The following is a 68,329-nucleotide window of genomic DNA, read 5'->3' as shown; positions in this document are numbered from 1 at the left end:
AGGAAGGAAGGAAGGAAGGAAGGAAGGAAGGAAGGAAGGAAGGAAGGAAGAAAATGCTTCAATCTGCATTCCAAGATCATTAGTTTTCTATTTAGATCATGAGTCCTTTGGACTTGTGGTGGGTCATTGTGTTGATCAGAGTTACTATTTCACAGCTCTACTACTATATATTAATGTACCTATTTTCCCACAGCCCCTCCAGCATTTGTTATTTTCTCTTTTTGTCATCTCAGGCCTTCTGAAAGATTTGGGATAATACTTCAGTGTTGTTTTAATTTGCATTTCTCCAATTATTAGTGATTTACAGTATTTTTTCATATGACTATTAATAGGTAGGATTTCTTCCTCTGAAAACTGCCTGTTCATTTATCCTTTGGCCCATTTATTCTTGTAGGTTTGATTCATTTCTCTACATATTTAAAAAATAAGATCTTTGTCAAAAATTTGCTACAAATTTCCCTCTCATTACCCATTTCTATTTTAACTACATTGCTTTCATTTGTGTAAAACCATTTAAATTTTATATAATCGAAACTATCCATTTTACCCCCTGTGAACCTATCTCTTGTTTTATCACGAACTCTTCCTCTATCCATGGATTTGATAGATAACTTCTTCCCTGCTTCATGAATGTTTTTATGTTGTTACCCTTTATGTTTAAATCATGCACCTACCCATTTTGAGCTCATCTAAGTAAATGGAGACATTAGTATCCTCCTAACTTTTGCCAGTCTGCTTTCCAGTTCTCCAAAAAGTTTTTGTCAAAAAATGAGTCCTTGCACAAATGGCTGGCCTCTTTGGGTTTACCAAACAAGTTACTGTGCTCATTTGCTTCTATATATTGTGCACCTAATTCGTTCTACCAATGAACCTCTCTATTTCTTATCCAGTATCAATCAATTTTGATGATTGCAGTATTGCAGTATAGTTTGAGAACTAGTAGGCCCTCTTCCCATATATTTTCACCAATTCCCTTGACATATTTGGCCTTTTATTTCTCTAGATGAATCATCATTATTTTTTCTAGTTCTATAAAGTAATTCTTTGATTGGTATGGCAGTGAATAAATAAATCAATTAAAGTAATATTATTTCTATTATATTAGCCTGGCTCCCATGAGCAATTAATATTTCTTTAGTTATTTAGATATGTTTTTATTTGTGTAAAGAGTATTTTGTAGCTTTGTTCACGTAATTCCTGTCTGTCTTTCTTGTCAGGTAAGCTGTCAATTATTTATACTGTCTATAATTATTATTCCATATATACACACTCTAAAGAAATGAATTTCTTTTTGTCTCTTCCTGCTAGGTTATATTGGTAATATATAAACATGCTGAAGCTGTTAATTGTTTAATTTAGTTATTTTATTTACTTTTTTTGTCTATAGTTGTCCCTTTTACCTCTATAGGCATTTACACACCTTCAAAAATGGTTTCCTTAGCTAATACTTCAAAACTAAATCTTAACAAAGGTGAAGGTAGGTCACTTTGATGAACATAATGTTGTTGTTCAGTTGTTTTAATCATGCCTGATTCTTTATGACCCTATTTGGATTTTTCTTGGCAGAGACACTGTAGTGGTTGCTGTTCCCTTCTCCAGCTCATTTTACAGATGAAGAAGCTGAGGCAAACAGAGTTAAATGACTTCCTCAGGGTCACACATCTAGTAAGTGTCTGAGGCCAGATTTGAACTCATGAAGACTCATCTTCCTTCTTTCAGGCCCAGCACAATATCCACTGAGGCACCTAGCTGCATGACAAACCTAATAGTAACTTTTTTTTTTCAATTTTAAATAGCAGCCATTGTTCTGAGTCTGTGCTATATTTGAGACGCTTATAACAAGTTTAGATAAGTAATCCTAAAATTCTTAGAATCTCAACCTTGGTAGGTCATCCAGTTCAAATCATCTCTGACCACAGATACCTTTTATATAAAAAAAATAACAGAATCATAGACATAGAGCTAGAAAGGACCTTAGAAGTAAATCCAGCCCTTCATTTTACAGATAAAGAAACGGAGATACAGAAGGGTTAAATGACTTGTCCAAGGCTACAAAGCCAGTAAGTATGTGAAGCAGGTTTCAAACACTGATTGTCCTGACTCCAAATCCAATATTCTATCTACTATCCTCCTAACTACGTTTTCTGTAAGGTTTCTAGAGAAGGATTACCCACTAGTTCCTATGGTAGCCCATTACATTTGGGGATAACTTTATTTATTAAGAAGTCTTTCTTGAACTCTGTAAAACTTCTGTGCATTTCTCCTAATTCTATCCTCCGGCATGAAATGGAACAGATTTAATCCTTCTATCTGACAGCTTTTCCAATACCTGTAGATTGCCACGTCTCCCCTCCTCCTACTAAATCTTCTTTTCTCTAGGCTAAACAGCTCTGGTTGTTCTTTCAACTTATCAATGATAAGCGATCTTGAAGCATTTTTCCATCATGATTGCCCCCCTCTGGATCCTTTCCAGAGTACTAATGTCCTAACTAAAAAGAGGTGACCAGAACTGAATGTAATAAAACAAATGTGGTAGAAACAGAGGACAGTAGGAATATCATACTATTATTGCCAGCATCCTGGGCTCTATCTCTCTCATAACACTGTCCAAGAAGAATTAGGTCAGAGTTAGCTTGAGACAAAATTTTAGTATAGATGAGTGCTGGGAAATCTTCTCCATCTTTGCCCTATGCCAGTTCCTTTTTTGTTAGGGGAAGCACAACATTTTTCCACCTGAATTAATTAAAGTTTTTTTGAGCAATAAAAAAGGCAATGAGGACTCCCTTGGTGTTCCTTGATGTGCAGGGTCTATCCTTCATATTCTGTCTTCTCAAGGAAGACAATCATTCCAGAAGCCCAGATTCTTGGAAATCAACTCATTCCTCCCAATGCACAAGTAAAGAAGGCAACTGCCTTTTTCAACTCTGAAGCATGCAAGAGAAAAATCAGAGATCATTTTTGAGAAGCTAGGTAGCAGAGAGGACAGAGTGCTAGACTTGGAATCTGAGAGGATCTGGGTTCAAATCTGGCCTCAGAGACTTCCAAGTTGTTTGACTCAGGATCTAGCCCTTGCTGATCTTCTGCCTTAGCATGGATAGAGTAGTACCTTGGGACTCCTTATTAGCAATTAGTTTTAATTTAATTAATTCCAGTAGGCAGGTCAAGTACCAAATGAATTTTTCCCATAAGGAATAATGTAAATTGAATTAGTTCATTCCAGACACCCAGAAAACCCAGATTTTATAAGGCATTAAATGCTTTATATTGTATTTTATCAAATAAACATGCAGAATATATAGATATAAATAAAAAACAATAACTACATTAAATAAAATAATTTCAACTTAACTTTATCTGTATTGAGAGGAGTTCATGGCCTAAGGAGTTGGGAGGGAGAAGAAGTGTTATTGTCTAGAAGAGGAGCCCCTTTCTGTAATATCTGAGGGCAAATGCCCTTTTGGAGTTCTTTCTCTTATACTTTTCTCATCTTTATCACCACAGAGCCCTGCTTGAGATTCCCCAGGTGTAAGCTTCACAAGAAATCTATTTAATGATTTTTAAAAAATTAATTTAAAAATAAAAAAAAAAACCCTTACCTTCTGTCTTAGCATCAATACTGCCTTTTGGTTCCAAGGCAGAAGAGTGCTAGGGCTAGTGCTGGGGGTTAAGTGACTTGCCCAGGGTCACACAACTAGGAAGTATCTTAGGTAAGATTTGAACCCAGGACCTCCTATCTCTAGGTCTGCCTCTCAATCTACTGAGCCACCCAGCCACCCACCAATGAATTTTGTTTTTGTCTGGGTTCCAAAATTTCTCTAAGGTGGGAGATGATCTGGTCATTTAACACACTTACAATTTTTCTTGTTAAAATTTCATCAGAGTGATATCTGTCAGACCTTGCTGATGGGCTCTGAACCAAGACAAATGAGACAGAGAGATTGAGTAAGATAGCAAAGCTTTATTGTGGGAAAGGGTGGAGGGTGGGAAGAAGAAGGGAGAGCAAGGTGGGATTCCGCAAATCTGCAGATGGCTAGGGGTCTCCACCTGGGTGGAGAAGGGGACAATCTTTTATTGGGTGGTGGTCTGGGATGAGGTCGTCTGGATTGGCCCTGTTGGTCAAAGTGGGGTACTTGTGTCCAGATGATTGGATAGCTCTCAGGGGGTTGGCTTTGGGGGTGGGGGGGTTGATTCCCAGGCTTGTATAGTTCTTAGTATGGCACAAACAGTATAAGTCCAGAACATCAATCCATCATGATTTGCGATGTGACAGTGCCCTATGAAGTAGAACTACTTGCTTTGTTCTGGAGTTTCAGCAGGTGTAGGAGAAGGGGGTGCTATTGGTCTCAGCAGGGATTGGGGAGGGAGAGGTTTTGGTCCCAGGATCTATCAGTATTTTTCAACAAAGTTTTGCACTTCCATCCATTTTGCACACATCTTCTTGATGAATAAAGTGAGTTTATCCTTCTTTGCCTCCTTCTCACCTGAAGAAAACTGCCCCATCACTAGCTGTTGCTGCTCCCTTTGAGGTTTCTGTAGCTCCTCAGTGCTGAGCTCTTCTTTATACTCCTGAACTAACACAGGATCCTTTGTTTTAGCCAGAGTGGGCATAACCTACCAGAGATCACAATGCCAACAAGTTCTAGCAAGAGAGTCAAGTGCCAATCAAACATCAAATGCTGTGATAATTTTTTTTCTCCTCAAACTGCATTAAATACCAAATTCAACTATTCTGAAACCATCAAGTGCCAAGGTTTGACTGTACTGACAGAAAAAAAATAGAAAAGAAAAGAATGCTGCTCCAATTTTGTACTTATCTGGCATAGACATGACTGAAATCAAGACATTATGAAAGGCAAACCAAGAAACTGCTAGAATTAATAGAAACTTTTTTTGCTTATAAAAGAAGAAGATAAAACTATTGATTGACCAATATTTTCAATAAAGTAAACACTATGAGGCAGCTAGCTGACACAGTGGATAGAGGGCAAGGCCAATCAGGAAGACCTGGGTTCAAATTTGACCTCACACATTTCCTAGCTTTGTGACCCTGGACAAGTCAGAACCCCATTTGTCTTGCCTTTGCCCTTCCTTCTGTCTTAGAGTTGCTTCTAAGACAGAAAGAAAGGATTAAAATAAAACAAAGCAAAAGCAAAATATACAGTTGTATAACATTCCAAATGACTAAAAAATTAAATTTTTTTTGCCCAACTCCTATGGAGCCAAATGACCAACTACTCTAAAGGCTGGTCCTACATGTCAAAGGAATGGGTTGAGATAAAGAATAACAACAACAACAAAATGCATTCAAGAGTCCAAGATCTAGCCCTCTCTAAATACCTTTCCTTTCATCAAAACACACCTGACCTCTGCTTTATTTCAAATTTTTTTTTTTTTTACTGAGTTGGTGATTTCATTGGTCTACAGAACTCCAGGTGAGAAACTTTTGCCAATGCAAATCAGAACTTTTGCTTCAAATCAAAGTCTTACGAATTGTCTAAGGCAGTGTTGGCAAAGTATTGGTCTGCATGCCCAGCTGGCATATCAGAGAGCTGCCCCTTCCCCCTCTTCCCAGTACCTGAGGACATTTTTTTGCATGTCCCACCCCTCCATCCATCTGCCCAAAGCAACCACTTCCTCCTTCTCCTCTCTTGGGTAATGGGGGGAGGAAGGAGGGAGCTCACAGACAGCTTGATTATGCCCTCTGGGCACTCAAACTCTAAAGCCTTCACCAATGCTGGTCTAGGGACTTTGAGAGGTAATGCAGGTTAGTGGGTAAAGAGCAGATAAAAGTCAGTAAGACATGTATTTAAATCCTGTCTCTGACTGATGTTGATTATGTGACTGGCTAAATTCCAAACCTATATGCTTAGATATGTAGATATATGGTAAATATTGGACAAGTACTATAGATAGTGAACTAGAGCTAGTCTTTTCCAAACCTGAAAATGCTACAGAATTGTGAGTTATGAGTTGTTTTTGTTTTTGTTTTTGTTTTTGCAATAAAACTATGAGACAATGAGTGAATGAAGTTAAAGGACAACTAGGAGGTGCAGTGGATAGAATACTGGGTTCAGAACCAAGAAGAATCATCTTCACAAGTTCAAATCTGGTCTCAGACACTTGTAGCTATGTGGCCTTTGTTTTTCTTAGTTTCTTCATCTGTAATATGAGCTGGAGAAGAAAATGGAAAAGGGTTGCATTATCTTTGCCAGAAAAAACCCAAGTGTGGTTACAAAGAGTCAGACATAACTGAAATAACAGAACAACAAGAAGTTGAGCTAGTTGGCTAGAATAGCAACAGACAGTTAAGTGTTGGATTCAAGATTTGAATCCAACTCCATCTGACTCCAAATCTATTAGATTTAGTCCCCTTAGAGTAGAGGTTCTTAACCCTTTTTATGTCATGGATCTCTGGCAGTCTGGTGAATCCTATGAATCTATTTTCAGAATAACGATTTTTAAATGCTTAAAATAAAATACATATAATTATGAAGAAAACCAATCATAGTTGAATAGATATGAACCTGTCCAAAAGCCCATAGGTTTGGAACTCTCTTTATTGTAGGAGACAAATGCCTTGTCCTGTGTGAGGGGCAGGGTGGAGCTGGTAGAGTGGGAGAGCTCCAGTCTTTTTTAGTTCTTTCTGGGACTTTGCAAAGCTTCAAGTCACTCCCGGCATTTCTGGTGCTTCTGTTTTCCTGCAATGAGAAGGAAGAGAGAAGTCAACTGCACTTAGGTTGCTCTAAGAAAACATTCTAGGAAGACAGGAAAGGAGGAGCTAGGTTGATAAACTAGACTTCAAGGAATTTCCTCTTGGGTGAGATCTAGATCTCTCTCTTAGTTGAGTTGAGTTGCCTCCCTCCCAGTAGAGAATTCCTTCACTCTGTATTTTCTGATATGTAACATCCTGTGTATATCTTCTCTGGTTTCTGTTTTGCTACCAATTTGGATAAACGAGTTTTCTTTGATAAGTGTTGTTTAGTCATTTCAGACTCCTCATGACTGCATTTGAAGTTTTCTTGGCAAAAATACTGGAGTGGTTTGTCATTTCCTTCTCCAGCTCATTTGACAGATAAGGAAACTGAGGCAAACAGGGTGCCTTGCCCAGGGCGACATAGCTAATGTTTGAGGCCAGATATGAACTCATAAAGATGTCTTCCTGACTCCAGGCTTACCATTCTATTCCCCACACCATTCTGTTAATTCTAAGCCCAGTGCTCTATCTATTGTGCTACCTATCTGCGTCTGAATAAGTATCATATATGTTTATGTGAAACATTGTGAAAGATGGTATTTGAAAAGAAAGAGGTCAAGACTTGGATATAAAGCTTGGAGTCTTCCTTTCCCCTTAATAATGACACAATGATCCAAATTCTTCTGACAACACTAATAACATAGCAGTTTCTATTTTATTACAGTTTTGGATCCATAACCCACTTATCTGCCATTCAGCTCTGCCACCTCCAACCGGTGTGATCTTAGGCAAGACCTAACTCTCCATTTTCCTATCTATAAAATGAAGGGCTTGGAATGGATGATCTCTAAGGTTTTTTCTAGTTCAACCTATGAACCTATAATTTCCTGTATTATTTTCACCTCTCCCAACAAAATTTCTGATAATCAATAATGGCATTAAAACAATCTTTGTTAAATAAAATATTGTTATGTTTACCTTAAGACAATACTAGAGTTTTATTTGCTTCAAAATAAGAAGACCTGCATAAAACATTGGGGGTATGTAATGGCAAAGTAATCCTCATCCAAAATGCATGGTGAAATGAATGGCAAGTTTTTCACTGTGTGGACTTGAGAAAATCTTTCTCTGAAGAGACTAATGAGGCAGATCCTGTAGATAAAATCCAGGACATCTGTGTCAACTATTTCCATTCAGAATTTTATTTTATTTTAATTTTATTTTAAGTTTTTATTTCGAATATTTTCCCCTAGTTACATATTTCATGTTCTTTCCCTCTCTCTCAAGCCCCCCCCCCCGAACTCCCCTTAGCTGATGCACAATTCCCATTCAGAATTTTAAAGCCATTAGGTATTTTTCTTTTCCTAGAGTAAAAAACAATCCCCTGCCTTTCAAAATCTATTTAAAAAACTGATTTCTTTTATACATTTTCCTATCACATTCATTTCTGAATATATCCTCTTTTCACTTGATCTAAAATCTCTCCCTTTTTACAAAGAACAAAAAACTAAATAAACAGTAAAACAAAATGAACCCCCAAATTAACTTTTTAACAATATGTATACTTCATGCTTTTTAAGTCTCCTCCTCTACTTTTTATAGATATTATTCACTCTTCCCTCCCCCCACCTGCATTCAAGGGTTTAAGATGGAAGGCCTCAGATAAAAGAGGTAAGTTTTATCCATTTTGTTAAAAATACCTCATTTTCTCAATGATGTCTTAAGTAAAACTGAAATCCAGAGATGAGAAGTAAACCTAGAAAACACACAAGTCCTCAAAGCCTGAACAGAAATGCAAACTAGACTTTGACCAGGTGGCATGTCAAGTACTAATGACCTTACATTAGAATGCCTGCCTCCAACCACTGAACTGATAATGCCTTTATGTGTGCAAGAATGAAAAAAAAAAAAAAGCTAATCTTATCCAGTCACTGAGAACTAGAGGATTTCTAAAAAGATCTTGAAAAAGCACTAGATATCAGCTATTTTCCAGTTTCCACTTGTTACTATGCTGGAAAAATCTAGTTATAAAATTGAAAATCAAAAAGATGTGTTCAAAGTAATGGGCATCAGTTGGGAAAATATGCCCCCAAGAAATGGAATGTACACATGCACAGATTTTTTTCTTTTTCTGATTTTCCAGGATATGGTCCATCTCAGTTTAAAAATATACCACCTTTTCTTCTAGGTGCCTTCCTGGTAGATTACCATGTAATTTGTGAGACAGAGAGAAGAACCTTCTGCCATTCATAGGTTCAATCTAAATTAATTGAATAAAGACTTATTTTGTGTTGTCAACCTGAAAAAGAAACAGAACCACCAAAGCAGTTACAAAAGAATATATAATATTTCTTATATTATATATAAGAATATATAATAATCAGGAAAACACACACATTGACTATAACCACCTATCCAGGGGGCTCAATGGGGGGCTTTGATGGCCTATTTTTCAGTCTGGGGCAAGGGATAATCTGGGACTTTCTTGAAGTCAAATTCTCATGGGACAAGGGCAAATTTGGGGTTTCATAAAATGAGGTTGTCAGTTTCTGCTATAAACAAGGCACTTTTACATACTTCCTACAGCCTAGAGAGACTACACGGAAACCTGATGATGACTTTAAGGAACTTCTTTAAACATGTCGACCTAAAAAGATTACTCATAACCGTCAAAGTAGTTATATTAGAACATGTCAAGCCAACAACTCTGGGTTGAATACTGTCTCGGGAAAGATGCCAATAATGGGAATTTCCACTGAACTGTAGAACTCAGGATCCTACATAGACTCAAGGGAATAGATTAAAAGAAGGACAATCGACTGGTTAAGTGAGGGCTTGGGATGAAGCAGTGATGGGCAAACTACGGCCCCCTGAAATGTTCTATTCAGCCACATGACATTATTCCTAATCTGACGAATACAATGAGTAGGATATAATACAATGAAATTTAGAAACAGACTGACAGATGGGCATTTCCTTTCCTTTGGCCCCCTCTTTAAAAAGTTTGCCCATCACTGGGATAAAGGATGTAGCCAGAGTTTGGGTGGCTTAGATAAAACAGGAGAAATTAAGACAAAAAGGGTACTTAAAGTTTGATTATATCTGCTAAGCCTGCCCAGGATGATCAGGGTTCTTGAGGGTTTATTCATTTTGGGACAAGGGGTCCCATTCTGGAAGTTTCTGGAAGACAGGTTATCAGGGACAAGGGCCAGTTTGGGGTTTTGGACAACAAGGTTGTCACACAGGTAAACAATGAGAGAATACTAACAAATAGTTTGTTACAGAGAATATTAACAAATAGGAACAAATAGTTTGTTACAGAGAATACTAACAAATAGTTTGTTATAGAGAATACTAACAAATACTAACAAAAAGTTCTAGAAACTGCTTCTAGGGAGAGGTGCCTGGGATTAACCTTGAAGAAAACTAAGTATTCTAAGAGAGACGAAGATGGAGTGCTATTTCAGGTACTGGGAACAGCTTGTGCCAAGGATAGGTGATGGTGTGTAATGGGTAGCGTATGGAGAGCAACGGATAATGATGGTGATGATGATGATGATGATGATGATGATAAATGGCAACAATGATATCAATAATAGCTAGCATTTATATAGTACTTACGCTGTGCCAGGTTCTGTGCTAAGCACATTGCAATTGTCATCTCACTGGATGCTCACAACAACCCTGGGAAGACGGCGTTGTTCTTATTTCCATTTCATGTGTGAGACAACTAAGGAGTTAAGTGACTTGCCCAGGGTGATAGGGCTTGTAAATGTCTGAGGCTGTATTTTAAGTCAGGTGCTCCCGGTTCTAGGCTCAGAGTTCTCTCTTCTGTGCCACCTAGCTGCCAGAGATGGAATTCTGAGTTCAGGGAACAGGAAGCTGGTCAGTTTGTCTGGAACAAGGGTGTGATTCCCCACTGAGAGCTGGAGTCAGACACCAAGCTTAACAAGCAGACAAACAAGGTGCAGCATGTGGGAGGACTTTCAAATGTTATTTAAAAAAAAGAAAAGTATGCTAGACTATATGGTTCTCTACAGTACATAGATGTTGTTTTGGGGTTAAGTCAAGTGCCTTTGATATTAAAACAAAAATAAACCTGTGATTTAAATAGTGAAGGGAGAGTCTGGTGAGGAAATTTTCTATCAATTCAGATTCACACTTTGCCCCTAGTGAATAATCCCTAGAACACAAGGTCCTCAAAGGAGGAACTAGAATTGGCTTTTCATTTTTCAGGTCATTTTTTAGTGTCTAGAAACAAACATTTATTACTATTATCTGCCAGGTGCTGTACTAAGCACCTTACAATGATCTCCTTTGATCCTTACAATAACCCCAAGTTGTTGTTCATTTGTGTGAGGCTCTTTGTGACCCCATTTGGGATTTTCTTGGCTATGACACTGGAGTAGCTTGCCATTTCCTTCTTCAGATCATTTGACAGATGAGAAAACTGAGGCAAACAGAATTAAGTGACATGCCCGGAGTCACACAGCTAGTAAGTGTCTAAGACTGGATTTGAACTCAGGAAGATGAGTCTTCCTGATTCCAGGCTAGGCTCCCTATCCACTTTGCCACCTAGCCAGGCACTATGCCAAGCACTTTACAGTGATCTCCTTTGAGCCTCCCAAGTACCCTGGGAATGGGCTTCATTCTTGTTCCCGTTTTAAAACTGAAGACACCGAATCTGAGGCAGACAAAGGTTAAGTAATTCACCTCAGAACACACACAGCTAGTAAGTATCTGAATAGGGTACAGCTCAATTCTTACCAACCCCAGACATTGTGCTCCATCCATTGACTCTTTGGAGACAGAGTGGACAAGGAAGGGCAAGAAATCAAGGGGGTAAAGGAGATACAGAGTGGAGCCAAGGATGGTGAGTATTAGGTGTCACATAGCTCAGGGATGATTGAAAAAGGAAACATGAACCAGTAGGGACGATGGTACCCTGTGCCAAGCAGAAGATTATCCTGAAAAGATAGTATACTAGGAAGTGGCTGAAGTCAGATTTGAACTCATGATGGTGTCTTCCTGATTCCAGGCTAGTCACCCTATCCACTGTACCCCACACCAATTGGGAGGTACTCTGAGGAGCCTGTGGAGTTGAAATGGATCGAGGTGAACCTATTTGATTTGAGAATTTCTTCTGCAGGGATCATCTCAGCCTCAACTTAAATATTTCCATTAAAGGGGAGGTCCACATATTCTGTCGCTGGACAGTTCTAATTGGCAGAAATTGCTTCTTCCTATTGAACCGACAATTTACCTCCCCAGAGTTCTAAGGAATCATTGAAAGGCGATCTTATTTCTTCTTGCCTTTAGGCAGTACTATATCTAAACAGGAAGGCAGAAGTCCTCAACAGATGGCACAGGGGAATTCCTTATGTCTCCACTTCCTCATCCCACAGTTTAAGAATAGAATAAAGTTTGTGTCTCAGTGCAGATGGACAAGAACTGGTCAGCTTTTTTGAATACCTTGCCTCTCTGTTAATTCATACTGAGTTTGTAGTCTACTGGAGTCCCCCGTTTCTTAAACTTGCACTGTTGTCTAACCATACTTCCCATTTCTTGAACTTATACAAGTGACATTTTGAATCAAAGTAGATTTTGTATTTTGGAGGGAATCCAACATGATTTCATTAGTAAGCCTAACTCCCAGTAAGAAAATTCCTTCTATTAATGCAAATTGGAAACTATTTTTTAGCTTAAAGTCTCAGAGAATTGCTTGAGGCACTAGAAGATAAAATAACTTCGCCTAAGGTAAAAGATAAAATGATTTGCCCAGGGTCACACAGCCAGTACTTGTTAGAAACAGAACTTGAATTTGGGATGATCTGATCCTAAGACTCTATCTACCAAACCAGGGTGACTCTAGTCTTGGAATAAGACTCCAGAATAGATCAAATCTATTTAAAAAATTAAAGGGTATCCACATTCTTTTTGAATAAGAATTTTTTGTTATGAGAATTCCTGGTACCCAATGAGCTACACTACTCAGAATATGATCTGTAATGGTTATCCTTTTTTCAGTTGATTCTGAAAAAAGAGCAACTTTCTGATTAGCTAGGTAGTATATACTAGACTTAAACCTGAGTTCAAATCTGCCATCAGACATCAGCTATGTGACTTTAGACAAGTCACTTAACCACTGTCTGCTTCAATTTACTGAAATGTAAAATGAGAATAATAACAGCGCCTCCCTCCCAGAGTTGCTGTAAAGATCTAATGAGATAGTATTTGTAAAGTGCCAGGCACATGATTAGCATTATATAAATATTACCTATTATTAGTACTAGTCATTATCCATAGTGCCTAGCACAGTAACTGGTACATAGTCTCTTAATAAATCATTGGTAATTGAATCAATTCAACCATACTATATCCTCTTCTCTCTCTCTCTTTAACCCCCCGCACCCCAACAAAACTCTTACCCTCTGCCTTAGTATTAATACTGAGTATAGGTTATGAGGAAGAAGAGTGGTAAGGGCTAGGCAATAGGGGTTAAGTGACTTGTCCAAGGTCACACAGCTGGGAAGTGTCTGAGGCCAGTTTGAACCCAGGACCTCTAATTTCTAAGCATGGCTCTCTATTCAATGAGCCACCCAACTGCCCATCATGCTTAATTGACTTCTTATTCTTACTCACCCCAAATATCTAACCTGTAATTAAGTCTTGTCATTTATATATTCTCAACATCCTTCCTAGAATCACAAGCCTGGTGCAGGTGCTCATCAGTTAATATCTGGACTGTTTCAATAGCCTCCTGTTTGGTTTTCTACCAAAAGTCCATCACCACTCCAATCGATCTACCACTGAACTGACAAGATGATTTTCCCATAGTGTAGCTCTGTTGATGCCATCCTGCTACTGAATAAACTTCCTGTAACTCTCTGTTGCCTTCCAGACCAAATACAAAGGCTTCTAATTGGCATTTAATGAGTTAGTAATTTAACATGTATTAAATATATATTATGTGTCAGGCACTTTGGTAAGTGTTGGGAATAACCAAAAAAAAAAAAAAAAAAAAAGAGAAGACAGTCCCTGCTTTCAGTGAGCTCACAGTCTAATAGGAGGGACAATATGCAAACAATTACTATATATATATATATATATATGTATGTATATCGGATATACAGGATAAATTGGAAGTAATTAATAACATGAAGGCAGGCAGCAAGGTGGTGCAATGGAGAGAATCCTGGACTTGAAGTCAGGAAGATTCATCTTTCTGAGTTCCAATCCGTCTTCAAACACATACTAGCTGCATGATCCTGGGTAAGTCACTTAACCCTCTTTGCCTCAATTTCCTCATCTGTAAAATGATTTGGAGTTGGAAATGGCAAGTATCTTTGCCAAGAAAACCCCAAATGAGGTCACAAAGAATTGTACATGACAGAACAACAACAGATTGAAGGCACTAGCTAGTATTAAGGGGAATCAGAAAGTCTTCCTTTAGTCATTAGAATTGTAGCCAGAATTTGAAGGAAGCCTTGAGGAAGAGATGAAGAAGAAAATTCCAGGAACTGGAGAACAAACAGTACAAAGGCAGGGGATTCGAAGGTGGGGTATCTTGTTGGAGGCCAATGTCACTAGAATGCAGAGTCACATGGGTGGCAGTGGTGGTGGTGGTGTTGGTGGTGATGGTGGTGGTAGTGGTGAAATATGGAACAAAAAAAATGCAAAGGTGGGAGGGAGCCAGCTTCTGGAGGGTTTGGGGTGCAGAATAGTGTTGTTTTTTCCTATTTGATCTTGGAGGCAATAGGGAGCCATGTGGAATTTACTGAATGGGGGTAGTGTGGAGGGATATGGTTAGACCTATACTTTTTTCTTTTTAACATGGAATGCTTCACAAATTTGCATATCATCCATGTGCAAGGGGCCCTGCTAATCTTCTCTTTATCATTCCAGTTTTAGAATCTATGCTGCCCAAGCAAGCAATTAGGCTCGTAGTTTCTTTATTTTTACCTTGAGAGAAGGAAAAGAAAAAGAAAAAGTGGGGGGCAAGATGGAGTGTTTTTTGCTGAGCTGTCCAGCAAGTAGCATCCCCCTGCTCTGTCCTGCTGTTAGACCTGGTTTTCTTTCCTCTCAAAGTCCTTTGTTCTCTATCTTGGTGTGGTAAAGGCCATAGATCTGAAGTTTTGCTCCATCTAAGCCACCATCTTCCAAGTGTTTTTTGCTGTGCTTCTTTGGCTTTCTCCTCTAGCCACCTCTCCGGTGCCTGTGTTCAACTCCCTGAGTCCGGTGCCAGCAAGACTCTCTCTCCAGGCCGGTGTTCCTACCCCCAGGAGATTTCAGGAGCTGCTGAAAACTCCACACAATCCATGGGGGAGAGGTCCTGGGATTCCCCTTCTATATCCTCAGACTCGACATTTTAAGAATTCAGTCCTTTTTCTTGGTGTACCTCTTGAGCTGTCCAGCAGTAGCATCCCCTTGCTCTGGCCTGTTGTTCGATTTGGTCCTCTTTCTTCTCAAAGAGCTTTATTTTCTATCTCGGTGTGGAAGGGTAAGGAGGTTTTAAGATTTGCTCTGTCTAAGCCGCTATCTTCCCCACTTTATTTATTTTTTTAAAAAAAACTTTCCCTTCCATCTTAGAAACCATACTGTGTATTGGTTCCAAGGCAAGAGAGTGGTAAGGGCTAGGCAATGGGGGTTAAGTGACTTGCCCAGGGTCACACATCTAGGAAGTGTCTGGGGTAAGATTTGAATCCAGGACCTCCTGTCTCTAAATTGACTGAGCTACCTAGCTCCCCCTTAGGCCTATACTTTATTTTTTTAAATGTTTATTAATATTCATTTTTTAGAAAAATTAACATGCTTACATAATTCATGCTCTTACTTTCCCCTTCACCCCCGACTTCCCTCCCCTCCCCCCCATGGCGATGTGCATTTACCCTGGTTTTAACATGTGTCATTGATCAAGACCTATTTCCAAATCTTTGATAGTTGGATTGATGTGGTCGTTTCGAGTCTACATTCCCAATCATGTCCGTTAGGCCTACACTTTAGAAAGATCTGCTTGATAGCTGAGTGGAGAATGAACTGGAGTGGGGAGAGCCTTGGAGCAGAAATATCAACCAAAAGTCTATTACAGTAGTTCATATGTGAGATGATGAGGGCCTGAATTAAGGTGGTAACAGTGTCAGAGATAAGAAGGAAGTATATCCAAGACTTATTGTTTAAAAAAATTTTTTTTTTTTTTTTACTGTGTATTGGCTCCAAGGCAGAAGAGTGGTAAGGGGTAGGCAATAGGGGTTAAGTGACTTGCCCAGGGTCACAAGACTTATTGTGAAGGTAAAATTGACAGGACTTGACAATAGACTGGATATGGACAGATGAGAGCAAATAAGGAGTTTAGGAGGACACTTCATTGGAGAATCTGGGTAGTATCATCCACAGTAATAGAGAAGTTCAGAAGAGGGGAGGAATAGGAAGAAATGGGGAGTTCAGTTTTGGACCTGTTGAGGTCCAAAAAATGATTACGTGATATTCAGCCATAGAAGTCCAATAAGCAGTTGGAGATGAAAGACTAGAGGTTAAGAGAAAATTTGATTTGAGAATCACCAGCATAGAGATAATCATTTAATTTGGGGGAGTTGATGAGATTATAGAGTGAAATAGTATTGAGGGGGAAGAGAAGAGGGCCCAGGACAGAGCTCTGGGGCACACCCAGAGATGGCAAATGTGATGTGGATGAAAGATTCAGTAAAGAAGATTTAGAAGGTAGAGTCGGATGGGTAGGAGGAGAACCAGGATAGAGAAGTGTCATGGAAACCTAGAGAAAAGAGAGAATCAAGGAAAGGATGATTGACATTGTTGAAGGCTTATAAAAAAAATCAAGATGTTTGAGGACAGAGAAAAGGCAGTTAGAGTTAGCAATTAAGAGATCATTGGAAGGAAAGCTAGGTGACTCAGTGGATTGAGTTAGGCCTACAGACTGGAGATCCTGGGTTCAAATATGGTCTCAGACACTTTCTAACTGTGTGGCCCTGGGAAAGTCACACTATTTTGCCTTGGAACTAATACAGTGTATTTATTCTAAATCAGAAGGCAATGATTTTAAAAAGAAAAAGAGAAAAGAGTTCGATAACTTTGGAGAGAGTGGTTCCACTTGAATTGTGAGTATGGAAGTCAGATGGAAAAGAAGTGAAGGCATTGATTGCAGATGGCCTTCTTTAGGAGTTTAGCCACATTATTCCCCAAAGAGATAATAAGGAAAAAGACTTGTACAAAAATATTTATAGCCTCGCTCTTTGTGGTAACAAAAAATTGGAAAATGAGAGAATGTCCTTCAATTGGGGAATGGCTGAACAAATTGTGGTATCTGTTGGTGATGGAATATTATTGTGCTCAAAGTAATAAAGAACTAGAGGAATTCCATGTGAACTGGAAAGACCTCCAGGAATTGATGCAGAGCGAAAGGAGCAGAACCAGGAGAACATTGTACACAGAGACAGATATACTGTGGTAAAATCGAATGTAATGGACTTCTCTACTAGCAGCAATACAAGGTTCCTGAGGGACTTGTGAGAAAGAAAACTAGCCATTCAGAGGAAGAACTGTGGGAGGAAAAACACAGAAGAAAAACAACTGCTTGAACACATAGGCTGATGGAGATATTATTGGGATGTAGAGACTAAATGATAATTCTAGTCCAACTATCAATAATATGGAATTAGGTCTTGATCAATGATATATGTAAAACTCAGTGGAATTGTGTGTCAGCTAAGGGAGATTAGGGGGGATTTAGGGAGAGGGAAAGAACATGAAATATGTAACTAGGGGAAAATATTCAAAATAAATTTTTTTTTAAAAAAAGGAGTTTAGCCACAAAAGGGAGGAGAGATACAGTATGATAGCCAACAAGAATGATTGAAGAAAGTGAAGGATCTTGAGGATGATGGAAAGCAGACAGTAGACAGATTGAATGAATATAAGTGAGAGAGTGAGGATAATAGGGAAAGTAACCTGTTAAAGAAGACTATTGAATGGGATCTTTTGTGAGTGTTGAGGGTTCCAGCTTGACAAGGAGCAGGGACAGCTCTTCATGTGAGAGAAAAGTGAAGGAGTCGGTTGAAAAGAGTATCTGAGTGATGTGAAATGAGTAGAGACTAAAAGGGAGCTCTCAGTAAATTGCCTCATTTTAAAAAAATTGAAATAAGGCAAGATTCTCAACTTCTCAAGGTTCTCAACCCTCAAAAAGGATAAGGGACAGGGAAGCTATGGGGGATTTGAAAAAGGATGAAAGATTTGGGAAAGCTGGTATGATAAGTGGTAGAGTGAATTAATTAATTAGATATAGAAGAATTGCCCTGCTGCAGTGAGGGCCCCCTTGAAATTATGTAGCATAAATTTGTAGTGGACACAGCATAGTTTTGCAATGTTCTCCTGCTCCATTTAGTAGCATATAGTAAGAAAAAAAAAGGCAGGAGATGATAGGAATAGTCTAAGGCTGAGGCTCGGTTTGACAAGATTGGCATTATAAGAGTGGGTAAGAAACTCAAGACAATGTAGAGGGCAGCTAGGTGGAGCAGTGGATAGAACACTGGCCCTAGAGTCAGAAAGAGCTAAGTTCAAATCTGGCCTCAGACATTTACTAGCTGTGTGACTCTGGGCTAGCCATTTAACTCTGTTTATCTCAGTTTCCTCATCTATAAAATGAATTGGAGGAGAAATGGCAATCCACTCTAGTATCTTTGCCAAGAAAACACTAAATAGGATCACAAAGAGTCAGACATAATAACTGAACAACAAAATCCAAATCCAATACCTACCTCTCAGGATTGTTGGGAAGATCTATAGTAGAGCTGAATTGGCTCATGAAGGGTTAAAAATGGGAAAGGGAGATATGTAGCTAGTATAGGGGTGCTGGCCTGGCAAAGAGCTGAAGGACTGAGGGATTGATGGTCATGGTGAGGACAAAGAACAAGGTTTGAAGCTACAAGTCAGAGGGACAGGTGAAATAACAATAGACTGTGATCAAATAAATAACTTTCAGATTTCATAAACAGGGAAATGGTGCTTTTGTGGGTGATTGCAAGATCAAAGGTATGGCCAACTTGTATAAGTGGCTGAAGCGAGATGGAAGAGGTCATGGGAAAAAAAGTTGAGGAACTGGGAGCTTGGTGTTTGAGGAGATAACAACATGTATATTGACATCCTTGAGTATGGTGGCAAGAGCTGGGGAAAAGAGGAAGATTGTGAATTAGGTGCTGAACTCATTGAGGAAAGAAGAAAGTGTCAGAGGGGGAAAGTCAACTGTTATTGGAATTCTGATTGGGTGAACCACCAAAAAGGAGAGGTGAGAGTAAGTTCAGCAATGGGGAACAAGGACTATTACAACTATCCTATCTCTAACAGTGAATCTGAGGAAAATGAGAAAAAGTGCATCCAGTGCCAAAAAGGGAGCCTGGGTAGACTGTGTCTTATGGAGAAAACCAGGACTCAGTGAGAGCTAGAAGATGAAATGAGGGAGAGAGAAAAAGATGTAAGATGAAAGCAGATTCATTATCTGCGGCAACAAAACTCTTCAGATCTTGCCTTTTCCTACCTTTCTAGGCTTCTTTTGAATTCCTCCCCTACACATACTCACTCAATGGTCCAACTATACATTGGTCTAGCTATTGTTCTTTATACACAACACCCATTTTCATTGGCCATCACCTGTACTTAGAACACCTATACTTGGAACGGTGGATGGCCAACACTCATACCTGCTCTCCCTTCTGGCTCTTGGCTTCCTTTATCTATTCACCTCAAATTCTTCTTTCTGTAGATTTTTCTGTTCTCTTACTTATACCTTCCTCTCTGCCATCACTATCTCTCTACTCTGTATCTATCTTGTCTGTAGTGGTTTTCATCTTGCCTTCTCCTCCAATTTTGTTTTGCTTTTCTTTTATTCCTAGAATTCAGTAGTGACTGGCATATAGGAAATGCCTACTAAATGTGTGTTGCCTGATTGATTATATACAGAATGAAGGTATTTAGAGTTAGGTAATTGTCATTGATGATGTTTAATGAATAAATTGTCCTGTCAGGAAGCCTCCTTTTCTGAGTTCAAATCTAGACTCAGACACTTAACTAGCTGTGTGACCCTGGGCAAGTCACTTAACGCTATTTACCATAGTTTCCTCATCTGTAAAATGAGCTAGAGAAAGAAATGGCCAGCTTCTCCAGTATTTTTGCCCAGAAAATTCCAAATGGGGTTACAAAAAGTAAGACACGATTGAAAAAACTGAATAACAAATACCCTGGTTATTCTAATATCTTGTTTTCTAACTCGTAAATGGTTTTCTTTGTTCTCTCTCAAGCTGTCTCTGCTTTAAGAAATGGAGCTATATACTGGGGATATTCTTGTTTTATCTTGGCCGATAATAAGGGACAGCCTGATAAAGTGGAAAAAGCAATGAATTCAGTCAGAAGAAGGTTCAAATCCTCCACCGCTTAATACCTTTGTCAACTTCGACGACTTACTTAATGTCTCTGACCTTCAGTCTCTACGTATCAAGAATGAAAGGATGGGAGGTCCCTTCAAGTACTAAATAGGTCATCCCAAGAGTAGCTTTTTACGCACGAAAAATACCTTTAAAGAAAACATCATTAGAAGCTTAGGCTTTAGTGAATTAGGAGTCATTATAACTTAAAATATGGTATAATTTAGATTGTGGGTAGGGATAGAGGTAATAAGACATTAGAGGAAAAAGAAATGAAATTTCTTGATTTAAATGTGCAAGGATGAGTTCTCTGGACAAAGTTCATGTGACTATATATAAAACTTTAGAAGTGTTGCCCAACCAGAGTGTCACAACTCACTGTGCAACCATTCCTTCCTGGTGGGAGTGCTTCACTGGGGTTCAGTAGAGAAGACTTTTTTCATAACCTTCGACAGACAATTTCTGGAGCCCATGAGTAATCAAAGCAATATGGTGGCTAGAAATAGCATAGTCCCGTGACTCCAGTAGGGGTGTTCTGGAAAATGTTTAATAACTGGTTCTTTTTTTGGGGGTGGGGGAGAACGTATGTATGACACACTTTTAAGGTTAATCTGCATTATTAGCATTTTCCCCCATTATTTTCTTAAGTCTGGCCAATTGGCAAAACATTTATACCAAACCACTATTTGTGGCATTTTCTCACACTGAAATTATAGTGTATAGCTCTGGTGATGGAATATTATTGTGCTCAAAGTTATAAAGAACTGGAGGAATTCCCTGTGAACTGGAATGACCTCCAGAAATTGATGCAGAGTGAAAGGAGCAGAACCAGGAGAACATTGTACACAGAGACTGATACACTGTGGTACAATCCAACATAACGGACTTCTCTACTAGCAGCAATGCAAAGATCCAGAGCAAGGCTGAGGGACTTATGAGAAAGAAAACTAGCCACATTCAGAGGAAGAACTGTGGGAGGAGAAACACAGAAGAAAAACAACTACTTGAACACATGGGCTGTTGGGGATATTAATGGGGATGTAGACACTAAACAATAACTCTAGTCCAACTATCAATAATATGGAATTAGGTCTTGATTAATGATACGTGTAAAACCCAGTGGGATTGTGTGTTGGCTAAGGAGGATTAGGGGGAATTCGGGGAGAGGGAAAGAACATGAAATATGTAACTAGGGGAAAATATTCAAAATTTAAAAAAATTAAAAAAAAAAAGATGGTTCAAGCTGGTTCTAGCACAACCCCTGACAAGAAACCTTAACTTTATTTCCAGTTCTTCCACTAACTAGTTGTGTGACCTTAAGAAGGTCACAACTCCTCTGGGCTCTAGTTTTCTTGTCTATCCAATGAGGGATCTAGATGAGAAGGTGCCCAATATGTTCATCAGCTCTATGAGTCTGATTCACATTCAATCATATTCTTTTAAAAGGCCTGACCTCATTCCTGGTAGATTATGTCATTGGGTAAGAATGAGTCCACCACCTAGTTGTGACTCAGAACACTGGAAGATTGGGAAACCCTGCCTTGGAAGTCAGGCTTACCTTTCTCCACCAATCATAAATGTCAGGTATCAAGATTGTCTCCTTCGATATTTTATTTCTTCTTAAATGCTGACTTTTCTGAAAAGTGACATTTACTTAAAAGATGAAGAAATTGGGAGGGAAAGCTGAATTATCATCCAATTGTAAAACCTAACTGTGCAAATTCTACATCTTGTCCATAGTCATACATAAATATTTGAACTTTTTTTGATATAAATAATTAAAAGCTTTACGAATGAAAAATAATAATAAAGCATGAGTTTAAATGAACTGACTGAAATGCTGGAATATTGTTATTACGTGTTAAATTTTGTTTCTTTGGAAAGAAAACAGAAAAAAAAATGGGAAGGGCAAAAAAGTTTCTAGCCTTGCCAATTACTCAAGAAAGGAAAAGTATATTGATACCTCTTTATAGATAAGGCTTGAGGATGGTGCGGTCAGCCCATATGTTTCCAGCCTGGAATTCTATGGCAACCTTTTAGCACTAGGGAAATTTCATTTCCCCTTTTGGGAGCAGATACGATTGTGAAACAACAGTGCTAGAAAATGGCATTGACACAAGTGGGATTTAGAAACGTCCCCTTTGGGGGGCAACTGGGTAGTTCAGTGGATTGAGAGCCAGGCCTAGAGACAGGAGGTCCTAGGTTCAAATCTGGCCTCAGACTCTTCCCAGCTGTGTGACCCTGGGCAAGTCACTTGACCCCCATTGCCTACCCTTACCACTCTTCTGCCTTGGAGCCAACACACAGTATTGGCTCCAACACAGAAGGTAAGGGTTTAATTAAAAAGAAAAAAAAATAAATGTCCTTTTTCTCCTGGTTCCCTGGGAAGTTTGATGGCTTCATATCTGATCTATGTATGTTCCCACCCCTGGTTATGAGGCCTCTCTATCTAATCTACCAATAAGCAGCAGCAAAGAAACGGTCAGTAAAGGCCCCCGACAATAAGCTGCCCAATTCCTGACAGGTTCTTTGACCCTCTCCTACAGACCATAAGCAAATTTCTTCTTACTGCTGCTGGAGAAAAGAGGCTTCGGAAGTTTTCCCAGAAGAATTACAGTCAAAGGAGAAGCTGAGTGGCTCAGTGGATTGAGAGTCATACCTGGAGTCAGATGGGAGATCCTGGGTTCAAATGTGACCTCAAACACTTCCTAGCTGTGTGACCCTGGGCACGTCACTTAACCCCCATTGCCTGGCCCTTATCACTCAATATACAGTACTAATTCTAAGATGGAAAAAAAAAAAGAATCACAGTCAAGTCTGAATTAATTTACTTTTTATTCCTTCCCTTTTCTGTCAGGAGGGAAGCAAAGTGTTTTTTAGGAAACAGAAATTCTCACAGTAATCAAGAAGAGTCCAAATTCTACAATGTGAGATGCAGTGAATGTATCAATTCAACAAGAAATTCTATTTTACAAATAGTAGAAGAAATGTACACTTAAATAACCAAGAAGTTTATAATAAAATAAATAAGGTAGATCTCATGAAAATATTTAAACAATTATAAAGAATAACTTTAATTTTTACCCCTTTGAAAAAAAGGCAGCAAGTCTGATTTTTTACAAGCTGTGCACGTTGTGCCCAAACAACAACCAAAAAAATAGGTTATTATATACTTTTCCTATTCTATAGCTAGGGCAATATGTCATCCAATTATAAAATAATCCCTCATATATAATATAAGGACACACGACTAGATCTGGAATTGGAGGACGTAGGTCCAAATCCTATCTCTTACGCCTTCCACCTGTGTGACCTCGAACAAGTGATTTTGCTTCTCCGGTTTCTGTTTCCTTCCCCAAGTGTAAAACGAAAGGGTTGGCCTAGATTACCCCTGCGATCTCCTCCGGATCTAGAACTATGGTCCAAAGTCAAATTATATATGTACACCGCCGGCGTTCCCCTCTCAGATCGTGCCCGTTGCTTTGAGGGTGAGGACAGAGAAAGCCAGTCATCTGCGGTAAATGTTTTGTCTTTAAAAAGGTGCATATTGAGGAAAAAAAGAGCAGCGTGTGTTTTTTCTTGATGAAGTGCTGATTTCTCCTTGTCCCTTAAGATTCAGCAGCTACCGACTGACTGCCCGACCCACGGACAGGTCCGCTTTTGTCGTGTCCCGCGGGAAAGGGAGCAGGCGGACGCGGGGAAAGAACACTGTCCGGCTCCTGCCTCTGCCTCTCCTTTTAGAAGGTTTTCCCTGAGCTTGCTTGAACATCCCCTAGAAGGTTGTTTTTTTGGCTTAGAGAATCCAGGTCCGTATCCAGGACATATGCTGAGCCGGAGGGGGCTACGGCAACACGAGGTTCAGCAATCTGCATGCCTTCCATGTCCATCTTGGCCCCGTGATGCCGGACGGGGCTCGCCAGGTGAAAGAGAGGTATTCACGCCCAGCACGAAAAGCGCTGTGTCCAGGGACGGTGGACATCGCGAGTTCCTCCATGACCCGGGTCACAGAACATGGAAACGACGGTATGAACTCCCGGAGGGGGAGTGGCCTTGAGGTGACCCCAGAAATCATCAACCACCGCACTCAAGACTTTTTACCCTAGAGCAAGAGGTCAGATTTTCTGGGGGAGCCCCAGGACCCCACAGCTCCTCAGGGGACTAAGTCTGCTGCTAGGACTCTGGTGAACAGCTTACTCTCCTATGCTAAAACCTCCATGGCGTACCTGATTCCCGGGGCTAGCCCTTAAGTGAGACACCCGAGTGTTCACAGGATAGCACCATTTTGGCCAAAAATTTTTTTAAAAAATGCTATTTTATGTTTGGGAGATGGTCTGGCTGTTTCTGATTAGCCGTACAGCTGTTTGAACTGGTAGCATTCGTTGCAGTACCCATTACACTTGGCATTGCCAAAGTGATCGCAGGCTGGGGCTCGGCACCGTTGCTTGGGCAGCTCTTCCGTCACGGGCTCCCCTCTCTGGACCCCAGGGCCTAGTCGCTGGCTGTGCCTCTGGCACTCCGGACACAGCTCGTCCCCTCTGTGAGCCACAAAGTTCTTACATGTCGCCTTGGCACATTTTTTTCTCTGAGAGCTCTGGGTTGCTCGCTGAACATCTCGGCACTGGCTGGATCTCTGAATGGAGGAATTCAAAGGGATGGTCAGTTTTTAGAGCCCAAGAAAGGAACAAAGAATTAATTTGATGTTTTTCTTGGGGGGATCCTGAATTGATGATCACTATTATTTTTCTTTCCCAGGACCCCATGGAAAAAAATACTCATGGGCTGATTTTCCTGTCAAGGTCTTTAAAAGGGGAATGGGTAACATTCCCTTATTTTTTCTTTCCCAGGACCCCATAGAAAAAATACTCATGGGCTGATTTTCCTGCCAAGGTCTTTAAAAGGGAGAAAGGGTAACATTCCCTCTCCAGCATTTTCAGGACTAGGAAAAAAACAAAAGAGGCTTCTCTGAGGTGGGTTGGTTTCCTCAAATTTGTAACACACAGATCTTGCCAACTTTGGGGATAAGAGTAAGAGAAAAAAGTTTACTATTGCTTTACATAGCTTTACTATACTGTCATCTCTCTCTTTGTCATTCACAGAAAGACCAATACATAGCAGGGCCACTTAACTACCTCATTCGCCTCAGTAATTGTGGGTTACAGAAAAACCTGAGCTTTAGACCTCAGATTAATAAACCTATTTTTTTTTTCCTCACAAGTGCCTTCCCTACAACTTTGAAAGCCAATTTACAATCAGGGCCTTTTTCCCTTGCCATTCTAATTAGGATGTCTGATATTATCTTCCAGCGATAACATGGGCAATTATCGAGAATAACTACTGACTAGGGATCTGCCCTAATCTACATATATTCAAAGTGGAATTATTCTGAAACATCATATTGTATGTTTGAGAAGCTGCAAATTAAACAAAATTTAAAATTTAAAAAAAGAAAAAAAAAGAAAATGTATTAAACATATTAAAAATATAATTTTTATTTTTATTTTTCCTTTACTCATTTGAAAAGGACTGCGAATGCAAACTCCAGCGAGGAGCAGTATTTGTCCTGACTTACTGTTTCAGTACTGCCTAAATTGGGAAGCTGATGCTGGGGTGATTGTTGAGACTGATTTGCAGGGAAGGGATTTAATTCTCTGAAAGGTTTGGGGTATATTTTTTTAGGACACACAGGAAAGATCTCCCTGTTACTGTGGAAAGAAATAACATCGCTCTGCTGGTCTTAAGAACCCCCTTCTACATCTGTGGGCAGGTAGGGCTGGCTGCCAACTCTTAGGTACCTCTGATTGTCTCACCAGCTGTTCTTCAGTCCTTTTTGCTTCATGAAATCTCTGGTTCTGGGCTTCGATGAAACATTTCTGACAGTATCCCTCAAACAAGGTACTTCCAAGTGTGCCACATTCTCTCCCTAGGCAGGGGATGATATTCTGGAATCTGGAGGCTGCGGGATCAGTCTGACCAGAAGCAGGGGGGTCACCTAGAATGAAATTTATGTCATTCAGTATAGATTTCCAAGCAGTCATGAAGATTATAAAGCTTACAACGAAATCAACTCCAAGTGCAGAGTGGAAACTCAAAAAGAATAAAAATGGAGAACAGGCATCTTGTAATTTGACAGCACCCTTCTCTTCCCCCCCAAAAAGGGCAAACGCTATTACTGGAAGATCCTTGTTTTCATAAATGAATCCCTAATTTCTGATAAATTACAGAGAGTTTTCTAAATAAAACAATCTCTGAAAAAGTGACAGTTGCTTGAATATTTCTGCATGTCCTTCAGACATTCAAAAATGATTGGGCACCAGAAGGGGGTGGGGAGACAAATCCCTACGCCATCTGTTTCTATACAGCCTGCAAGCTAATAATGGTTACATTTAAAATACAATAAAACTTTATTTAAAAATGTAAAAATCATTCTTAGCTGCCAGGCTCTACCAAAACAGGAGGACTGGCTGTAGTTAGTCAACCTCAGTATTAAAGGCTTTTCACAATTCAAAAAGTGTTATGTACATTGAATATGGCCAGCAGGGCAAGCCTCTACAAAGGAAGCAAATCTCCTCCCCTAATCCAATCTAATTTACTAAGTATTTATTTATTTAAATTTCTTTAAACCCTTACCTTCTGTCTTAGAACCAATACTAAGTATCTTTTCTAAGGCAAAGAGTGGGTAAGGGCTAGACAGTTGGGGTTAAGTGACTTGTTTAGGATCACACAGATTTGATTCCGGGTCCTACCCATTCCAAGTCTGGCTCTCTATCCACTGAGCCACTAGCTGCCTTCTACTAAGTATTTATTGCTATGAGCAAGGCATAGTGCTGGGTTCTGGGGAATTCAAAGGCAAAACAAATGAAAACCCCAGGTCCTGCCTTCAAGTTTCCATTTTGATTGGTCCCTTTCTCTTCTCTTATTTCTCTTCCAGAAGAAGTTTTATCAAGGTTTACTTTTGGGAAATCATTAAGACAGGAGAATTCCCCAAAGAGAAAGACAGATGATATTCTCTACCACATAAATGTGTTTTCATTCTCATTCTCTCATTTCTGTAGTGTTTTGGATTTGGTAAACCCCTCATCCTCTGCTCATGTCCTTTACCTGCAGACACGTACACGTTTCTCCCTAACGGCAATAAAGCGTACCATGCTGTTGTAATATAGGGGCCACAGTAAGAAATGTGGAACCACTATTTCTCGAAGGAATCATTTTCATGAGAATCAGAATCGCTTTCACTTGAGTGGGATTCATGTGACTTACTGCAAACTCATTTCCCACTTTATATTTAGGATCAGGGAATACCAGTTTTCTGTTCTACCTCCACAGCTTCCTTGAGTTCAGCCAAAACAATATTTAACAGGTCATCTCGTATCCTGCTATGTCACCTAGAAGGTATCCCTTTCTTCAGGTTATAATATTATGGCAAAGCCACAATGGCTCAGAGAGACATGAGCAGAAGGAAATGGCAAACTACTGCCATGTCTTTGTGAAGAAATCCTCAGTTAGGATCATGAAGAGTTGGACGTGACTGAAAAATGACTGAACCACAGGTTATCTCTGTCATTTGCTATGTATAAACCACTCCACAAGCCTTCATTAGTTGTGGTTCATCCATTTCAGTCATGTCCAATTCTTTTGTGACCTGGATTGGGGTTTTCTTGGCAAAGGTACTAGAATGGTTTGCCATTTCCTTCTTTAGCTCATTCCATATATGAAGAAACTGAGGCAAATGGTTAAATGACTTGTCCAGAGTCACAAAGCTAGTAAGGGTATGAGGCTGGATTTGAATTCAAGTCTCCCTGATTCCAGGTTGGCTTTCTATCCACAGAGCCACTTAGCTGCCCTTTTGTAAACCTTAAATCCCTGGACAAATATCAGTTTTGTTTTTTTTTTAAATCGTATTGGGGATGCACTTACGGTTATTTTCCCAGTATTCAATGAAGCACAGAGTACAGAAACCTCGGTTTTCCGGCGTCCCAAAGAATTTACATCCAGCTTTTCGACATTTACTCGTCCCGGTCCTGGTCTCTGGATTCCGTCCGGCCTGGGAAGAAGCCTCGTGGCCAGTTCTGCGGTAAGGATGCTGAAGGATACTCTGGCTCAGCTGGGAGGGATCAGAGAAGGATCTCTGATGGCAGGAAGGAGGGAACCCGGAGCTCGTGCCAGAGGGAGCCTCCGTAGTCCTTTTGAAGCAGGTGCTACAAATGCCATTAAAGGTCCTGGTGACATCCTGGAGACACGCCTGGCACTTCCCGGCGTCCAAGTGCCGGTGGCCGGCCGGGTCGCAGCCCGGACCGAGCCGTCGGGTGTGATGGCAGCGCTCACAGAAGCCGTTGTGCTGCACGTTCAGGGTGAAGGGGCAGCCGGGGCTTTTGCACTTCATGGCCGTCGTTTCGCTGAACAGAAAGAGGCTGGGGGCGGTTGGGGGTGCCGAGTGAGGCCCCATCGCCGCGGATTCCTCAGGCTTCCACCCGGCCGGCTCGCGAGCTTCGCCCTGAGAGGTGCCCAGGCCCACGCCTGTGAGTTTCTCCACGCCTGGCTTAGAGTTCTGCTTCTTTGGTTTGTTTTGTGTATTTTGTCGCCTCTCAAAACACTCGTGGCAAAAAGGCTGTGTGTTCACGGACATGAAGAAAGGACAGTTCGGGGTTTCACATTTGACTTCCATGAGGGAAAGCTGGGGCAGGTGGGGTTCCAGCCCATTCCTAACACAAGCCTCTCCAAGATTCAGCTCATTGTTCTCCTGCCACTTCTTGTACTCGTGCTGGACGAGCTCAAAGTAGTCTTCTACCAGATTTATTTCTTTGGGCAAGTTCGCTTCATCCAACCTACAGACCAAGAAAAGTAGGACAGCATTTACAACACTGACCTGCAGGGCAAGAATCGAGACAGGAAATTTGGCAGAATAAGCATGATACAGCCCGGTGAAACTGAACCTTATATTAAAGGACCTTCATGTCCAAAATTCCCTGGTCCCCCCATCAGTTCAATGGCGAGTGTACCAGAGGCTATGTTAAACACACGAAGAGCTTTCTTGGCAGAAGCTCTCCTTTGATTATGCAAAATATCATGAGCACAACTCTAGTCCAACTATCAATGACATGGAATTAGGCCTTGACCAATGATACATGTAAAACCCAGTGGAAGTGTGCATCAGCTAAGGGGGATTAGAGGGGTTTGGGGAAGAGGGAAAGAACATGAAATATGTAACTAGGGGAAAATATTCAAAATAAAAATTTAAAATAAAAGTATCATTATCACAGCCCTGCCACTTGGCAAGTCACTTTATTTTTCAGGGACTTTGGTTTGTTCATTTGTAAAATGGGGTTGGACTCAAGAACCTCTCCAAGCTCTAAATTGATGATTTTATGATATTTTCACTGTCAAATTAGGTTTGTTTAAAAGAATGCAACATCTAAAAACTGCTACCATCTAGTCTTTTTGTACTAAATACCTTCATTACCCTGGAGTGCTGGAGGATTGGGAGGAGGAAGGTTATTCTTAGTTACTTGAGCGTTAACTCCCACCCACCCCCAGTCCCAATTTCCCATATATCAAAATGCTGCTGAGATAACAACTAGCCCATGGTCAAAATTTTGATCCTAGTTTTTCTAAAATTAAAAATTACCCTAAGATTTCAGATGCCTGTGCTTCTATTTGTATTAACTTTCTATGGTGGTCACTAATAAATAGGCATAGTTCTCAGACTTTCTCTTTTTGCTTCTTTACCCCTCTAATTCAGAGGTTTGCTCCAATTTGTTAAATTTCTTAATACTGGAACACTGTTTCCTTCATCCACTCTCACTGCCATCTCCTATTTATAGCTAAAATCTTCAGGGAGAAGCAGAGTTTTCTTTACCTTCAAATCAACTGAATTTGACAAATATTTATTAAATGTTTTCTACAGACCAGGCACCAATCAGGGTGCTGGGAAAACAAAATAAAGGAGATTTTGCTTCTGTTCTCCTGCCGAACCCAACATAAAAGTAATTTTGAGGAGCAAGTAGACAACTGCTAACTTTGGGACAGGAAAGGTCTCCTGTTAGACCTAGAATTGGAAATGAACCTCAAAGGAAGCTAAAGATTCCAAGAGAAAGAGGCCAGAAAGGACAGAATTCCTATGTAAAATCTCAACCACATGTATAATACACTCTTGGGGGCTCTCAAGCACCTCTTTAATCTAGTGGCAATCATTCCGATGCTATCAAAAATTGCCCACAAGGTCTCCCACCAGGGCCTTGTGAACCTTCGTTTCTGCCATTATTCAAGAGATGATGACAGAAGAGAAGAGAAGGAAGTGTCTCAGTCTCTTTCTCAAAGAACCAAACCAAGCGCAAGAAAGGTGGGTTGTATAATTGTGAAGTCAAACAACTTTGAAAGATCTAAGAACTCTGATTCTCTATAGCAGGGATTCGCAAAGTGGGCGCCACCGCCCCCTGGTGGGTGCTGCAGCGATCCAGGGAGGCGGTGATAGTCACAGGTGCATTTATCTTTCCTATTAATTGCTATTAAAATTTTTAAAAAATTTATTTCCAGGGGGCTAAGATTTTTTTCTGGAAAGGGGGCGATAGGCCAAAAAATTTTGGGAACCACTGCGCTACAGAAACCAACTACAGTTCCACAGGACCAATGATGGACCCTTCTACTAGCCACCTCCTAAAAGGAGATGGATTCAATATTCTTGTTACATTTTTGATACTTTAATTTGACATATCGATACACATCTGATTCAAGATATACATTTTTGGACAGAGCTATTATGGGAATCATTTTGCTTGACTATAAATATTTCTCAAAAGGTTTTATTTCCCCTCTTTACTGCAAGTAGGGGAGGGCCAGAGGGAGAAAACAAATATTTGTCGGTTGATAAAATAAAACGTGGGTTGTAATTGTCCTTTGTCTACCCACTTTATTAGAAGCTATTTTCCCAGGAATTTCTATAATTTTGAAGAATATGTATAAAGTTCATCAAAGTAGGAAATACTTTTCTTGTTCAAACTGGCCCTTTTCTTGTTCAAACTGGTTTTTTGAAAATGATTTGCATTGGCTGAATCTAAGCTGAAGATTCAATTATATATGAGTATCGAGGTGGCTTAGTGGATACACTGCCAGGCTTGGAGGTGGGAGGTCCTGGGCTTAAATGTTACCTCAGACACTTCCTAGCTGTATCACCCTTGGCAAGACTCTTCTGTCTTGGAACTGATACTTTAGTATAGATTTTAAGACAGAAGATAAGAGTTTAAAAAAAAAAAAAAAGAATCAATCAGATGGGAGCAGTGAAAAGGCCTGGGATCAAATCTGGCCTCAAATCTACCTGTGTGACCCTGGATAAATCACCTAATCTGGCTCACCTATTACCCTTCTTAGAGTTTTTACTAAGATAGGCATAAGGACTTGGGAAAAAATAATCATTCATATGACATTCCTAATTCAAGTATGCCTCCAAAAAAATGCTGTGGTTCAGTTCTCATTTTATTTCTCCATGGAGGGAAGGAGAATCCAATAAAGCTACGGTTCAGCTTTAGGTGGGAGTTGTTTGAATATTTTCTTAGTATAAAGCATAAAAATGTTAAATAAACCAGCCAACAGGAAGTCACTTACTTTGAAGCATTGATTAAATGAGTTGTCCCATGGTCCCAGCCTTGCACAGGGATTTCTACCACTGTCAAGTATTCTTTCAGTAGCTTCTCCTTCATCTCTGTTTCTGGCTCTGTTAGAAAATGAACCTTCAAGTCCTCAAATCTTCCTCGTTCTCTGTTAACAAGTGGAACAGCTCTGATTTCTGAGGAGAAAATGACAGGTGGACATTTTACTCTACTAAACTTGGTGGTGCACAAATCCTAAATGTGCTGACTACATTTTTGAATACACTAGAAAAGAGTACTGGATTCAGAGCTCAGAGGATCTGTTTTCAACTCCTGACCTTGCTACTTATTCTGCCATCTTAGGCAAGTCACTTAATTTTCCAAGTCTCAATTTCTTCAAATGCAAGGTGAAAGGATTGGATTAGATGACTACTGATAGCTTTTGATATATGAAACTATAAGTAGGAATGATAACATAAATAAATGGTGAGTTCCACAAGAGTGTTGCCTAATAACTAAATCATCAATTAAGTGGCAAAAAGGACCATAATTCCTCTTCCATTATGTTCATAGCCAGCACTCAACCAGAGTACTAAATAAGTATAATTTAAAGAGATCTTCCAGTTTCCATATAGAAATAGTTCCCTGGTTTTAGGTAAAGGAAGCATTACATTTTATCTAATAATGGGGTGATGCACAAACTTTGTGAAGGGCAGTAATTTTACTTAAATCAAGAATGCAACAGGCTCTAAAGAGGAATAGGGACAATTAACAACATTTAAAATAAACAAAGTGTAACTTCATTTTCCTACCAGGTCCACTGTCCTTCAGAGTAACAAGCGGTGCAAAGTGCTGGCTGTCATAGCCAAGGACGATGGGATATTTATAACATTCCTGAGCAGGCCAATGGAGAGGTAAATAAATTCCACCAACTTTCAAAGGAGCAAAATTAGAACCAGATTCCAAGCTTCTCAGCATTTTGTCTGTGTAGGGAAAGAGAGGGGAAAAAAAAAAGTCATTGAGAGTTATCCACAAAGTTCCTTTCAACTATTCGCTGAAATTGCACTAGGTCAATATGGCTTTTTTTCCAATCATGAGACACACAGTGAAATTTTAGACTGCATTCTAGAGATGAAAACTTTAAAGTGGAGAAGCGCTTCAATGGACACTGATGAAAATTTACATCAATTGAATCACCTCGGCTGAAATCATATGACTCTCACCTGAAATAACAATAATTGGCCTTCTGAGGATATTGGAAAGAACAAATATGTGGATTTCTTCAAGTGAATTATACTGAAGGCCGCCCCGGGCCATTGATGTATCTGGTGATGCCATTTTGATAAGATTATCCCACTCTTCATTCCAATTCTAAGGAAAAAATAAAAAGATAATGTAAAATAATTCATTTTTCTTTCCCCTCTTCCTCACCCCAATCCATGGCTATTCATTTGTACTACTCAGCTTTATTTTCTCTCTTTTCTATAAAATCATTTAAATAACCTAATAGTCTTTACTCCACTCCCATTTTACTTTATTTGTGACTTTTTCCCATTATAATGCAAACTCAAAACTGGAGCCACTTGTGGAGCTGCAGGGGAAGCTGGGAACATATGCCTAAACATCCTTGAAGTGACATAAAATTAAAGATTTTCATTCAGATTGTCCACAAAAATTCCATCCTCGTGACTTGGAGAGAGATGGGTTAGATTATACATACGTGCCTGAATCTGACTCACTGGCTCAATAATGCATGCAAGGGCTGTGATGAATGAAAATCAAGAGAAGCTCCTGGCCATCCCAGGAGATTCTTCTCTCTTAAGAGAGATCCTCAACAGGAATTTGGCCACCACAAGGTCATTTGGGACAGCTGTGCCCTGGCCTGCCTTCCCTTCCCTCAAACACGCAGAGAGAATTATCTGCTTGGAATTTCCCCCCGAAGTAAGAATCTTCTTACCCTGGTGTCATAACGGAGACCCGTTTCCACAAATTCTTGGGATTTCAGAGACTCCAGCTGCCAACGGAATTTGAAGTTACGGATGTCGGTCTCCTTCAGAGTGCTGTACAGCGCCTTCCTCAGGACCAAGTCAGTATCTTGGACACCCCACATGTACTGTGATGTAGCATGCATGAGGCAGTTCCCATCCCCTGGGGGAAAAAGCACAGACGGGTTAGTTACAGCCCTTCCTGGATAATGTTCCCCACGGAAAGCAGCTAAGTGGCTTGGAGGCGGGAGGGCTTCTCGAGACCATCCCTAAGTTGCGTTCTTTGGCCCCTTTTAGCCTTCACGTTCCTCCATCCCTGGAACAGATACCAGGGCTAGAGAATTCCAAGGAAAAAGACAGAGAGTCAACTTGCAAATATCAGGAAGCAGCTCTGGCTTTTCTTACCAGGCATGGGACTGGGACTGCTAGTGACTCATGCTGAAGTGACTTGGCTATACACTTTACCCTTGGTGCTGGGAGTTTCCTCTCATTCGTAATGCAGGGCTGACAAGACAAGGCTGTCCCACAGGAATGTGGCGTGGCGCTCGGCTTGTCAGCAATAGTAAAGTGCTTATTAAAATGGCCAAGTCCTCATTAAAAATCATAACGTGTCATGGAAATGAGGGTTTGAAAATCCCTCGGGTCAAGCAGCCAGGGACCCCGGCAATTAGGGTTCGAGTGTTGAAGGCACTACTTCTTTTTTTCTAAAACCCCTCCATCTCATGTACTGAGTCCAAGGCAGAAGAGCAGGAAGGGGTGGGCAGTGGGAGTTCAGTGACTTGCCTAGGATCACACAGCTAGGAAGTGTCTGAGGCCAGATCTGAACTCCCATTTCTGGATCTGATTCTCAAACCACTGAGTCACCTAGCTGCCCCAGAAGGCACTTCTTTCTCCTTTTCCCCCTGTAATGTTTATCTTTATTTTATTTTAATAACAAATTTCCACATAAGTTTTCCAAATTTATATGATTCTTGTTGTCTCCCTCCTTTCTTCCCTTCCCCCTCCTGAAGCTGACAAGCAATTCAATCTGGGTTATACATGTATTATCATTCAAAACATATTGGAAAACATAATTATATATTATATGTCATATAATATATAATATAGTTTATTATATATAGTATAATTATTTTTATTTTTTAAACCCTTACCTTCTGTCTTAGAATCAATACTGGATATTGGTTCTAAGGCAGAAGAGTGGTAAGAGCTAGGCCATGGGGGCTAAGTGACTTCCCCAAGTTCACATAGCTAGGAAGTATCTGAGGCCAGATTTGAACCCAGGATCTCCTGCCTCTGGGCCTGACTCTCAATCCACTAAGTCACCTAGCTGCCCCCTATAACTATTTTTAAAATGCATTATTTAAGAACTATTCAAAATTTTAAAATGCATAAACTCCATATGGATCTTGTATTTTCTCAAATTCTCAAGCAACAGATATGCTTCCAAGAAACTCATAAAACTGCACAGTGCTTTGCATAGAATACATGTTTAATTTGTTGAACTGAATTGAGACAATCTCACACACACACACACACACACACACACACACACACACACACACAATCCTTAATTATTTGAGAAGCCTATGGTTGCTTAAAAATAAGATGAACTGTTTTCTGATGGGACCAGGCCAATAATTTTGAAGTCTCATAATATTTGCATCCTGATCAAGTTCCTCAAAATACTTAGCTATACCTCAAACTAACATTCTTTCCATTCATTTATTTGTTTGTGTTTTGTTTTGAATCAGGAAAATTGAACAGAAAGGCTGGCTAAACAAACATCCAGACAAATAAACGGAAAAGGATCGCTTAAGTCTTGTGTCTAGGCCAGAAGTGTGGCAATTATTCTGTTGAAATTTCCCCTTTGCAAAATCTAGAGCAAAGATAAGGCTTTTTTTTTTCCTTGTTCTTACTTTCAGTTCTTTATTGAGACTCACCAGTACAAAATTCCCTCAGTAACACTTGGAATTCCCCAGTGCCAAGCTATTTGACTAGCAATTGAGCAACAACTATTGTACTTTTTGTTCTGGTGTGTAGACATTTAAACTGTGAAGCGCATACTGGACTTTCCAAGTGGGTGTGGTTAGAGTGAGCTGGAATAGGCCTATTCATTATACAAGTGAAATCGCAGCAGCCAATAGATGCTGGAATTTTTCTCATGAAGTTTCAATTTTATACCACCTACTCCCTTCCTCATTCACTGTAGTCTCATATCCTCAAATGCAAACATTGTGAATTACCGACCATCTCTTTCCCCCTGCTTCCAAACAATCTAGTGCTTTTATAGAATCTGTCCTAAGGTGAAGGTAAAAAAAAAAAAAAAAAAAAAAAACCAAACATAAAACTGCATTAATAAAAATCCTAGAAGAAATGGTGCTTGTTCTTTTTTTTTTTCTTTCTGAATACCTCTTCCCTTTTCTGATCTTATATTTTTAATTGTGGGAGAGAGGGGAAGAGAGGAGAAGAACAAGCAACTATAACCTTAAGAAAAAGCCTAAAAACTCTTTGTCTCAAAAATGCCGCCCAAATTCCTATGAAGAGGTATGTTTGTATCTCTTTCTAAAATAAATGCAAAGGGGGCAGCTGGGTGAATTGAGAGCCAGACTTAAAGAATGGGAGGTCCTAGGTTCAAATTTGACCTCTGACACTTCCTAGCTGGGAAGTCATTTAATCTCCGTGGCCTAGCCCTTACTGCTTTTCTGCCTTGGAATCAATACTTAGTATTAAAAAAAAAAGTAAATGCAGGTTTATAAGAATACTTTAATTAACAACAAACATTTCCTATGCATTTTTTCCTCAAGAAAATGAAGCATTTACAACCAATAAATCTGAGTTAATTCACAAATACTTGCTGATTACCTACCCCGTGCAAAGTACTCAGCTATAGTTGTTTGGGGTTTCACAAATTCCGAATTCTGCAAGGCCACGCCCCTTCCTCAATCCCCACCCTTTCCTATGACTCCATCCCTCCCAATAATGAATGAGGAGGCAAGGAAAACCACTTCCCAGGAGATACCGCAGCCTGGCCAGATCTCTACTCAACACCACCGCTGAAAACTCTTTGTATCTACAGAAGGACCCATTCTGGGTTAGGAGCAGTGTAGACTATCAGTCCAGCTCCCCTTTGACAACAACTGATGCATTATCACCTGTGTAGAGTGGAAAGAGAAATGGTCTTGGAGTGAGATAAGACCTAGGTTCAAATCCTGCCACTGGTCCCTATGTAAAGATGGATGTCACTGAACCTGAATTTCAGTTTCTTCTGTAAAATGGGAATATCAACAGCATCTATCTCTAAAGGGTTGCAAGGATCAAATGAGATAATGTATGCTTTAAAAAAAATGGCTGGGTGGGAGGGAGAGTTGCAAACCTTATTACACTATATAAATTTCAGCTATTCTCATTGTTGTTGATATGGTATGTTTCTATTATTTCTTAAAGGAAGAGTAAGGAATCATTAGATTATAGATTTTAAGCAGGAAGAGATAGCTATATCTTAACCTGGATTTCACAAGATCAAGGGTATGTAGAGAAATTTCAAAGGGTTCATGAACTTGGGTAGGGGAAAAATATCTTTATTTTCACTAACTTTTGATTTATATTTTTGCATTTAAAAACATCTGAGAAGAGGTCTATGGATAAAAGGTCTTTAAGCATAGAATATCCCTAATCAAGGAAGATGCAAAGCATTGATGCGGTTTAATTTCTGGATAATTGCCTTTTTAGAATGTGCATAAACATCAAAGTCCTCTATTCTTATCAATCAAATTATGCTAATTTTAGCAATATTACTGATGAGAGGAAATACTGTGCTTCCAGCTTCTTACTCAGGAATAAGAATCTTACACATCCATTGCCTGCAATGTCAACATCCACAGTAACCAACCAAACTGTATCCAGGGAAATGATAAAAATTCCCTAGAAATAACTTCAAACTAAGTAACAAAACAAATTGTGAACCTGTTGTGATTTTTAGCAAGAATCATGCAATTCTTTCAAGCTGTCTGCCTGCAAAGTTTTGGGGAGGGGGTGGAAATCAAGTAAGCCAGGAAGAAAAATCAACAGGTAAAGATCACAAGCAACAACCAATGGAAAACAGCTCCAGGATGGGGAGAATATGGTATGTTTCTATTATTTCTTAAAGGAAGAATAAGGAATCATTAGATTATAGATTTTAAGCAGGAAGAGATAGCTATATCTTTACCTGGATTTCACAAGATCAAGGGTATGTAGAGAAATTTCAGAGGGTTCATGAACTTGGGTAGGGGAAAAATATCTTTATTTTCACTAACTTTTGATTTATATTTTTGCATTTAAAAACATCTGAGAAGAGGTCTATGGATTTCACCAGACTGCCAAAGGGGTCTATGACATAGAAAAGATCAAGCTCTTGACTTTAGAGGCTACTGAAGTGGAGCTTAGGGAGAAAGCTGGCAAAATGCTAACGACCATGAACCTTCCACATTTATATTTAATATTCCCTATGCTCCAAAGTACAGCTGAAATAAATACTTCGTGTAAATAGTGGGTCTTTCTTTGAAGAAGTTTAGGCTCTTTAAAACTCTGTTTACTAAGGCCATGATGAGCATTTCTTAGTGGCAAACTGAATGAATTAAAAAAAATGGTAGCTGGATTTGCCTAAGGTCACATACCCCTTTAAGTGCCCCAGTCCAATTCTCTTAACCCTTCAAGTGCTCTCTACATTGGCTTTATAAAAACAAAAACAAAACAAAAACACCTTGCATCTAGACAACACCCCTTCCAAAGGTTTCTATATAAGCTGAATCATACACTTAGTCATTTTATATTTAATTATGATGAAGGTTTACCTATTGCAACTAAAAAAACAAGTCTTATGTGGGAGACTCAGCTTGTCAGTGTCTCCCCTCACACCACCTCCATCCCCCCCCCAAAAGAAAAGAAAAACCTTAACTGGAATACTTTACTGGGAGTCCCAGTCTCAAGACAAATTCAGAGGTGGAAGGGGCATCAAACTCACCATTCGTTTTTAGGGCCACCAGCTTCCTGACTTCCCGGCACCAGTTGAGCTTTCTCTGACTTTCTAGTGAGGTCTGGATGCTTCTGTCAATTAACGCTAGAAGGATAAACTCCCGGAACTGAGGACAAAACTGACAAGTCCTGAACATCTCCACTGTGCATCTGTGCATGGTCTTAAAGTGATAAATTATCCCATTGGTAGGCTTGACAATATCTTCGGGGGTTCTTTCTCTTATCTTCACAGCTTTTCGCATGTTGCTCAGATACAAAGCCTGGGGGAGAACCTGCTGCTCAGCCATATTGCTGTATGATACCTGAGAAGGAAAAAAACAAAACAAAACCAAAAACAATCCATTTAGGATAGGCTTAATATCTACTTTGATACATTTATCCTAAGGAAAGCAGAATTCATATGTTGCATTACCCTGGTACGGAGACAAAAGATCTGAATCCCTGTCACCTTTATTCCCAGGATGCTCGTTGGTACCAAAGTTGTACTCACACTGGACTGTTGCAAGTTACATCACTTTTAAAGATTAACCTATACGGGAGTAGGAAGGCGGAGAGTGGGCACTGAGGAGGAGGGGAATAACCCATGTTTTAGTAATGCTTGACATGGAGCCAATCCCGCCCGTGAGCAAAGGTACACAGTATGTGTCTCCTCGTTGCTTCTGACTGATGCAACGAAGAACTGTGCACCATAAAACATCAATTACCCCTTTATGGGCTCAGTATAGCCACTGGCTGTCAGCAGGGCCACCCCCAAGGACCAACCAAGAGATCCTATCACCGCTAAGCTGTTGGCATTTAGAAAGGAAGCCCTTTATTCCTTTACTAGTATGGAAAGTGAAAACAGTGCTTTCATAAAAGCTCAAAAACCTGGAACTTTAAGCATCAGACATATTGATCATCTCTTCTTTTGGGGCCTGAGTGTAATATTTTGAAAGAAATTTGAGGTTCAGTGCCATCAGAGTACTAATGATGAAAACCATTTCTCTCAATAACAATACCTGACATTTTCTCCCATGACTTGTCAAAGCCATCACATATTTTATTTTTTAAAACTTTAAAACAAAAACAAAAATAAAAACAAACCAAACTTTTTTTCCCCAAGATCATAGACTTAACAGTTGGGTAGCAACAAACCTTATAGGAGGCCAGTAAATCTAACTCCCTCAATTTTACAGATGAGGAAGCCAAGGCTGGGAGAATTTAAGTGACTTGCTTACAAACACATAAGTAGTAAATTGACACAAGCAGGATTTGTACTTGGTCCTCTGAATCTAAAACCAGATTTCTTTCCACTGTGCCAGACTCTCTCTCACCTCTATCCACTATTTCTTTTGAGCTTAGAAATATCCCTGTGAAGTAATCCTCTTATTAGTAGTAGTATTATTAGCCTCTATTTTATAAAAGACAAAACTGAGGAAGGGGAAGGTTAAGGGATTTGCCTGGGGTGCACAGTTGGGAAGTATGAGAGCAAGGGAATTCTGGTCTTCCTGACTCCCCAGTCCTGCAACTTTATCCAATATGTCATATTGTCTTCCTGAACAATCAACAAGTACTTATATTCTGGCCATGATGCTAGATGTTGGAGAATATAAGTACAATGAATGCAACAATTCCTAGGAGATTAAATTTCTAGCATGCTAGAAACTGATATACAGAGTAAACAGTCAATAATGCTTCAAAACATCCCCAGGATCCCTTAGGAAGAACCTCAGGTCACACATTGGTCTATAAAAATTAAGCACTTGTAACGGTTAAAATTGGAGGTCAATTATTACTCAGCTCCAAATCAATAAAATGTGCTGCTTGTACTCTAGATACCAACTAGTGGCTATGTGTCACTCTCTCTCCTTCACTCCCAGGGGCCTTCATGCCTAACCAAATAGTACAAAAAAATGAGGGCCCTCAAGAGGAAATGGAAAGAACTTTTAGAATCTCTAGCAGGGATGCAAAATTTAAAACAAGAAAGATGGAAAAGAGGTGAGGCAAGCAGAGTCTAGCTACTTGGGATGAGATGAGGTTCTAGCTATCAAGCCAATTCTGGCTGACACCCTTTTGCTTTTTCATTGTGGTACATGTACCAGGTGTCTGTGTTGCTTCCACTTTCCCCATGTCTTATCATTATACCTCACTTAAAAAAAAAAAAAAAAGACAAAAATCCCCAAACAATTCCTAATTATCCTGGTATTTCCCCAGGTAGTCCCAAAGCATCTCCCTTTCTTTATCTGATTCCTGAACCTGCTCAAAAATGAGCAGCAAGAACAGGTTGGTTCAGGCAATGTATCAAGAAATCCTTTTCATTGCACTCTTTCAATGCTGAAAACTAGCCTACCTGCAAAGGCAAATATGAGTATATCTTCGGGAGGCTGGGATCTTTTTGCTTCTTACCTTGGCCTACCAAAATGTACAAGCTGTTCATTATTGCAGACAGCTGCCACCCTATATGTTTTCAAATCCTGATGATCACTATGAACCCTGACACGTCTTTCATTACTATTATAAATTGTGATTTTCTCCAGTGGAATTTTTTCATTCAATTTAAATCATTTTTCCTTCTCTTAGCCAAATATTAAAATGATGTTCTCTCTTGGCAACAAGGAGGCCAAAGTCTGGCACACAAAACCATATATGCAAGTGTGGTGGCAAAGGGACTTTCAAAATGTATTTATGAAACTCATTAACCTGAGAGGGAAATAAGCTAGGTAGCACTAAGTCCTTAGTAGAGAGGACATCTGGACTTGGATTCTGGCTTTCTAGCTGTACCTAAGGTAAGTCACTTGAACTATTTGGATTTCAGGTTCATTTAAAAAGGAGAGTAATAATGCTTATAGGACCTCCTTTATAGAATGGCTCTAAGCAAATAAAGTACTTTGTAAATCTTAAAGCACTTAAAAATGGGTTATCATGAAATGGTCTTTAAAGCATTCTGAAAAAGTGAAGAATGATTTCTTTTTAATTTCTCTAGTCCTAGAGATCTTCCTAGGTCTTTCTTAATTTGCGAGAGCCAAAATACATCCATATAAACCCATTCAAACATCACCTTCCAAGAACATAATGCAACCTCAATCATCACTATGGCCCTTCATCCTCCAAAACTACCCACTGAAACAAACTAGAACACACCATTCCAAGTTTCCAGTTCTTGGAGCTCAATACACATGGGACAACTACCTAGCAAACATTTCTAAATAAAGATTGCTATATTTTTATAGGAAAAAAAATTACAAATGTGTTAAAAAAAGTGATGTTTTGTAATATTTCTTTGACTCATTTCACATAAATTTTCCTAAATACTGTTTTTGAGAACTACAAAATTCTTTAGAAGTTATTCCTCTCCAGGGGCCTCCTCTCTTTTTTTTTTCCTTTCTATTTTGTACAGGTGTTTTGGTGTGGGACATGGAAATTTATGATTTATTTAACAAAAAACTAGTTCCATCTTTGGAAAGCACTAATCCAAAGCCATAAAATCCCAAAATTGCATCCCAAGAACTTCTGGAAGCAGAGTCTAACATATTAAGCTAGAAGAATATATAAATTACTGATTAGACCATGTTTTAATCTTTTTTGAATCTTTCATAGTAGCCAACATGATGCCTTACACTTAGCATGAGTTCAATAAATACCTATTGAAAAATGTATGGGAGCCTAATCATGCCTCAATTTACTTCAAAGGCAATTACTCTTTTCCTTTTCTTCCAATTTTAAAGATTTAAATTGGTATCTTTTAAATCTTTCACTGCAAAATGGTCTCAGACTTCAGGACTATAACTCTTTCCTAAATCAGATGGGATGACAACTTGCTCTCACAGAACAGGGCTTTTGAATCACTTTATCAGACAAGGTTTCACAAAGAGAAGAGATCTGCAAGTAGGGAGATTTGGATTCAAACCAATCCAGGGGGGCTAAGCTCCATTCTTAATACCCTAGCTTTCCTGAAGAGGCCAGGTGGCAGGATGTTGGACAACCAAATCTGACAAAGCTGGCTGACCGAGGGGTGGTACTGGAACAGAGGTATTTAAATATCTCCTGAACTTTTCCACAGATGGAGCCTAAAAAAAAAAAAGTCAACCCTGTCTGCTACACAATCGTAAAATACCTGGCAGTCAAAACCTAGGGAAATGAGGTGGCTAGAGATCCCAGTGTAAAGTTTCGCTGTCATTTCCAATACATTATTTTTTATATTTTGCACAGCAGAAGAATGCCAGCTTCTATGGCATTCTCTGTGGCCTTTTGCAGAAAATGCAGAATTTCTGCTTTGAAGTGGCAAAGCAATTTTTAAGCGAAAAATTGTAACTGCATTTAAAGTCAGTTTAGTTCAACAACTATTATCAACATTGTCCTTTGCAGTTAAGTCCTTGAATTATCTTTAATTTGACTTAAAGGTGCAGACGTTGGGAGTAATCCATCTGTGCAGAGAGCTCAGGCAACCTCTCTCAGCCCTGTCCTCTCCCTCTCACTCTCCTCATCCCAACCCCACAAGCTGCAAGCAATCAGTTCGCTGTCAAGCAACAACGCTCGGGGTCAACGTCTGTGCCAAACTCGTGCGGCCAGACCCAGTGCCAAAGCCACGGCTAACAATGAATCACGCCCACCGTTGGCCCCGCATCCAGCCATCTCACTGGGAGATTTGGTGGCCGGTGGGGAAGAGAGATAAAGCTCGAGATTACCTTTGAAAACGAACTGCAGAAGTACCGACTTAATGCACAAGAAGGCCGGGTGCAGAAGTGAGGACAGAGGCGGCAGGGAGCTCCATGGACTGCCGGAGGCTCACTGGCTAGCAATGCAGGGTCCAGTGCTGGTTCTGACTGGACTACCGGCCTCGGTCCCTAGTCCGAGTCGCTGAAGCTGCTACTGCTCCTATGGATGGCTTTCACAGCCCGCCACCTCTCCCAGCTGCTCCACCCCCGCAAGCTCCTAGATCCTAGCAATTGAAGTAGACGACTGCGCAGTTCTCTTTTTTTCCTTTCTGTTAGCCCCGGATAATATACCAGCCGGGGGATTTCCACCCTCTACTCCGGGACTTTCCGACATGTGACTGTGACGCCCAGCGGCGGCTCTCAGCAAAGCAACTCGGGCAAGGGGCGGGAGGGAGTGCAAAGGGCGCCCGGGGCAGGCAAAGCTGAGCGAGCTAGGTAGCGGGCTGGTGGCCACCAGGGGGCTCCCAGTCTGTGTCCAGAGGGTCGGAGTCCGAACCGCTGCTGCTGCTACGGCTGCTGCAGCTGCAGCTGGCGCAGGCGCCGTCGTCGCCGCCGCCGCCGCCGCCGCCGCCACTGAGGATGAGAAATTCCTCAACCTTCAAACCCGGGGTTGTCCCCGCGTGACTCAACCTGGGCATTTCGGAAGCGCTGGCCCAACGTCATATCCATGTGGAAATCGCGGTGATGGGAATGAAAACGGTTCTTTTTTTCGCCGTCTTTTTTTTCTAGCTATGTATATACATATATGTGTAGATATAAAATAAAAATCACCTACTTTGGAAAAGAAAAAAAAGTGTGTGCGTGGGAGGATAGAAAATCCTCGAATCTGCCCACGCACTCACTCGCTAATTACTGTCTCCCTGGGGGAGGCTGTGGGATGCTTGGTCGGGAAAGGCTCTTGATGCTCGCATTTAACCAGTAAATAGTCCAGGAGTCATCAGGGACTGTTTGGTTAAAGAAGAGGATTATATCCCCTTCCCTTCGTCAAGACTTTTCAGCAAACAGTCCCCGTAGCCACGCATTCCGGGTCCGAGATTCTGAGAAATTCTTCCACATTTCATCCCTGCCAGAGAATGGGGACCAACCTTATGGGGTAAAATGGGGAATTAGGGCATGCTTAGATATTGCATCTTTCTCCCTCTTTTCACTGAACCTCAGTTCCTATGTCTGCACTGTTGCCCCAGGTCATTAAGCTGTATCAATGCGAACTCCCCTTCCCCCCATACCCCCTCCCGCAAGAATACCCCAAACTTTCAAACCTTTTATGACCTCTAAGTAGCTCTGTGTCCTCTTCCTTAGAAAAACCCCTGCCAGCTAGTGACTGATAAATTTATTGGAGATAGAGACAGGGACTGTGATATGACTGATATAGGGAACTGCCACATGAGGAAACTCCCTCTGCCCATACAGGTCGGCACCTTCTCTGCAAATTATAATCTTAAAAAGTGGTCTGGAGCATTGAGTGATTTGCCCAAAGTCAAGTAGTCAGAGTTGTGCCAGAAGCAAGATTCAACTATATATCATCATCATCATCATCATCATCATCATCATCATCATCATCTTCACTGACTTCTTCATCCTAATGATCACCATTATAGGCAGGATAATTTAGAAGTCATGAAGATTTAGGTTTAAATATTGCCTAAGGGAAATACTGAGGGGGAGACCCAGGCCAAGTCATTTTACCCTCTAGGCAATTTTCAAAGACTATAAGACTATAACTACTTAACACTGGTAGAGGAAATTTTTCATTAGGGAATTCTCTATATATGAATGCAGAGATTTATTAGCCATCATAATTACTAGTAGTAGAAGTAATAATATGCTTTTAAAAAAATAGCTTACATTTATGTAGAGGTCACAAATCACTTTCAAACACTATCAATCAGGCAATATTTATTAAGTATCTGCTACATACCAGGCACTGTGCTAAGCATACAGAGGCAAAAGACTTTTTATTCCTAATTGGAGGGACAACATGGAAACAAATATATCCAAAGCAACCTATATATATAGAGAGAGAAAATGATGATGATCTATTATTTTTCAGTTGTGTCTGACTCTTTGGGACACCACTTGGGGTTTTCTTGGCCAAATCATACTGGAATGGTTTGCCAGTTCCATCTCTAGTTCATTTTACTGATGAGGAAACTGAAGCACATGAGGTTGTAACTTGCCCAGGATCATCCAGCTAGTAAGTATCTGAGATCATATTTGATTCCAGACTTGGCACTCCATCCATTTTACCACTTAACTATACCTCATATGGGATAAATAGGAAATAACTAATAAAGATAAGGTATTGGAATTAAGAAGCATTAGAAAAAGCTTCTTGCAAAGATAGGATTTTAGGGGGACAGCTGGGTGGCTCAGTGGATTGAAAGCCAGGTCTAGAGACAGAAGGTTCTGGGTTCAAATCTGGTCTCAGACACTTCTAAGCTGTGTGACCCTGGGCAAGTCACTTAACCCCCATTCCCTAGCCCTTACTGCTCTTCTGCCTTGGAACCAATATGCAGTATTGATTCTAAGGCAGAAAGTGAGTTAAAAAAAAAATAGATAGGATTTTAGTTGGGACTTAATGAAAGCCAAGGAAGTCAGTAGGCAGAGTTGTGAAGGGAAAGGATTCTGGGAATGGGGAACAGCTAGAGAAAATGCCCTGAGCCTAGAGTTAGTGTGTATTGTTAGTGGAACAGCCAGGAGGCAAGTCACTGGACTAAAGTATACGTGGTGAGGAGTAAAGTGGAAGAAAATGGAAAAGTTAGAAAGTTGCTAGTTTATGAAAGTGCTTTGAATGCCAAGTATAGCATTTTGTTTTTGATCTTGGAGATGAAAGGGAGTCACTGGGGTTTATTGAGCTAGGAAGATATGGTTGGATCTTCACTTTAGGAAATTATTTTGGTGATTGATGGATTGAAGTGGAGAAAGGCTTCAGGCAGAGAGATCTACCTGCAGACTATTACAATAGCTCAAGGCATGAAATGATGCCAACTTCCACAAGAGTGGTAGCAGTGTTGGAGAGAGAGGGGGCATATACCATGAATGTTGCAGAGGTAAAACTGATAGGCCTTGTTAATAGATTGGATATAGAGAATTGCAGATAGTAAGAAGTCCAGGATAACACCTAGGTTGGAAGGCTAAGAGATTGGGGAGGATTGTATTGCTCTCTAGGAAAGGTAGGACGGAAGGTAGAAGAAGGATTTAGGGGAGGAAATAATGATTTCTGTTTTGGACAGGTTTATTTTTAAGATGTCTACAACACATTTAATTTGAGATGCCTAAAAAGCATTTAGAGGTAGAGATTGGAGGTCAAGCAGAGAGGATAGGGCAGGATGGATAGATTTGAGAATCATTAGCTTAGAGATGATAATTAAATCCATGGGAGCTAATAAGATCACCAAATGAAATATTGTAGAGGGAAAAGAGAAGAGGACCCAGGATAAAACCCTGAGGGACACTTCAGATATACCTACAGCTAGAAGTCATGATCTGGATGAAGATTCAGCAGCAGAGATTGAGAAGGAGCAGTCAGCTAGGGAGGAGGAGAACCAGGAGAGACATGTTTTAAAAATCTTGAGAAGAGTATATTAAGGAGAAGAAAGTGATCAATGGGGTCAAAAGCTGCAGAGAAATCAAGGAGAAAGTATTGAGAAAAGGCCATTAAATTTGGCAACTAAGAGATGATTGGTAACTTTGGAGAGAGCAGTTTAGATGGAATGACAAGATTAAATCCTGGATTGTAACCAAGTAAGAAGAAAAGTGGGAGAAGAGAGAAAAGGTTAAGTAGAGGGGATAGAAAGATCAAGTAAGGGTTTTTCAGGATAGAGGAGACATTAGCATGTTTGGAGGCAAAGGGAATGAGCCTGTAGATGGGAAGAGATTAAAAATAAATTATAGAAGGGGGATTTGAGAGAAGCTAATCTATTCAAGGAGAAAGGAAGAATGGAGTTGATTAAACAGTTTAGCTTTTGTTAGGAGTAAGACTCCTTCCTCATGTGAGACAGGGGTGAAGGAGGAGATAGTAGCAAAAAGCATTTCTATATAGGAAATGAGGAAGAGAGGAAAAGAGGGAGCTTGTGATAAAAGACCTCAATTTATTTTGTAAAATATAAGGCAAGGATCTTAACTGGGAGGGTAGTGGGAATTTGAGCCAATTTGAGGAAGGATAAAAAAGATTTGGAAGAGCCCCTAAGAGAATGGGATAGTGGGTTGATAAGGAAAGTATGGTAGGATTGCCTAGTACCATCGAGAGGCCACTTGACATTATATAACAGTAATGGTAAACCTATGGCATGGGCGCCAAAGATAGCACACAGAGCACTCTCTGTGGGCACAGGGCAGCCCTCCCTGCCCCCTGCCAGAGTTTGTTACTAGAAAGGCAGAGGGTTTCCGGCGGAGCTGCTTCCTTCCCCACCCACCACCCCCCTACCCCATGCCTGATGACATTTTTTTTTTCATATCACCTGCCCCTCTGTCCAGCAGCCCAATGGGAGCACACGGGGTAAGGTGGGTGGCTCAGGAGGCACAGCTGGAGGGGACTACTAGCTGAGGACATTCCTCACTTCACTGAGGGGGGGCATGGCACACAGTATCTAGGGGGACAGGCATAGGCACTCGGTCTGGGGTGGGGTTGGGGCAGGGCCTGGCACTCTATCTCTAAAAGGTTTGTTATGGCTGTTATATAACATAAATTTGTAGTGCACCCAGTCATAGCAAGATTTAGTGATTATTTTCTATCTTTGTTCAGAGGAATATATATAGGATTGAATGTAGCAATGGTGAGCGTGATCCAAGGCTGAGGCTTAGCAGGGCAATAAACTGGGGTTCTGTTGACAACAGCAATAAGGATTTTGACTGGGTGGTAGATATAAATAGCATGAATTTCAAATGAAGAGAAGTTATTGAGTGAGAGAGGTAGGGGGAGAACTCAGAAGTGGTACTAGGGAGCAAGGAATATTCTAACTCTTCTACCTTGACCACTGAGCAAAGGAGAATGAATAAAGGTATAGCCAGTACTGGAATGATCACATTTGAGACCACAAATCCATGAGGAACAACCTAGACTGCATGGTGACAGGAGGGACTTGAAAGGCATAGGTGATTTAGAACAATTTGCTTTTGGAAGCCAAGACTCTAAGAATATATAATTAAGTGTTTTAAGATATCCTGTGACTAGGTGGAAATGAAGATAGGATTCAACATTAAAACACCCTTGTCTGTCAAGAATGCCAAAGCAACTCTGACATTGCTTTTATTTGTTCTCACTTTTGTGATGGAGGAGTCTAAAGAGGTGATATGATTGATGGATTTAGAATTAAGGGACATGGGCTTGAATCCTGGCTTCCTGTTTCTATATAACCTGGGAGACGCTAGGCAAGATACTCTCTGGGTCCCAGTTTCCTTCCTTGTAAAATGAGAAGGCTAGAAAAGAAGATCTCTGAAGTCCCTTTCAGTTCTAAATACTACGAAACCTATAAATTCTGAACGGGTCAAAGTCAAGTTATCTTTATCCTTGTATCCTAATATATTTTCTGGTGCTCTATCTCAGAAACATTTTAAATAGCTTTGAAGTAAATGATGGAGAGTTCGAAGATCCTTGTGCATGTTGTCAAATGTTTGTGTGTTATTTCCTTCAAGTAGAATGTAAGCTTTCTAAGAGCAGGGACTGTCTTTTTTTTCCTCTCCTTCAGGCTTGGCACATAGTAAAACCTTAAAATATGTATTTTCATTATTCATTCACTTTTTTTCCCTAATGTTAGTCATACTATAGTACTCCCCTCTATCTCTCTTGCTATAGTTCAGTCATTTCTCAGTCATGTCAGACACTTTATAACTCCTTTTGGGATTTTCTTAGCAAAGTTACTGGAGTGGTTTGCCATTTCCTTCTCCAGCCCATTTTATAAATGAGGAAATGAGGTAAACAAGGTTAAGTGGCTTGCCCAGGGTCCCACAGCTAGTAAATGTCTGAGGCTGGAGTTGAACTCAAGAAGATGAGTCTGCCTGACTTCAAGCCTGGCATTCTATCCATTGTGCCATCTAACTGTCGATACTCCGCCCTATACTCCACCCTGAACAGAAAATACAGAATTGAAAGATATTTAACCAAATATTTAATTATAACCATTGCACTCACTCACTGTGGCCCTCTGCCCCTGCAGCCTGTCTGAATTTTAACCCTCAGACAGTTTTGAACTAGAATTTCTACATTAGCTATATCTGTCATTTTTCTATCCCACCCTTTCCTTCTAAATTCAGAGGCAAAGGAGTGAGGAGAGGGCAAAGCTAAAAAGTCATGCTTTCCTAGAGGAATAAGTGCCCAATTGGTATCAGAGTTACAGCTCAAACCTTTTGTTGTTTTTTAATATTTCGTCTTCCTACTCTATGCTTTTGCAGAAGGGCTGCCCTGTATTTCTGGAGAACACTTCCTCCTGACTTCCTTCTAGAATTCCTATCTTCCTTCAAGTAAAACTCCTGTGCTATCTTTTATGGGAAGCCTTTTCTGGTTCTCCTCCTTGTTAATGCTCTCTCCCTCCTCAAATGATCTGGCATTTACTTAACTATTTACATGTGGTCATCTTCTAGTAGAGTGGAAGCACTTTGAGGACAGGGACTGGGTTTTGCTTTTATTTTATTTTATTTTATTTTTTGTTTTCCCCCCTTGGATTTCAAGTGCTCATGACACTTTGCACAAAATACTTGGTGCATAATAATACTTGTTGATTTGAATTAGATACCTTTTCCTTGCCTTCTGTCCTTCCATGTAGGGCTTTAGTTGGCTTTAAACTTTGCCCTTTCCCATCTTTTGGTGCTCAGAAGATTGGCAAATACTAGTGGGGATTTCTTGGTGGGGAAACAGAAAAGGGTTTAGGAGAGCGGGAAAAGGGTAAATAGAGAGGACTCATGGGAAAGGAAAAAATAAAACTCAGGGAAATTTGTGTAATGAAGTGAAACTTAGGAGGTATGAGACCTAAAGGACAGCCTAGCCCAAAGATCCTAACATTGACCTATCAGAGTGGAAAGAAATCTGTGGGGAGGGGAAAGCATAAGATGCCTCTAGTGTTGGTTTTTGATGGTGCTGAGGAGAATGTCCTGTCTGTTTCTTGGAGGCGTGTGGAGTGTTATTTTATACCATTCTTTTTGGGGGAATAGATCAGAAAAGTGTCCCTTTTGGGAAGTTCCCTGTTACAGGATCTTTTACTGAGTAAAGAAGAAATCAGGATTCTAATCACTAGGACTTTAAGGATAGGATGACAATATTTTTAAAGTACTGGTGATGATCTCATCTGGCTTTTTTTTTTTTTATTGTGACAGTATCCGTGGAAGCAGGTGTACAGTACACATGTTTACAATGAACACTGAAGCAGAGATCTAGTGAGTCACACCTAGAGGAAGCTAGGGAACCATGGAAAATGGATGTCTGTATAGACTGATGTGATAAATGAATCAGAGGACTTAAGTCTGTCCCAGTATAAAGCAGAGTTGGCAAAACCCTAGATTTTATCCAAGACACTATTGATGTCTAAAGACAGTTTGGGAGGTACCATAGCATTTGAAATCACATTAACTAAACTTACAGAATAATAACAACTAATATTTATATTATACTTTAAGGTTTGCAAAGGATTTTTAGATATTTTATTAATTTGATCCTTGCAATAGCCCTATGAAGTAGGTGTTATTATTATCCCACTTTACAGATGAGGACACTGAAGCCAATAGAGGCTAAATTAGCTACAATATACTATGCATTGAAATGAATGTATTTAAATGCAAATAGTTATTAAGCAAATTTAGTGGGTTACTCTAGTGATGAATATTATGGTTTTTTAAAACTCTTACCTTCCTTCTTAGAATCAATACTAAGTATTGTTTCCTAAACAGAAGAGTGTAAGGGCTAGGCAATAGAGGTTAAGTAACTTGCCTAGGGTCATACAGTTATCAATATTATGTTTTTAACAAAAATTATTTTAAATAATTAGAGGTCCTTAGATATAATGACCATAGGACCACTGATTTAAAGCTTAAAGGGTATTTCACTAATGAGAAATCTTACTTGGCCAAGTGTTACAGATAATAAATAGCATAATTGAAATTTAAAGTCACGTAATTTTATTACAAATCCACTATTTCTACTTTTCTGTAACCCACCAATTTTATGTGGCAATCAATTCCATTATGATGAAGATAATGATGCATTAACAGGTTCTATTATATTGTGTGACTGACAATTCCCATCCAAAATGAAACCTGAAGGTGCACAAATTTATCTTACCTAGTAGTAGGAGCTCTCATGAAATGTTGGTTTTGAGTTCTGAATCAATTTTGTAGATCATTTCCTTAATAACTATAACTTTATGCTTGATTGAGATTGGAAACAAGTTTAAAATAGATTAATCTTTAGATGTAACAGCTTTAGACACTCACTAGCTGTCTTACTCTGGATAAGTAACTTTAATTCTGTTTGCCTTAGTTTCCTTTTTTAAAAAAAAAAACAAACCTTTGAATTTACCCTCAGGGCACTCGAACTCAAAAAAGTTCACCAACACTGTCCTATACTCTCTTACTTAATGACCTTATCAGATCACAAGGGTTTAATTTACCTCTTTACCAATGATTCCTGCATTTAGAATTTGAGTTCCAGCCCCTTTCCTGAGCTCTAGTTCCACATTAAGTACTGCATTTTGGACAATTCCAACTGGATGTCCTGAAGACACCCCAAGCTCAACACATTCAAGAGTAAACTTATAATGAAGTATCTTTCCTATCAAACTCGCTCCTCTTCCAAATTTCCATGTTTCTCTCAATAGCAAAACTGTCCTTCCAGTCAACCAGGTTTGTAACCTTGGTGTCTCCCTCATCTTTTCACTCTCTTCCACCTCACATATCTAATTAGATGCCAAATCATGTTGTTTCTATTGCCTCATTATCTTTTGAATTCATCCCCTTTTCTCTACCCCTCTACTCTCTTCAGACTCTTATCACCTCTAGCTTAGACTACTGCAATACGTTTTTAATTGGTTCCTTTTCCTTGGCTCTCTCTTCTCTAATCCATCCACTATATATCTTCTAAAGTGATTCTTCTAAAGCACAGATGGGTCCTTATCATCCTTTTACTTGATAAACTCTAGTGGCTCCCAGTTATCTCTAGGACTAAATATAAACTTGGCTGGCAATTGCAGCCCCTCACACTTTGGCCCCAGCCTACTTTTCCAGCCTTATTCTACTTTATTCTTCACATAAATTAAGATCAACCTGACCTTCCTATTATATCTAATACATGATGTTCCATCCTATCTGTGTTTTTGTACAACTTGTCCTCCATGCTACGTAACTATAGTTACTATGGCTGGCTTTCTTCATGCCCATATCTGATTTTCTTTGTGGTTCAACTCAAGTTCCATCTTCTACACAAAAACTTCTCTGATCCCCCTAGGCCCCAGTGACTTCTGCTCAAAATTATCTTGAATCTACTTTGTAAGCTTCTCAAGGGTAGGAACTGTTTCGCTCTTTGTATCCCCAGCACTAAGCACAGTGCCTAATAAATGTTTATTGCTTAATAATTGTTCATGAATAATAACATAATATTTTATAACGTACATATATCAAAACTTATTTTACCATTATCTTGTTGTTTATGGTTTTAAAATTGCTTATACTGTTTCAGTAAAAAAGCTTTGAAGAGTCTCCTCTTCTTTTTAAAAATACTTTTGAAGTATATTCCCCAAAAAGGAAATAGATAGGATGTATAGATGGATAATTAATGATAATTTCTTGAGTACTTAATGATATTCCTGGTAGACTTTTTTTTAAAGCAGATTGTAACTAAGGCTCATGAAAAAAACAAACAACAACCCAATTAGAAACACTTTGGTTAAGAGATTTGTCTTAGTTCACCTAATGAGTTAATACTAGAACCAGTAACATGAACAAAGGTTTTTAACTGGAAATAGAGATTCTGGACTAACACTATATTTGGCTGTCTCATTACCAGGTTGGCTGAAAGCATGATGTGCTGAGACCAGAAAATATATTAGAAAGTTTATTCTCCTGAGAATTCTAGGTCAGTGCTTTGCCAGCACTTGGCTGAAATATTTGGCAAAATATTAAGTACTCCATGTCAAGACAAAGTCACAAGACTTCATTTAATTACTGTGATTGTTAAAGTTATTGCTGGTGATAGAATAACAAAAATAGTAGTTGTGTGTGTATTGAGATAAGTTATTAAGCTTTGTCTAAATTTGATGATATACTGGATATTAATGAGAAAGAGAGAGAAAGACAATGCACAAGAGAGAGACAGAGAGGCAGAGAGAGACAGACAGAGACACAGAGAGAGCTCAAAACTATGATCCCTATTAATTTAGAATAAAGTAAACCTGGATAGATTATGAAGGCAGCAAAGTTTGTCTGTAGTGCCCTTCTTTTTTTTAAAATCACCTTCTTTCCAAGTGATATGATACAGACTAGGTGGTTTCATTCTCTGTCCCACCTTTTCAAGGATGCTCTACTGGAGTATGCCATTTAGACCTGTTCTTCTTTCCTGATACTAGCAACCTTTATGTGTCCTTGATCCATTTTACACACAGACACACAGACACACACACACACACACACACACACACACAGAGACACACACACACACACCCCTTTCTTCATGCGAAAATTGTACATTTAAACCTGGAAGAGAACTTGGAGATCATCTAATACATCTCCTTATTTTACAGATGAAGAAACTGAAGCCTAGAGAGAGATTAAATGATTTACTCAGTCATTTGGATAGTAAATGGAAGAATCAGGATTTAAAACCAAGTCCTCTGACTCCAAGTTCAGTACTGCACTGCCTTCTTATTTATCAGTTTTGAATTCCATTCTGTAAGGGTCTTTTGAGAGAAAATGCTACACAGACATGGTCATTTTTAGTGGGTACTAGTTTGTTTAGTGATTACCTAGTTATGCTGTGAAAATATAACAAAACGATCTACATGAATTATGGAAATTCAGCCATCATCATTATTTACTTCAATATTGTAACAAACATTCCATAAACAGTATGTGCTTGTTAAAGGGGAATATAAGAAAATGATAAAAATGAAAAAGTTTCTGCTGTCAAGAAGCTTCCATTCTATTGCTATTCTGTTAAGATTTTTTTTGTCCTATAATTTCTTAACATTTTAAGAGAGCTCTTGAGACAAAATATCTGAATCTCTGTCATACTCTCTGGAACCTCTATTCTCACCTCAACTCACAAACAGTGACAACATTGCAGCACTACTGGGAATTATAAACACTTTCAGAGGTAAATGGGAGAAAGATTTTTAGATGAACAGTGAAGCCTCCCAGTACAAATTCAGAAAGCAGGAGTTTATCTTCTAAAAAAGGGCAGATGACAATATGGGAATATATGAGTGAAGTCTTTAAATATTTTTGAAAAGTAAAACTCTATCATAAAGTTTTTCTACAAGTTGTCTGGCCTTAAAGAAAAAAATCTACACTAATTGTCCCTTGTTTTGTTTGAAATGAGCCAAAACATTGCATCAGTTCAATTCAGTTAGAAATTTCTACTTGGCACTTAACTCATCATCAGCACATCTGAAAACCAAACTCATGACTTTTTCTTCTGAACAGATTCCTATTCCAGCATCCTTTTGAATCCTGCCATATCTGTTTAATTAACAAAACCTTTGCATTTTGGATGAATGATCTTTCCATGTCTTCCTTCTCATTTCTACTCCTATCATCTTAGTTCAAGCCCTTAATACCACAGGGACTCTAGCAATAGCTTTCTAGCAAGTCTTTCTTCTTTTGGGCTCTTTGCTTCCAATCCATTTTAGAGACCATAATTTCATTATACGACAACCTTTAGTGTCCTTCCAATTTTTATTTTAAAATATTTTTCCATGTTTACATATTTTGTTTTCTTTTCCTCCTCTCTTCCCTCTGCCTCCTCCCAGATCCAATAAGCACTTCCACTGGGTTGTACAAATGGTATCACTTATACCTATCTCCATAGTCCTTCCAGTTTTCAAGACTATCTTTGTTGTTATTGTTCAGTATGGTTTTTAGTCTTGCCCAACTCACTGTGACTTCATTTAGGGTTTTCTTGGCAAAGAAACTACTGGAGTACAAACTCCTAGAGTAGTTTGCCATTTCCTTTTCCAACTTATTTTATAGATAAAGAACTGATGAAAACAGGGTTAAGTGACTTTCTTAGGGTCACATATCTATTACGTGTCTGAGGCTAGATTTGAACTCAGGAAGATGAGTCCTGATTTTATAACCCAGTGGAATTGCTTGTCAACTTAGGGAGGAAGAAGGGAAGAGGGGAGGGAGAGAACATGAATCATGTAACCATGGAGGGTAAAAAAAAAAAAATTAAATAAATAAATAATCCATATATGGTAGTCTCAGATAGAAGGCAGCTAGGTGGTACAGTGGATAGAGTGCTGGACAAGAAGTCAGGAAGAATCACCCTCCTGAGTTCAAATCTGGCCTCAGACGCTTTCTGGCTGTGTGACCCTGGACAAGTCACTTAACCTCCATTGCCTAGCCCTTACCATTCTATACTGGAAGGTAAGGTTTTTTTGTTTGTTTGTTTTTGTTTTTCTAATGAATTAGAGAAGGAAATGGCAAACAATTCCAGTATCTTTGTTGAGAAAACTCCAAAAAAGGTCATGAGAAGTTTAACATGACTAAAAAAGGACTGCATAACAACAAAAGTCTCAAATAGGAAAGAAGTTGTAACTATTTAGGAAATAATCTTAAAAATGGATTCATAGTCTAATAAGCTTAGCTATTATTCAAATGATAATTTCCTGGGGCAGCTAGGTAGCAGAGTGGCTAGAGTGCTGGGCCTGGAGTCAGGAAGGCTCATCTTCCTGAGTTCAGATATCATCTCAAAAACAATTACTAGTTTTGTGATACTGGGCAAGTTATTTAATCCTATTTGCATTCATTCCTCATCTGTAAATGAGTCAGAGGAGGCAGCTAAGTGGTTCAGTGGATTGAAAGCCAGGCCTAGAGATAGGGGTCCTGGGTTCAAATCTGGATTCAGATACTTCTTAGCTGTGTAACCCAGAGCAAGTCACTTAACACCAGTTGCCTCATCTTTACTGCTCTTCTACCTTAGAATTGATATTTAGTAGAAGGTAAGGGTTTAAAATAATTATCACATTTTGCTTTTTGAAGCTTAAAATGTGCTTATTAAGGATTTATTGTCTTGGAGGATAGTATTTGCACTCAAAAAGGTTACATTCTAAGGCAAGAAAACAACATATATAGGGGAATTGTGAAGAGGGCTAGTTGTCTAAGTCTGAGTAGTAACAATGATGGCAAATGGAAGAATGGGGATGTCAATTGATAAACTCTTTCTGGAAGCAGTTTTAAAATTGGTTAAAATGTCCAGAATAGGTGATAGAAAAGGGGTGGGCAATAGATTAGAAAATCGTCAAAGTGAAAGGGTCTGGTCTATCCTAGGGTTTGACAAAGATTCTGAAGTTAACTGGTCAAGACAGAAATGGTAGACAAGAAACTCTTCTAGGACATGGCTTTGGATGTCTGGCCTTGGGTGAAGCAATGGCAGCAGAAGTGGTAGGTCAGCAAATGACTGGAGTGAAAGATACATTTCAGAACTCTTGGGGTGTTAATGTGTGTTCTCCCCAAATTGATTTCAAGCTCTTTGAGGACATAAACTATACATGATATTTAGTTTTATCCTTCCTCTAACTGCCTTCTACCCTTCCCCAACCCTAGTACCTGGTTCTCTGCCTTATAAGAGTCTAAATAAATCTGACCTCCTTTCACCATTTTTTGACTTTTATTTTTCATTTTTTCTTTAGTTAATGAATTTAGAATATTTTCCCATGGTTACATGATTCATGTTCTTTCCCTCTTCTTCTTCTCCCCTCCTAGAGCCAATAAGCAATTCCACATGCATCACTGTTCAAAACCTATTTCCATATTATTAATATTTGCAATAGAGTGATCATTTAGAATCTACATCCCCAATCATATACCCATTGAACCATGTGATCAATCAAATGTTTTTCTTCTGTGTTTCTGCTCCCACAGTTCTTTCTCTGGGTATGGATAGCGTTCTTTCTCATAAGTCACTCGGAATTGTCTTGGATCATCACATTGCTGCTAGTAGAGAAGTCCATTATGTTCGATTGTGCCACAGTCTTTCACCATTTTTTAAAGAGTTTATTATTCCATAGACTTTAAAAAAATGAATAATGTATAAGAATTCTTCATGGCTAATACCATAGAAGCAGAAGAATGGCTGTTAGTAGGAAGTATTTAACCAAGATAAGGCAAATGCTAGACAGGGCACAATAAAAATGAACAGACTCACTCCTTTATACTTTAGGACACTGGTTCCCAACCCAGTGTAACCAGAGAAGTGTATGAATCTTATCAAAAGGGAACAAGGAATATTTGGTAAATTACTATATGATCCTATAAAAATCAATCAGTTTGATTTTTTTGAACATAAAAGAAAACATAAACTACAGCATTTATTTCTTTGCGTATTGAATAGGGGAAATTGGAAAAGCTTATGGAAATGTTTGTAGCATGGTAAATTCTAGAATCTGTTTCTTTGAATATTGAATGGGAGGTTTGGGAAGGTTTGCTGAAAGCCAATAGAATAAAAAAGCCCCCCCCTTTGATTTGGGGACTTACAGATTATGATCAGTAGCTGGATAAATATTTAAATACACACAAATGCTTTATATAAACAGAAAGGCAAGGAAATGTCATGGGCTATCAAAAAACGTCACAAATTTGTCAAATTTAAATGTGTTTAGGTGCAATTCTTGTTTCCTGAAATGTTTTTTTTTTAAAAAAAAAACAATCTTTGGAAGATTATTAGACTAACAGGAAGAAAAATCATTGACTTCCAGATCTATCCACTTCAGTTCCTCTAAGCGAATCTAGAAAATGTACCAGATAAAATTATGATCATGGAATTCAAGAAACAACCACAGTGTGTCATTTTTCCAGCCCAATTTGGATAGGGAGACAGATAAAGATCTATGGACAGTGAGGATGAGGTCTGACCAGGAACAATATGGATCATTCTAGCTAAGGAGAGCCTGTACTGTACCAGAGCAAAAAGAGGTCCCAGCAGAGATGATTCAAGTTACTCAAGTTTTTTAGGATACAGGAATAAGTATAAACTGGCAAGTTTGTTGCTTTCTATCCAGTTCTAGGTTACAGATTCAGGGCTGAGGGCCCTAGACTATTGACTGAGCTAAAAGCAAGTTCAGAAGTAAGGAGAAGTTATGTGGCTGAGACCCTTGGAATTAAAGCAAGGTCTAATTTCCAGCTTTCAGCACAGTCTGAAGCTTGCAATGACATCAGTATGGCAGGAGTCCAGGACAAAGGGGTGCCTACTCTTCTGTCACTCTGAACCAGCAGAGATTTCTGGCTGGCTGGATCTAACAACAGTCTACTGGAACTTCAAATGGTGCTAGACCACAGGAGATAGGTGTCCCTTATACTGCAGAAGTCACAGATCTAGTTCCCATTGAAAGGAAAAAAGAAAAACAGCTTTTGACAGTTGCTTGTTATTTTATTGTTTAAACTTATAGTTGCTGCTTAGCAACTGAGCCTTCCTTGACCTGTCATTTAAATTACATAATTACTCATTCAAAAGCAATTCTTCTTTTTTTAGTTTATGGAAGTGAAACAGGAATTTAGTGGTCACCTGGGAATTTTTACTAGAGGTGGAGCTTGAAACATTTTCTCTATGTGCATCTTTCATCAATTAATCAAAATTTATTAAATCTCTACCAGGTACAAGGCACTATTTTAGGCCCTGGGATTTGAAGATGGAATTATACATAAATATTCAGAGAGTTGATATACTATTGAGGGGATACAACATGAACACAGATCAGCATGATACAAGATTCAGTGGAATGAGTACTGGACTGAGAGGCATAAAATCAAGGGCCTCAAAGGCCATCTAATCCAACCTCATCATTTTTCAGGTGAGGAAACTGAGACCCAGAGAGGTCCAAGGTCACACAGATAGTGAATCATAGAGTCATTAAAGCATAGATTTATAGGTGAAAGGAACATTAGATCTCATTTTATAGATAAGGAAATTAAGATTTACACAAATTAAGTGACCTGGTTAAGGTGATATAGATTGTAATTAAGTCAGAGGATATTGGATGAAAACTCAGTTTATCCACTTTGTGAGTGGACCTTCTGAACAATTTCTTGAGACCTCCATTCAACTTGATAGTGTACAGGGCATGATTCTGTAGGATCCCTTGCTGAAAAAGCACATGGATTTCTTCTGATAGGTTAAAAGTGAAGGAGGCTGTCTCCAAGATGATTGGGGCTTTTGGCCTCTAACAATGAGTTGTAAAATGACTTTGCCTTACCCCCACAATTTTTCCTCTTTCTTGGACTTTCTCTTGCTTGTACTTTCAGATCTGAGAGCATCAAGGTGACCATCGTGAGAGAAGGAGGACTTCTTGGCAACCCCTCCCCGACCACTCCAGAGACAGAAAATAGCAAATGTTGGGGGAAACACATGATGAGAAGTCTTTGCTTGTCTAGGTGAGCCTAAGAGAGAAGTTCATGGACGTGGTTACTTTCTATTTCTCAATTTCCTTTTTCTGGGCACACATCAAAAACTAAGTTCTGGTAAATTGACTTTCTATGGAAGTTAATGAGTTCCCAAGAAATCCAGAGTTTCTGAGTTAAAAAAAATCAGGTACCAGCTTCTCTGGCAGGGTATGAGTTCCTTACCGGAGAAGTTGGTCAACAGTGTAAAAAACTGCAAAAGGGTCAAACAGAAGAAGAACTGGAGCAAGAATTTATTAGTTAAGAGATCATTGGCAAACATAGAGAGGGCAATTTCAGTTGATGATAGAGTCAAAAGTCTGATTGTGGATCATAAGAGAGTGGAGAGGAAGTAGAGCCAGTGAATGTCCACAATTCTTCCTAGGACTTTAGCAGTAAATGGAAGGAGAAATATAGTATGATGATTTGAAGAAGTGTCAGTCAAGTAAAGGTGTTTCATGACTGGAGAACATATGAGTATGTTTGAAGGCAGTAGAGAAAGAAGTAATAGATATGGAGAAATTGAAGAAAAAAAAGGAAATGGCAATGAAATTGATAAGGCGAATTTCTGGAAGTTACCGGAAGGAATAGGGTTTAATGGCACAAATGAAGTCAATAGCCTTGGTAAGAAGAAAGGCCACTTTGTTCTTAGAGACTAAAACTGTAGAGGACAGGAAAAGGTAGAGATGTAGAGAGGTGCTGAGGTGTGGGACAGGAAGATGAGATAGATAAGTGATCTTAGGGTAGGATGTCTCAATTTTCTCAGTCATGTAGAAAAGAAGGTCTGCTCGGAATGAGAAAACAACAGATTTGCCATTAAAAGGAAACTCTTTCCCTTCAAAAAGCACTTTAGAGTCCTAAAAGAAGTATTATAAAAGAATAAACTGAAGTTCCATCTCAGGTCTATAGACCTTTCCCCTTGCCTGGAATGGTCTTCATCCTTATGACTCTGAGAATCTCTAGTTTCCTCCAAAATTAAGCTAAAATGCTAGCTAGATTCTAAATAAAAACTTTGCTGGTTTCCGAAGATATTAATAGAAACACAATTGCTGACATTTATATAGCACTTACTATGTGCTTTACAAATATTTTTTCATTCTATCCTCACAAGAAACTTGGGAGTTTTATTATTATCCCCATTTAACAGATAAGGAAATTGAAGCAAACATCAGTTAAGAGACTTGTTCAGGGTCATGTAGCTAAGTAAGTGTATGAGACTGTTTGAACTCAGGTCTTCCTGACTCCATACCTGGTGCTCTGTCCACTATGCTACTTATTAGTGTCTGTATTCCCCCAAGTCATCTTGTATTTCTTTTGCATCTAAAATAGATAGGTGGCACAGAGGGTAGAGTGTTAGCCTTAGAATCAGGAAGACTCAAGTTCAAATCCAGTCTCAGATATTTATTAGCTATGTGACCCTGGGCAAGTCACTTGACCCTATTTGCCTCGGTTTCCTTATCTGTAAAATGAGCTAGAGAAGGAAATAACAAACCACTCTAGTATTTTTGCCAAGAAAATCCCAAGTGGTTCATGAAGTGTTGGACAGAACAATAAAAATCATATACCTATGTATTTAAATTGTCATCCTTGACCAATTGTCATCCTTGACCAATTGGCAGGTCTTTGAAGTGAAGGACTGCCATATTTTTGTATCTTTGTATCATCACAACCTGGTATACACCGTCCAGCATGGAGCAGGCATTTAATCAATTGGTTTTGATTGATTGGTAATAAGCATTTCATAATAATGCTAATAGGCATTTTAATTTCTCTGAGATAGGCATATCATTAGTTATTTTAAGCTTTTGTTTTCTTTTGATCAAAGACCAATTGGTGTCAATAACTGTATTGGACTCATGGACATTCCTTCCCCAAAGTGTTCCTTTCTTTTTTCCTAGTCTTATTTTTGCTTTGTCTATTCTGATCATGGTTTGGAAGCCATGCCATAGCTATGGCATAATAGACTTTCAATCTCAACTCTGAAAACAACGAAGAATGAATTATTTCTATGTGTTCTTTCAGACAAAATAAGGAGGTGCTGGTGCTTCTCACTTTTGAATCATTCAGAAAAGCATTGAAGGAATACTTCCTTGTGAAGTTTAATTATGCTTTCCTTCACAGGCCATCATCCTCTTTCCTCCTGGGGAAAAAAATCAACTTGAACCATTTTTCATGTCTGCAGAGCAAAGACACATAATTCTTCCGTTCTAAGAAAGTGAAGGAAGTTACCTGAAAAGGTCCTAGTGAGAGGTGACTCAAATAGAAGCCCTCTTGAATAAAAACATAAATTACAAAGATGAATTTCTGGAGTACATTATCCTGGGCACAGTGACCTTAGCCATTTGCAGCTCAACTCAATATTGAACATTTCAGTCACAAAGAAAGCAAATATAACCAACAGAAAAAAAATCACTGTAATCATCCAGGACTTTAAAAATATGTTTACCAGAAGAGTCAGGAACTGTAAGCATTAGTCAACTTGTGATATTATTAATAAAGAAACCACTAATAATCTTTTGCTGTAGGAGTGCTATTCCAGATAAAGTAAGCAGCATGCTTTGATCTATAGTTAAATCATTGCATCTTACTCAGTGTGCTATTTGCTTAAAAAAAAAATACTAAGCTACTTTAGATTAACAAGTAGGCATATTGAATGACTATAAAACTGATGGAAGTGTCCAAAGGCTCACATTGTGGATTTGCCAATGAAATTGCCAATTGAGGAACCTTAAGGAGACGCCTTGTTATTTTTGGAGCTAATAGTCCTCTACCTGCAAAATGGTAAGAATGATAAGCTCTCCAGGACTCCTTTCACAGGTCATAGACTTAAAATTGGAAGGGACCTTAGAGGATACCAAATCCAATTCTTTGTTTTTATAGATAAGGAAACTGAGGCCCAGAAAAGGGAAATGACTTTCCTAGACTTACACAGATAGTAAGTTTCAGAATCAAGATTCAGACTCAGGTCCTTTGATGTGAAATTCAGGACTCTTTTCACTGCACGGTGCTGGGATGTTTGGTAATTAGGCACTGACTAATGGAATGTCTCTGACAGACATATTAAAGTCACAAAAATGGCCCCAACGGGCTTATTATTTTAGGCATCCATCTAGGAGCAATGAACATGAGTGAAAAACTACAGGAACTTTATGGGAGAACATCTCCATGGATAACGTCATTGTTTTCCTCCCTTAAGAAGGATAATTGCCACATAGGGATGCTTCTTCCCTTTAATAGTCTTCTAGTTTCTTCCCCTTAATAGTCTCCTTTTTGCTCAGTCTAGGCCAACATATCCACAGTTGTTAACCATTTCCTGGGACTGGATGGAGAGAATCATCAGGGACCTGCTGTGATCTGACCATGGGCTGGTTGTCATGCCATATATATGAATGACTGGCTTTCAATCTCTACTCTGAAAACAATGAAAAATGAATTATTTCAATGTGTTTTTGTTCATTCAAACAAAATTAGAATATAATCGTTCTTCTCACATTTGAATCATTCAGAAAAGTGTCTCTGAAGCAGGCAGGCAGGAATGGGTGAGGAGAGGAAGGACTGCCTCTTCTCCCAGATTTATAATTCTCAAGGAATACTATCCTCTGTGCCTGCTCCATCCTTTAATTGAGTTTGTCTCGAGCCCAAGAATTTCTCAATTGTTTGGGAGTTTGCCGCTGCTGAAGGCTAGATTTTTCTTTCTTTCTTTTTTTTAATTAATTAACTGGTTTGTTTGTTGGTTACATTAAAATCCCCAGATATCTCCCTCCTCTCTCCCCTCCCTAACTAAAGAGGGCATCATTTGATGATAAAATAAATATGACTGGCATTCTATTTATCGATTCTTTCTCTGGAGATGGATATTCACAAGTTATTCTTCAAACACTATATATGTTGCTTTTTATAATGTTTTCTAGGTTCTACATATTTCAATTCATAACTTCATGTAGGCCTTTCCACATTGCAAAAAAAGCCCTTACTTTCTGTCTTAGTAACTGGCACGACAAAAGGACAGGGGCCTAGGCAAACAGGGTTAAGTGACTTGCCTAGGGTCATAAAGGTAGGAAGTGTCTGAAGTCAAATCCAAACCCAGGTTCTCTGGGTTCCAGGCTGCATGCTCTATCCACTGTGCCACCTAGCAACTCTCTCCCACCATATTTTTCTTTTTTTAAATGAATCTGCTCATCATTTCTTATTAGACTATTTCTTTGATTTTTTTTTAATCCTATTTGGTTTTGCCTTTCCTTAGAGGTTCAGAAGCTTTGTATGTTTCTATGAGGTCAAAGAGGAGCAGAATCATTCATTTTCTCCATCTTTCTTTTTTTTTCCCCTTACTTTACCTAAGGAGTTTTAGAAACTTCAGTGGGATTCTAGGAAAAACATTTTTCCATTTTTGTCCTACATTCTGAATGGTACTTTTCCTTCAAGTTGTGAGCCACAGTTCTATCTTCATTTTAAAAAATCAACGTATATATGCTTGCCCTTATTTTCTATTTCTTTTAAATTTTAGTTTCTTCCATCTCCCTTTTGTGCATCTGCCTTCTCTGTTTAATGGTATGTATTTGATACATGTAAAACCCAGTGGAATTGCTTGTTGGCTATGGGAGGGGGGAGGAAGGAGGGAAAGGAAAGAACATGAATCATGTAACCATAGAAAAATATTCTAAGGGGACAGTTGGGTGGCTCAGGGGATTGAGAGCCAGGCCCAGAGATTAGAGGTCCTGGGTTCAATTCTGGCTTCAGACACTTTCTAGCTGTGTGACTCTGGGCAAGTCACTTGACCCCCCCATTGCCTAGCCCTTACCGCTCTTCTGCCTTAGAACCAATACACAGTATTGATTCTAAGACAGAAGATAAGGGTTTAAAAAATTCTAAATTAATTAATCAAATTAAACATTAAAGGTATGAATTACCATTAGAAGCATTGTGCAGGGGAAAGATGAAATAACTGAGGAAACAAAAGTCAGAGCTTCTGAGCATATTAATTTATTAAGCAATACATGCTAATTGCTCAACATACCAGGACTTGGCTCCTCAGCTTTTTCACTGGACCCCAAATACAGGAGGAGACAGATTTTTATACAGTAAAAACAACAAATTAAATAAGACCAATTTAATTAAAAGAAAACCATTAATCAGGATACAAAATTAGGTAATCTGATTTCTACTTGGAGGAAAGATTAAAGACTTTCCAAATTGGAAGGGGGGAGAGTGAATTGGTGAAATTCCACAAAATCAGAAAAAGAGGTTTTCCACTCTCTCCAAGTGTCTGTGTTTAAACAAGGAAACATGGGAATAATTAACCAGTATGGGGCCAGTTTTCAGATTAGACATATGGGTTGCTTGTGATGTATAATTGTGAGAATGCTCTTTGCATCAATCTTCAGATCTGACTGGGCTTCTGGTTAGCATAACCTGGGTCCCTAATTAAGGATTTCTGAGCAGCAGGCGCAGGTGGTCCAGCTTCTAGCCAAGCAGGACTAGTTTCAAACAATGCAGCAAAGTCCTCTCACAATTCCTACAATTGAATAAAATTTTCTCATAAGATAGAAATTGGACTAGACCCATAACTGAATAGAAAAGGAACTAAGCTAGCTCTAGAATTGAGTCACAAGATGGAGTTGGTGTGGGTTCACTCAATTCCCACTACCTCTTGCTGTTTTAATCCCTTCAATTCCCTCCTTATAAAGACAAATTCTTCATGCAAAGTGAATATCTAATTGAGTTGCTTTCTCCCTTTTGAAGAACAGAAATTTGCAAATTTTCCTCAGTCAAAATTCCCACAAAGTATTTATATATATTTATTTCTTAGACATGCTTCATAAATGTACACTCTTGTTTTTGGAAAAATGTGTTATTAACTTATCATTAAATACAATTTACCATGACATGATTTTGCTAAAGTCCAAAGATTAAAATTTCATACAACTCTTTGACTCTCGCGTAGTTTAACTGAAAGAACCCACAACCAAGAAGTATTAATTAAAAACTTAGCTAAGTGGAGATACAAAGAAAAGTTAAACCAGTGTCTGTTCTCAAGGAGTTCAGAGTCTGACGAGGGAGAAGGCATGCAAACAACTATGTACAAACAACACCTATAGGGGGTAAATGAAAGATAATTTCATAGGGAAGGCATTAGCATTAAGAGGGCTCAATCTCTGGAGTCACAATTCCTACATTCATAATGTGGATCTGTGATTTATTGTCTTTGGAAAGATCCCTTAAACTCCCTGGACCTCAGTTTTCTCATCTGAGGGGGCTGAACTAGATGGCTACTGAATTAATTTCCAACTCTATTCATTCATTCATTTATTTGTTTGTTTGTTTGTTTGTTCATTTAGTTATTAATTTATTATTTTTATTTGGAATATTTTCCCCTAAATACATATTTCATGTTCTTTCCCTCTCCCCCAAACTCCCCCACACCCCCATAGCCAACACACAATTCCACTGGGTTTTAAATGTATCATTGATTAAGACCTAATTCCATATTATTGATAGTTGGACTAGAGTTATCGTTTAGTGTCTACATCTCCAATAATATCCCCATCAGCCCATGTGTTCAAGCAATTGTTTTTCTTCTGTGTTTCTCCTCCCACAGTTCTTCCTCTGGATGTGGCAAGTCACTTAATCTTTTTTGCCTCAATTTCCTCATCTGAAAAATGAACTGGAGAAGGAAAGGGCAAAACACTCCAGGATCTTTGCCAAGAAAACCCCAAATGGGTTTGATGATGAATTAGCCACTAATGAAAAATGACGGAACAACAATATGATCCCAGGAATATGAGTAAGAAAAACATATTTCCATGGATGTTTGCTTAGCAACACAGCACAGGGGCAATGAGACTAATTAATACAAGGCATGAGGATTGCATTCTCCAGGGAAAAGGCTTTTTATGTATATTAAAGAAATATCTAGCCAGATTCCATTGTTTTGGTCTATTCTTCCCCTCCCAGGTATCTGCTTTTTTTGGTCAGTCAGTCAGTCAGTAAGCTATTTAACAATGATTTTTTCAGGGTGAAAGGCTAGCCATGAACTCCTCTGGCCCTGTTCGGTCTCTTGTATGTCCAGATTGGTCAAAAGCACTCCCTGAAGGACTTTTGGCCACCTGGATGCCTTACCTAGGACAGCAGTCTAGAGATTTCTATTTCATGGGCAGGGTTAGAGCTTGCTCTCTGACTAAGTGACTGTGGAATTTAGTACTCCTGGGATTCTGACGTAGTTTAATAAATTACTCACTGTGTGTTCTAAAACATGGCAGCCCCAGAGCTCCAATCATATATTTAATTTCCATTTAGTAATTGTCTGACAGACCCTAACTTCAACATGTGGGCTTGAGACCAAGAATAAGGAAACTCCCCAGGAGCCAGTGGTGGAAGTTGGGTGGTGATAGAAATCGGTTCGCTCTCTCTCCCAAATGGCTTCTGTGGTCTGTGGGGTGCTATAGGGAACCACGTATTGCTTCAAGGATTCTAGCAAGGCAGAAGCTATTGCTTTTAAGATCTCCCTGAGCCATTTTGCTGGGCACCTCTCAAACATACAAGCTCAAACCAGCTAGTGAGAACAGAGGGGTACATTTTCAGCACCTTAGAAATGGATTCATCCTACAAATCAGGGCTTAATTCATTGTTTTGTTGATTGTCTAGACTTCAGAAAGTATGGGAGAAAACGTTGATGAGGCAGATTAAACTGAAAAGTATGTCGTGGGTACATTTCCCCCCACTCTAAGAGCCAGTTGTTAAATGTTTACCAGTGCCATATTAGAAATATCAGAGTCTAGAGCATAATTATTATTCGTGTGACAGTTTAGAGGATTGTAAGTTTTAAAATTAATATTCCAAAACTTTACAGGATCAGGGATCTAGAGAAGGAAAGAACCTCAGAGGCAATACCTCATACAGGTGAGAGAAGCTTTTGAACCCAGGTCTTCTGACTCTGCTTGGAAAGAGCATTCCATACCACTCCTTCTACTTACTGTATAATACCACTGAAATAACTAACTGAAATACCACCCTCCTCTTTTCCCTATAACACCATACAGTACTGTATCATACCATACCCTGCCTTACCATGTTGTACCATATATACCATACCGTATTGTACCACTCCTACTGACTTCCTGGTCTTTTCACAAAAACTATAATTTGGGTCGAAAAACTATAATTTTGGGGAAAAGATCAGAAAATAAGTAGAAGAAAAAATTTTCTTTCTACCTTCTGTGCTTCATTTCTTGGGCATCCAGTGTCACATTCTACAGAACAGAGATGCAGGTATTTATTTAAGGAAGAGATCTTGTATTCAGAGAAAATTCCAAAGCAGTTTGTAAACTAGAACTGTAACGGCTGTTGAAAAGCATGTGGCAATCTC

General features: G+C 39.3%; 1 protein-coding gene and 1 non-coding gene across 2 annotated transcripts; both read right to left on the bottom strand.

Moving 5' to 3' along the window:
- Window positions 1-14,521: 14,521 nt before the first annotated feature.
- LOC123248135 lies at window positions 14,522-14,625 on the bottom strand. The gene has a single exon (XR_006506231.1). It is a non-coding gene; the product is annotated as a U6 spliceosomal RNA (small nuclear RNA).
- An 8,312-nt stretch (window positions 14,626-22,937) lies between these two features.
- TNFAIP3 (TNF alpha induced protein 3) lies at window positions 22,938-43,693 on the bottom strand. Its single transcript, XM_044674607.1, has 9 exons — window positions 43,363-43,693; window positions 38,688-39,000; window positions 33,658-33,848; window positions 32,924-33,071; window positions 32,513-32,683; window positions 31,717-31,897; window positions 28,036-28,943; window positions 25,929-26,110; window positions 22,938-24,751 (listed from the first exon to the last, which is right to left on the bottom strand). The coding sequence occupies exons 2-9, from the start codon at window positions 38,983-38,985 to the stop codon at window positions 24,467-24,469; spliced, it is 2,364 nt and encodes a 787-aa protein (XP_044530542.1). The 5' UTR covers window positions 38,986-39,000; window positions 43,363-43,693; the 3' UTR covers window positions 22,938-24,466.
- Window positions 43,694-68,329: the final 24,636 nt, after the last annotated feature.

This window comes from Gracilinanus agilis, chromosome 4 (genome assembly GCF_016433145.1).
Source record: "Gracilinanus agilis isolate LMUSP501 chromosome 4, AgileGrace, whole genome shotgun sequence".
NCBI lineage: Eukaryota > Metazoa > Chordata > Mammalia > Didelphimorphia > Didelphidae > Gracilinanus > Gracilinanus agilis.
This window is presented reverse-complemented; position numbering and strand designations above follow the sequence as displayed.

Bases quoted from the DNA above. Each gene is read 5' to 3' on its own strand.
- TNFAIP3 (XM_044674607.1), bottom strand. From the start codon at position 38,985: ATGGCTGAGCAGCAGGTTCTCCCCCAGGCTTTGTATCTGAGCAACATG. The intron at 33,849-38,687 runs GTGAGTTTGATG...TTTTTCCCCCAG, and splicing joins GGTGGCCCTAAAAACGAATG to GGGATGGGAACTGCCTCATG. The intron at 24,752-25,928 runs GTGAGACAATCA...TCCTCCATTCAG, and splicing joins AAAGGACTGAAGAACAGCTG to AGATCCAGCCAGTGCCGAGA.